The sequence below is a fragment of the Juglans microcarpa x Juglans regia genome, chromosome 2S, assembly GCF_004785595.1.
Source record: "Juglans microcarpa x Juglans regia isolate MS1-56 chromosome 2S, Jm3101_v1.0, whole genome shotgun sequence".
In the NCBI taxonomy this organism is placed as follows: Eukaryota; Viridiplantae; Streptophyta; class Magnoliopsida; order Fagales; family Juglandaceae; genus Juglans; species Juglans microcarpa x Juglans regia.
Genome location: NC_054597.1, coordinates 14,674,049 through 14,746,137, shown reverse-complemented (window position 1 = coordinate 14,746,137; position 72,089 = coordinate 14,674,049). Strand labels below are relative to the sequence as shown.

Below are 72,089 nucleotides of genomic sequence, written 5' to 3'. Positions count from 1 at the left end.
AACTTAAGAGAAAATTTACAATGAGACCTCATTTTAAAATTTAAATTGTTATATTAAATATAAAATTTTAAAATTTAAGTCAAGCCTCATTATATTTTATATTTTTAAATAATAATTTATATTTTATTATATTATAAGTAAAGAAAAAAGTCACATTTTAAATTTTGTCTTAGGCCCTAATTTATTTTGAGCCGTCTCTACGTAAAACTATATCTAACATTACTTTTAATTAACATATCATAATAAAGTCATAATTATTAAATATTTTGAAATATTAATATATATTTTTTTTATCCTTGTGAGACCCACTTCACTAATAAATATGTTAAGTAGTTCGGAAAAGAAAATAATTTATACAAATTCACTGCACATAAATCCTGTGCAAACTATTTAAAAGAAAGTAGGACTTATTCATTTGGAAATTAAACCAAATTCAACTCATTTCAATTCATTATTACAATTTTTTTAAATTTCAACACAAAATATAATAAACAATTTAACTATTTCAAATCTCAAAATAATAATAATATTTAAAAATAATATTCTAACAATATTTTATTATCTCAACTCAATTCAGTTCAACATTTATTATACGAGTCTTGTACACTCTAAAGAAAATTTTGCCAAGGATTTATGTGTAATATGTCAACTTATAATCAAAGTTGATGGAAGGCAATTAGTCATAAGAGTAATTTTACGTATAATTCATGTGAAGTACGTAAACGCTATGTAATCACTTTAAAAAAAAATGAAGTCTACTATTAAAAAATTAATTTTTTCATGTATATCTCATATTTTATCTATTTTTTTTAAAATGATTACGTGGCAGTTGCATAATTCATGATTACAAATATCTTTTCTCTAATCATAAATCTCTATTTTTATAATTTTTTTTTTTCTTTTTCTCGGACGTATATTACAAGATTTTATCTCTTTCTAAGAAAGCTCTTAAAGAACAATTAAGTTATATATTTTAGGTTCAGGATTATCCAAGAAATTGAGTGTATAAATTAGATAGGTAACTACTATACTTACATTTTTATAAAAAATAAGTCATAGGTTGATTTGGTAAGTCTTAGTTAAGTACAGAAATTTAATTCAAAAGAAAATTGGTTGACACCAGCATATCAAATCACTTTTTCAAGAACTCTGACAAAGTAACAATCTCTTTAAGTATTGGAAAACACTATTCCACAGGTAGAAATCTTCTACCGAAATTTTTTTTAATATTTTTTTACTGATTAACGAAATATTTTTAAATGAATATGTAATTTTTTTATTTTTAAAAAATATCTAAATACTTTAAAAAAATGGTGAAAGAAAAAGTTCAAAAAATACCAAAAAAAAAAAAAAAAAAGAGTTGAACTGTTCGGTAGAGAATTCTCTATGGACGTAGCAACGTCCTTAAATATTTATAAAACTGTTGTAACTTAAGTTAAAAAGAAAAAGGCACAAAAGATGACAGATGAGATACAAATTATTTTATTTAGACTGTACGACAAATAGTTAGTAGAATGTTTTTATTTCATTTTTGTGTTTTCAGGCTTCATTTTCGTTTTGAAATTAATAACTATATAAACAATAAAAAATTAAGTGAGCAGATAAAAATTGACAAAAAAGTATAAAAATGACATAAACAATGCATAATTGTTAACATAAACAGTAAAATAAACTGAACAAAACTGACAGAATAAAAAGTTATATAATTTATTTTATTTTATTTTATTTTGAGATCATTCACGGCTCTTCTCTTTTGTCAAAACCAATCATTTTAATTTTTTGTGGAAATATAAAATAATTTCGATTAAAAAATATATTTTGAGATATAAATATATTTATAGTATATTGAATTATTTATTATATTTTATATAAAAATTAAAAAAATAAAATAAAATAAAATAATTTTTCGGGGCGGGGGCAAAGTCAGCAGCAAAGTCACTATTTAAACCAAAGTCAGCACTCAGCAGCAAAGTGGCGAAGCAATCCACATCTAGCAACTTCGATGATTTTTCGGGGTGGGCAACGGACGTGTGCTAACTGCAAAATAAAGGAAGAAAATGGGAAAGATTTTGTTGTCCCTTCCTAGCTAGTGCCGATCCGTGTCAAGGATTCATTGGTTCAATCTCTTTCATTTAATTGAGTTGTTGAAATTGTTACCAAACCGACCAAACCAAATTAATGAGAACACGATGTTCAAACTTAATAAGCTTTATAAAAAGTCAGGCCCTACCAATGTCAGAACCAGTGTCTGACTGACCATCGCTATACATATTTACACGTTCTTAGAAAACGAGATCATATTAATTGTTGGCCGTGTGAGCAGCTGAGCAGCTATCTAGGTGGTTCGAGTCTTAACAGGAACTTTCCTGGATGTCCCAGACAATTTTTGCAGTGTCGACAAGTGGTGATGGGACGCGGAGTTTAGCCGTTGCTTCTTTTGTTTCCTTCTGTTTTCAACGGGTATGTGAGAACTGTGTATTCTGCGGCCTTTTATTATTATTTTTTATTCTTTTGGTTTGGGAAGCCGAAGGACTTGGACTTGGACTTGGAAGTCGTTCCATTATAGATCCACTACTCTGCAAACCAAGTCACCGAAACAAGCCAATAATAAGGTTGTTAGAGAGAACCATACTTAGGTTGCCTTGTGTTTCGATAGCGTAGTATTCTGTAAATAATAATAAAAAAAAAATATTAAATAATAAAAAATAATAAATAATAAATAATAAATAATAATAAAATATTTTAAAAATATCTGAGATACACTCAATACATAAACTAGGTGTTAAGATTTCCACTCGACAATTACCTAGCTGCCTGTTGTGCCTCTATGGTTGTTTCTTTGAAAGTACGTGTACATTAGTGGACAACTAGCTAGGGATATACACACTAAGCCCTCCTTTCATTCGTGCCCTGAAACGTACTGTACTTTCAAAGTACTGAAAGTTTCAACTCCTTTCAAAGTCAATACAAATCTTAAATGACTTGGGGAAAAGAGAGCTCCTTAGCCCCAACTTCTCTTTTTAGGAAAATCTTCTTTATTCTCTCTAAATATTTTAAAACTTCAGATCGACCGAGAGGGGTGGGAGCTTGCAGTCGTCACCCTCCTACACGCGCCCCTCTTTCTCCTTCCCCTCTCCCTTCTCGTCTGTCCATGTCATTTTCTGTATAGTATTTTTTACGTTTGTTTTTTTTATTTTTCAGGCCGAATAAGGGAAGATCGCCGTTCGGGTCTTTGCAGTCGTCACCCTCCTACACGCGCCCCACCGGGATGAAGCCCAGCCGCCGATCTTCAAGACCACCTAATTTGGCGTTCATCGAAATGGAGCGTAGCCCGTACACACGAGACGAAGCTCCGGATCTCGTTGACGTGTGCCCATCACGCGCCATCATGGAGCCCTCTGCTGATGCCATGCTCGGCATCTCTGGACTCCTTGACTCCGGGGCTTCCAAGATTGACCGTCGGTTTTCCTCCCCAAGTGACTAGTACCCTGCACGCGCCACTGTCCACGCATCGTGCACTGTTCATTCGCTTGGGTCTTCTGTTTCTTTGTTGTTCTATTCCAGTTTTTTATATGTTTGTTTTTGTGTTTTTGTGTTCTTTTGTTGACCCAAGTAAGGTGTTGTGCCTTTAGATCGTTCGTAATCTGGGGCAAGAGCTATTCGAGAGTGGGGGGCGATGTCATGGCCGGTGATATTGTACGACCAGTGCTCGCACGTAGGTACTACTTGCGTAGTGGAGGCTGTTGTGTCCGCGCGTGAGCTGGGTGCTCGTGCCGTCGGGGCTCGAGATGCCGATGCCTGCGGTGGGCGTGACGTCCGGGTCACATTGAGGCTTGTGGTTTTGTAGTTTAGTTGTTAGTTAGTAGTTGTTAGTTGTTAATGTGTTTTATTTGTTTTCTTGTTATTTTAGTTTTTAATAAAATAGAAATAGGCTATTGGATTTAGTGTCCATAGCAGTGTCCCATACTTTCCCTCCCTAGGAGGATAGAGGGGCCTTCAGGTTCTGTTTACAGAACGCTTTCTCTGTTACTAGAGAGTTTATTGAGGAGTTAAAGACAATGTCCGCCACAAAGAAATTTGTGTGTGGGGAAGTCCCTGAGCTTATGCATAGTTGGCTTATAGTCTGGATTCCATGTATTGATAAATCACAGTTGTAACTTCGGTTCATTAATGAAATGAGACTATTTCCATAAAAAAAAAATACAAATCTTAATATATTAATTGTACTTGCAGGTTAGTGTAGAATATATGTGTGAATGTTTAAGTAGTGAATTGAGATGAATTGAAATAAAATATAAAAATTAAATAAAATATTATTTTTTAATATTAATATTATTTTATGATTTGAAAAAATTAAATTATTTTTTATATTTTGTATGAGAATTTTAAAAATTATAATAATTAGATGAGATGAATTATAGAGATTTTTATATCAAACCGGACTTAAGCCACTTGAGATTGACCTGGTCAAATTAGAGTTCAACTTAATAAACTCGTTCGTGATCACAAAATATTTTATGGGATATAAGATAAATAAAATATTTTAATAAAACAAAACAGCTCGAATAATAATTGACATGTTCGTGAATATAAAATCCAACTTAATAAAATAACTTTAGAGCTGATCAGCATCTTTATTGATTTGGCTAAATATATTTTCAAAATTAGTCAATATCAATTTTTTTTACATTGTCCATTTTATTTAAATTCAATCACTATATTAGATTAGCCATTCATTCTCTATATAATAATAAAATATTATTAAATTAATAATTAATTATTTAATTTATTTGTATCATATTTTATAATTCTATCAATTTAATATTAATTATAATTATATTCTAATTAAATTAATATTAAAAAAAATCATATTTTCAAAAGTCATTTAATGTAGTTGATTAAAATTATCTAAAAATCTATCTAAATTTCTTAATTACAAATCAAATAGTATTTTTGCTTAAAATGAGAAACTAATATTTTAATATTTGTTTAGAGTGAAAAATTAATATTTTAATATTTGATAAATCAATTATAATTCTTCATTTTTGACCAACTGTTATAGTAGAAGTCATCTTATTTTAAATTTAATCAATCCAATATAAAGTATTTTAAACTAATATTTTAACTGTAATACCGAGCGGTACTATTCGAGCCGCACTCAAAAATTTAATTGGGTAATGATGTACGTAGGTGGAGAAGTCGAAGTGGTAGATAGAGGAGACACATATAACGTAGCTAAGGCGTGTTGCAGAAACGTGGGGATGGACCAGCTGGCTCATCATGATAAGATGAAGTTGACGCAAGTAGATTTCTTTATTTTTAGATATATTATTTTAGTTGGAATTAGAGACACTGCGCGCTACTTTTTCTACCTTCTCATGAGTGCTCAAACGACAAACACCAAGAACATCTGTAGTTAAGCAATTCCCATATATTATTATAATCTCTCTCTCTCTCTATATATATATATATAATGTTCTTTTTTCAACTTTTTCGTGGATATTATAAGATCATAGATATATATCTTCAAGCAGGCGTGGAGTTATGTTATAAGTTTGAAAATGATATTAAAAAATCAATTATATATGGATTGCAGTGAGATTTGATTATTAAAAATAGCCCTCCAATATTATTAGTTTAAAATTCAGAAATAAACAAGTAGGGTTCGGCAATAAATAGTACATGAGAAATGATAAAAAAACACAATTTTATCATTTATAAAAAGAGTGGGGCTACTATGTTGCCCACTCTTACCGATGGACATATCACCCAGTGGTTTTTTTTCATATTTTTTTAATACATTTAAATATTTTTAAAAAATAAAAAAATATACCAATACATTTAAAATCACTTTTTTAAACATTAAGTAAAAAAAAAAAAAAAATTGACCAGCAGTCAAATGGAGCGGTCAAAATTAAGAGGCATAGTAGTTTTATTCTTATAAAAAAGTAGATTCTATCATGAAAAGGTGTAAAAACTCACTTTTTTGTGGGGTTCATATTTTTATAAAATATTAATTGCACAAGACTTGTGCATTTGAGACTTTTGCTTACCATTATTTGTAATATAAACTTTTGTGTAAGTAATTATGAAAGATACACTATTCACATTGTTAAGATATATGATATACTATCAATACTCACTATAAGAGAAGTGACTTTTTCCAATGATTATTTTTGCTCGGAAAAGTCTTATAAATCACCGTCATTGATTTTTTCCAGTGATTTACACATCACTACATGTTCACCAGTATTATCCCTCCACTTCTAATCTACCCCAACAGAAGCAAAAAATTACTGCTAAAAGGTTATATTTTCCAACTATTTATTCACCGTAAATTTCAAATAAAACGCTGTAAATACTCATTCGATTTGCCTATTCAATCGCCGGAGTAAACTTTTTGCAGCGAATTATAGTCGTCGCAAAAATTTAATAAATCGTCACTAATGTTGAGATCTATTCCAACGAAAACTTTTTGTAGTGAATATTTATCGCCGCAAATATTATAAAAATCACCGGTAAAAAGTATTTTCAATCATATACGATTGCCGGAAATAAGTTTAACATACGAAAATATATTTCTACCGAATTTTACCCGCTAGAAAAGATATTTCACTAAATAAATAAAAAAAATCCACAAAATTAATCCTGATAAACGATATCCAAACTATACTTCATATTAGATACCCTTATATATAATATATGTATATATAACTATAAGATATAATTAATATATGAACTAAACCCTAAGCTAGAAATTTTATGCACCGATCAAAAATACTCCTTAATAAAAAAAAAAAAAAAAAACTCAAAGAAACACCTGCACCAATATAGCATATAGATGTTACATAGTACCTTAGAAATCAACTAAACATCAAAGCGATTATATATAATGTGGAACTAAATTTTATTTGTAAGCATCACAGCCCTATATATATTTATATATATAGATAAAAACCTCACAGCGTTTGTATATCCAAAATAGTTCTTTAGGGAGTCCTGGGACTGGTTTTAAAAAAATGAAAAAAACAGTGAAAATGTGAGGTTTGTCTAACTTATGAAAAGGGAAGGGAAACACCTGCACTAACTTATGAGCACTTAAAGTGAAAAGGCATTAAGAGCACAAAGTAGTACGTTTGTCTAATCCATTTTGAATCTCACATTCCAACACTTACTATTTGTTGATGGCTTGAAAAGAGGAAAAAAACCTCATTAAAGAAGAAAAATTTCTTCCTCTAATTTTCTAATGCTGCACAACATTGATGCATGATAAGTGTAACTTTATATCATTTAAAGTGCAGAAAGAGAAGATAATCTATATATGATCCAAAAATCTCTGTCATGAACTCCTGCCAGAACAATTTCTGATTTTCTTTTTATTTCATGGTAAAACCAATGTAAAACTTGTTCACACAACTCAAATCATTTTCTGTCTATTCACACATTAATATAATGAAAACACCTAATGTACCTGATCGCACTCTTGAGCTGCTCAATAGAATATTAGCCACCAAAGAGATCCTTGTGATGGCTACATGAGTAGGACTTAGCCATGGCCGTAAACATACATGCTAGAATTTATACTAGGTTGACACCAGCAGCCTACAATAAAAATAGCCCATATTTTTGTTCCTCATCCTAGTGGTACCATCCACGAGTATGGGCACCAATGCGGTGTTAGTGTTCATTTGGAGGGCCTTGCAAAGGAACATCTAGTAGGGTTTAGTGAGTTATGTCCTATTTGCAGAGTACATCTAGTAGTAACTTGGTTATACCATTTTGAATTGTGAAGGAGCTCAAGATGTCTGGAGCCAAGGCAGTAATTAAACTCAAAAAGTGGCTCTTCAAATGGTGAGTCTTTGATGGATAGTTGGAGCACTCTTTGTAATAAACTCCAACATGAGGAACTAGAGGAAACAACTATAGCAGCAAGGTTAATATAGTAAAAAAGAAACTCTTTGTGCATGGAAAACATCTCAAACATCCTAATATATATATATATATATATATATATATATATATATAGCTCCAAAAGGAAAAAAAATTACAAACTCCAAAGAAATAATACTATAGTTTGAACTATATGCATGTAAATCATCATTCCCAGCTAGAGTACCAGAGAAATCAGATTCTAATTGAACTTCCAACTACTATAGCCTCCAACAAAGTTCAAGCCCATCCACCATAATGAAAATCATTTATATTTTCTTGTAAATTAATACACACTTAGAGCATTAATACCCACTCACTTGTGGCAAAGAAATATTATATTTCATCAGAATTTCGTTATAAAGGCCCCAAAGCAAAATACATATATATGAGCTAAACTAGAAAGAACAAATGAAAATTACTATTGTAGAATATATATACAAGGCATGAAGGAGTTACAGTTAAATATACATATATATATATATATATATACATGGCAATGAGTTACAGTTAAATATATATCGTATGTGGTTGTAAGTAGTGTTAAAAAAAAAAAAAGGTTCATCACCTGATTTCAGATTCTTCAGGGCACATATCATATGACCAGATATAACATACCTTCTAACTACTAAGATCATGACCCATACCAGATGACACTACTTACAAAATTTTCATCTTAGTTCATGCGTCAAAAATGTTAACACTACTTACAACCACATACGATATTGCACACATCAACGTGGTAAGTAGACCTGGTAAAGAAAAAGTAGCAAATTGATTAGTAATATATATATATATATATATATTCACATCGAATTAATAACTACATCAAATCAAATCTTGATCCGTTAATGAAAATTTTCAGTTTTTAAGTTTACAAAATTGCAATCATGAAAACAATCTCATGGTAATAAAGACACGACTTTTATATGTTGAGAATTCATCTGTACTTGAAATCATCTATGAACAACAATTGTCACTAAAGTTTATACATTGAGAATTCATCTTTACTTGAAATCATCATGTTGACTCCTTAAGTACTCATTTAACACATAAAAATACATTCTGATTTCTACTAGTTTAACACATAAAAATGGAGGCCTAAACATAATTGAAAAGTGATTCAAATAGAGGAAGAAGTATAGTAAAACGATAGCAGAACCTTTTTGTAGAAACTGTACAGCTTTGAACAAAACAAGCAGAAAATCATCTCACCTCTTCAAGCAGTAGATTGCACGAATTATGCATGTTTCTACCTTCCCTCCACTTGGTTACATACCCAACTAAACAAGTATTAGGGGAAACATGAAAGAAAATAAAGGGTTAGAAGACACCATGACAAAATCTGTTGCAGAAAATTTCAGAACTTGGAAGTGTGTTGCTGCTATCTTTTTAGGTGCTTGACGTGAGCTAAAAGAGGGAAAAATGATGGAGTTTTAAACTAAACTGAACTTAGTCTTCTTACAAATGAAATTTAAGCCAAAGTTTCAGCTTTGTAGACTGAAGATATAGTACTTTGAGCTCTAACATGTGGGTTTAATCCTATTTATAGATCATATTTTCCTTATTTATGATTATCCACTCGAATACACCAGATATAGAAGAAAGATGTGAGAAAAGGAAGGTGAAACTCACAACATAAATTCTAGACAGCAGCAGATATTTAAAGAAAAGCTAAACATGGTTGCTGTTTGTGTGTATTGTGCAGGCTGCTACCTTTGCTTATTACTTGAATGTCTACAAAAATAGAATACATAAATTATTTAGCTCAGACTGTAGCAGATAAGATTCAATATATTTTCTGTAGGTCTCCAATGCACCAAATGGAACAGAATAGAAGAGGCACTCCTACCAGTTGATAAATAGATCAGAAGCTACAAGATACATCACTCAAACTCAACACATCCAAGCTTGCATCATATCGAAGCACTAAAGGACGAACATCTAAAACTTAAGTAGTTTACATGCCTTTTAAACACTGCTACAAGGATCAGATCTATATTCTTGGGACAGGAAATTGAAAACTACATGTCTCAGGAAATTGAAAACATACAGGTTAGGACTAGGACAACAGTAGAATTTCATACATATATATTAATTTTGCTCTAGTGGCAATGGATCAATTCATGATGACCAGCCTAGTTAATTTATGAAACCATATATTTTAGAGTTATACCATCTAGCTAATTAATTTCATGTGGTACTGTTGATCATGAATTATAGAAAGAAATCATGCATATATGATTAGTATCATCCAAAATGAATGTGTAAGGTTTTGCACAAGTGGGAAACACAAAACCAATAACAAATGTCACCAAGGTGGTGCTCACAATCATCACAGCAACTTCAGCTATGCCTGCAAGAACAAACTGAATTTTATTAGCAGAATTTCATGATACCAACTTCAACTTCAGCTATACCAACACATGACAACATAACATTTAGTGCTCACAATCATCACACCAACTTCAACACAAACTCATAAAGTTACTCTATTTCTCACATCAAACTTGAAACAGGAAACAACAAACAAATAAATATAAATGACAAACTTACAAAAAAAAATAAATAAAGAAGCACAAACTCATCGATCCAAAAAAGCAAACAAATAAATACAAAAAACAAAATTAAACATTTCAAACTAAAAATAGGAAATAAGCATGATTTATGGGTAGATATAGCATAAAAACAGCAAGCAAAACAAATTACAAAAAGAGTTATAAAGTTCAAGTCAACTTCAATCAAGTCATTTTAAGGGCTTGTTAGCATCCACAAAATAATTGTGCATTTGGCACCATAAATAAACTGTATAAACACCAACAAAGTACTTGTCTTGTGCAGAGTAGGTTAGCACCTTTCCATTAACATCATCAAACTCTACAAACCCAAGCCATTTCAGAGATTCGGACTCAAACAGAGCAAAACCAACTTCTGGTTTTCCCCTCCGTATGTACCTAGCCATTTAACACAGGAAATATCAAAATAAAGGATAAACAAAAGATAAAATTAAAGGAGTGTTGCGTGAGCAGAGGAGAAATGGAAGGGAGCTTACCGCACAAAACGTAGGAAAAATCCCCAAAACCCACGGACTGACAAACAAAAATTATTTTACATAAATTTCATAGGAGTAGAAATTAACTTGAAGTGAATATGGGTGTGTTCATGAGAAGCAAAGAAGGAGAAGGGCTTTACCACCGATAGGCAACTCAGAACTCCAACAACGTACACAAACGCGCAATAGCAAACTCACAAGAAATCTACGGTAGAGAGAGAGAGAGAGAGAGAGAGAGAGAGGGAGAGAGAGAGGGGGTCTACTGTGAAGAAAGAGAGAGAGATGGAGAGAAATACCTGTAGGTTTTTGTGCACCGTGCGAGATACGAAGAGGGATTGGGGAGGGGGGGAAATGAAAAAGGGCAAAATAAATTTTGACATCTTTTTGCGGCGAGTTATTATCGCCCCAAACACTCAAACTTTCGCTACAAAAGATGTGAAGCTCATTTCATTGATTAAGAAAATGGTTAGAAATTCTCATTTGCAGTGACTAAATTTCATCAGAAATAGTCTGATAAATTTGGTAAAAGGCTTACAAATTTTACGGCAACTATTTTCGTCGCAAAAAAAGAGATATTGCGGCGATTTTGAATTTCGATGGAAAGAAAATGCCGCTACAATAGCAATAGGTTTTTGGGACAAAAAAAGTCGCCGCAATAGGTACAAATTTGCTGCAATAAATGAACAGTGAATTTAGCTTGTGAATGTCTTATGAATTGCATTTGAATTCAGCGGCGAATTAAAAATCTCCACTAATAAGAACTATTTGCGGTGATTTTTTTTGCGATGATCTAAAAATCACTGGAAAATGCCTGATTTCTTGTAGTGACTACTAATGTATAAAAATTTGAATTTAAAATTTATCTTGAAAACTTTTTGATAAGAAGGATCGTTAGAATTTATATGAGTTACAATATATGTTAAACATATTAATTTGAGATCAGTTATATGATTTTTTTTTTTTTATTGTTATTAAGCAATTGTGATTCATATTGCTAACTTGTGGTGTATTGATTTTTTCCATAAGAAAATGCATTTTGTTTAAATTAACTTTCTTACTTAAAAAATAATACTAAAATATTTATCTTATTTTATATATTTATTTTTATTTTTCAAAAAGCCTCATAACTTTGGCCCGCTATGCTAGGTTAGACTTAGGCCTAGCTATGTGTCGGTGCTTGCAATTATAGCTTAAAATTTTGTTAAAAAAAAACTGTGGTGAGATATTATCTGCCCAAGAGAGAATAAGGACCAGTTGTTATGGACACAAGAAAATTTTGACAAATGTTTTAGAGAGAAGCTCAAAAGAAACCAAGGTGAAAGTTCCAGTATTTACAGTTAGAAAAATTTATGAAAAGTGCTGTGAAAGATAAAAATTTCCAATAAAAATTAAGATTTTTGCATGAAGAACTTATAGAGAAGGCCTACCTACTCAATCTAATCTTAGGAGAAAGAAAGTGGATGTTGAAGATGAGTTCTGGTTTTGCAAGAACAGTCTTGAAGACCTTCAACATGCCTTAATTTATTACCCTTCCCTTCAAGATTTGTGGAACAAATATATTCCTGCTATGCTGAACATTGAGAAGGGTATGAACATACTATATTTTGCACTGTTTGTACTGGAAAAGGGCAATATAAATAACTTGACCACTCTTTTCTTAATAGCTTAGGGATTTTGGTTTAGGAGGAACAAGATGGTAGTTGCAAAAATCTATATTGAACCTACAATTGTGATTGACTATGCATTGTCTCTGTAGAAAATTCACCAGGATCTGGAATCTTTACCAAGTACAAAATTAAAGACTATTTGTTGTTGGAAACCACCTCCTAATGGCTACCTCAAACTCAATGTGGATGGAGTAATATCTTTGATCAACATAAGGCAGGTGTGGGTGCTATTATCAAAGATGATAAGGGTAATATTGTGATGGCTGCTAGCAAAGTAGAGAATGAAGTAATTGACCCATAATAGTTGAACTTCTAGCTATGTTTCGAGACGTACAATTATGTGCACACTGGGGTTTTTCTAGGTTAATTCTGAAGAGTGATTGTATGCTGATGCTCGAGGAATTACAAGAAGGAGCAGAATCATTTTCAACTCTTAGAAACATGCTAATGTCCGAATGTTTGTTTCCCAAGGTATTTGGCTTTGAAAAAAATAGCATGTAATGGTTCCATTAATGATATGGTCTTATTATATATATATATATATATAAATAATAGAGAACAAAGAAGTGCTACAGTCACAAAAAGATCCAATAAAAGGAAATTCACAAATTGACATAGTTTCATATGATACATTAGATATGATTTATAAGATTCAGATTTTAAAATTTATATTGGAAACTCTTGATAAGAAAGATGTTATAACAAAGTTAGAATTTGTACGAAGTTACATATATGTTAAATCATATTAATTTGAGACCAATTATATGATTTTTTATTATTAAACAATGGTGATTCATATTGCTAGGGGTGGGCAAACATTCCACCCTCCAACGTCCATCCGAGCTCCAACTAGACTTTGACACCGACAGAGTCAGAGTTTGTGAATTCGTAGTCAGAGGAACTCAGAAATCCGAACTCTGACATTTAAAAAAAAAAAAAAAAAATACATGAACAAAACGATGTCATTCGTTTCGTGAAGGAATGGGGTCCAAAACGTAAGACCCCCTTCTTCCCCCCTCACTTTCAACTTTCAAATTTCAGCTTTGAAGCTTTCGCACACAGCAACTTTTAGCTTTCGCATGAGGAAGTTCACCTTCAGCCGCTGTCTGTCGTCACCGTCAGTCGCCGTCTGTGACTTTGCCGTCACCATAGTAATTGTAAGAATGATTTTTAACTTCCTCCTCCAATAGATTTGTTGTTCCTCCGTGTAATTGTAAAATGGGATTTGTGAAATGTGATTTGTAACTCCTTTTGTGTGATGTATATGATTTGTTATTCATGTCAGCTTCTTTATTGTTTTTATTTCAATGATTTCGATTTTTAGACTGTTAAATTTAAGAATTGAGGGATTTAGATTTTGTAAAATTCAGATTTTTTGTTCTAGGTGAGGTTCGCTGGAGTAGTGCTCGAGTTTAGCTTGAGTGAACATCACACAGATTATTCAATTGAGCCTTCGCTCAAGTGTGGCTCGAGCGAAGATCACACAGATTGTTCGATCGAGCATTCACTCAAGTTTGGCACGAGCAAATGTTCATTTTTTTTTTGTATTTTAGTTATTTTTAAAACTATAAACACGACTAGACACATGTTTTTTTCCTTTTCAATGTGTTTCAAATTTGTAGATAATTATCATAACATTTAAAATAACGATTGTTTGTTAATTGTTTCAGATTATTTGTTCAAATAATAGATGCTACACTGCCTCATTCTCACCGCGAGTCTCCACAAGAGGATGATGCACAGCCGTTGGCGTCACCAACTGGTACTTCAGGTCGTAGACTCCCATCTGGAGCAACTACCTCCTGTGCAATTAGTCGAGTCCCTATAGATCTAGAAGACGTAGATATGCTTAATGAGGAGGAGGAGTTGATGAATGTTGAGGCCGATCCACCAACACGACCTAATAAAAAAAGGTAATGGACATGGAAACAATTTACAAAAATTCCAGGTGATCGTGTGAACCTGTAGGCTCAATGCTACTATTGTAGGCAACTATATGGTTGTCATTCAAAGAAATAAAGCATGTTAGTATTAATAGCACATCTTACGAGCTGCCAGCAGTATAAGATACATAAAGGGCTGGTAGCAATTGATCAAGCGAAGTTGAGTTACGAGACTTCTACGGCCACTGATGGCACGCAGATTAAGAAGCTATCAATCCCTCAATACAGTAAGAACATGTTGAGAGATGTTTTTGCTGAGATTATCATCACTGATGAGATGTCTTTTACCATGGTTGACAAAGCAGGCTTTTACAAATTTGTACACACTTTAGAACCATGATTTCCTATGCCGTCACGATATACAGTGATGTGCTACTGTTTGAAGAGGCATGCCGAGGAGAAGGCATCGATGAAGGAAATGTTTGTTGCCACTAGGTAAAGAGTGTCATTTACCACTGATACATATACCTCCATACAGAATGTGAGCTATATGTGTATCACAGCCCACTTTATTGATAGTGAGTGGACTTTGCAGAAGCGGATTATTGGGTTCAAAGAAATTGTTGATCACAAGGGTTCATTCATTTGTAAGGAGATGGATGACTGTATAAAAGATTAAGGGATCAGAAAAGTACTTTGTATCACGGTTGACAATACCAATGCAAATGACACTGCCATTGATTGGCTCAAGTGGAATACGACGGTAAATGAGGATATCATTCATGAGAATCAATTTATTCATGTTCAATGTTATGCTCAAATCATCAATCACAAAGTTTCTGAGGGCTTTAAGGAGGCTGATGAATCCATTATTAAACTCTGGAACCCTGGGAGTTATGTGAGGGCTTCTCCCCAATGGCTCCGCCAGTTTAAGGTAATAGCCGAACAACATGAGATTTCATCTTCTAGTATGTTGCAACTGGACATTCTGACTCAATGGAATTCTACATACATGATGTTAGAATTAGTGCAGAAGTATCAAACAATGTTAGAGAAGATGGGGGGCATGAGATATGATTTGCTGGAGTCAGTTAGAGGAGAAGGGGGCTCGGTGCACCAGGCACAGTTGATTTGGCCAATGTCAGGTATTTTTTTTAATTTTTGAAATTATTTTATGACATAACTATGCGGATATTTGTGACAAAATATCCTACTATGAACATGTATTTCATGAAGCTCTCGGGACTTTATGACCACTTACAAGAGAGTTATGTTGACAGTGTGGGTTTATTGCATGTAATGGCTATGAGGATGAAAATAAAATATAATAGATATTGGGGGGATATGGAGAAGATAAATAAAGTATTATTTGAGGCTGTGATCTTTCACCCCCGATATAAGTTGGCGATTGTAAAATATTGGATTAGGGAGGTCCTCGGTGATGAGGACGCTGAAATGTTTATTAGATCACTTAAATATGATATTGATGATTTATATAGCCATTACAACAACAGTGGTTAGTCTTTAACCTAATGTGGTAGCTCCTCTTGCCCGACCGGCTCGACATCTTCCTGGGATGACACAAATGCACAAAGTTTAAATTTATTATAGCTACGATGGTATCATCACAACTGTGCATCGAGAAATATTATGCAGTGTAAGTCTGAGGTTGAGCTTTACTTTCTGGAAGATATCGAGGCACCAAGTGATACATTCCAGATATTAACTTGGTGGAAGGTGAATTCTGGCAAGTTTCCAATCATTTCTTGAATAGCCAAGGATGTACTAGCCATTCCGAACACTACGGTTGCCTCTGAGTCGGTGTTTAGCACCGGAGGTCGTGTCTTAAAGGCTTATCGGAGTTCATTGTCTCTGACCACCATCAAGGCCCTTGTTTGCACACAGAACTAGTTAAGTTCAACGCCCATTGGAGTAGATACTGTTGATGTCGAGAGCTATAGGCTTGAATCGTGGAACTTTATGATTTTAAATGAGTATTTACAAAATTTTAATATTTTTATTATTTAATTTATAATTTATATGATTTTATAGACCTAGCTGTGAACTCAAACTAATTATGGATGACTGAGAGTCTGAGACCAACGCACCATGGGATGATTACCATCATGCAAAACTTGTCAAAGTTAGATGTAGAGGTTAATTCATAATATCATTTGGAGTCTTGCCTGATGATTTAGAAGTTTATAGTTAAATGACTAAAGAAAAGATATTGCATCTGATCGATAAAAAGTAAAACTTCATGTAGGAAAATTGGAAATCACTATTGACTCATCAAGTCATCGACTCAAATGCATGGACTGTCCAAGACTGACGCGAGACATTGGCCATTGTGGCTATTTCACATTTGAATGAAATCTATGACCTTATTCAATATATTGGTGCTGTAAATTTAAATTTATTGTGATTTGTAGTTTTAAATTTAAATTTATGGTTTGCTTTGTGTAGTTAGATTTTTTTAATTATTTTTTTATATTATTAAACATGGGTTAATACTAGGCCAATCGAAGATTCAGAGCCCATCTTTTCAGTAGGGAAACTGGGCTGGAGTAGGGCAACTAGGCCTGAAAAAATCCAGTAGCTACTCCGATCGGAGCTCCGAGCTCCAAACTTTGATTGGAATCGAACTCTGACTCCAATCGGAATTGAAGTTGGAAGGTGTTTTGACCTCTGACCTCAGTCGGTGTTGGAGGTCGGAGGTGGGAATTGAGATAATACATCTTACAATGATCTCAATCAGGAGGTTACAATGAAGGTATAGAGTGGTAGGAATTGAGCTCATATCATGATGCCTTTAGAGTAGTAAAGTAAACACTAATCAAGGAGGTAGTGTCTCCAGAGCTTCGAAGAGAAATGAGTCAATAGAAAAAACCCTACTTAAAAGGGTTGGCGATTTGCAATACAAGAACCAAAATAAAAGCCCGAGCAGTTTGGATAAACAGGAAGGAACTCGACCGAAATATCAAAATGGGCCAGAAACTCTCCATAGCAAGAATGAAATTGAGCTAGAAAGGGACTCAAAAAAAGACGTGGGCCAAAATCACGATATGGTATACCAAAAATATGTTCCGAAAGAGCTTGAAGACTATATAAAATGGGCCAAAAGAAGAGAAAATTCAGCCCAAAATAAATAAGCTAAATATACCAATACGAATGGGATCTGGGTAGTAGTACCGAAAGTCGAACAATGCTCTTGCTCTTCACAAGAACCAGCAACGAGAGTCCTCGTGAAATCGGTAAGAAGAGTGCTTCTGAACCCAAACCTGGAAATGACATGAACGATGTTGTCAAGGATACACTAGGCATGTTTGAGTTACATCAAACATTTTCAAAATTTCTTATATCTTTATTCTCAAATATCACTTAAATATAAAATATTTTTCTATTTCAAATTCTAAACTTTTTATCTAATGATTACTTAAACATAAAAATCAATACAACTTGTACAAACTTCAATATAAAAATAATATTAAAAAATAATATTTAAACAATTTTAACATTATCTATTTCTTACTTTCACAAACTCCAATACAATATTTCCTTTAAAAAATATTTTTATTTAAACTGTTTCTCCCTTATTTCTTTAAACCTAATAAAAAATTTTTAATCAAACCATTTTACTATTATTTACAAAATTTTGAAATACTTTTAAGTATCCAGTTTTTGTAAACTCTAGTCAGTGTTTGAGTATGGCTTTGATTGTGCAACAGTTATTATTTATAAATATAAGTACACTTCTCTTGATGATTAAGGAGAAATAAATTTCACAAACGTAAGAGTATTTATAACTTAGGATCAGAGCGTTTTGACTCATGTCTCCCTAGCCTTCTCCCATGGATTCATCACCTTCTTCTTCTTCAACCCCTGCCTCTGATATGCTTCCGTCATCTCCGATTGTCTCTTTTGCTCCCGTTTCTTAGCATCATGTCATCTCCATTAAATCAACAAAAGACAATTTTCTACTTTAGAAAGTCCAAGTGGAACCTTATTTCCATGGCTAGTTTGGCTACCTTGATGTTCCCATTCCGTTCCTTCTCAGGTTATTACTAACCTCACTCCTGAGGGCACTCTTGAATCCACTCCCAACCGAACCTTCTTTGTGGGAACAACAAGACCAAATTATCATCTCCACCTTAATCTCCCCTCTCTTAGAATCCATTGTCACACAGGTTGTATGACTTTCTACATTTTGTGCCATTTGGGAGGCTCTGACTCGTACATTCTCCTCCACTTCCCATACTTACATGATGAATATTCAGTTACAACTCTCTATTAGGGGTGGGCGGCAGGCCTTCGCATACAGCCCGCTTGCCACCCCCTCCAGAGCCTACTTGGGACGGGCAGGGGCACCCCGTTTGGGAGTGTAGGTGGATGCCTGCAAGTATTTGGGTGTTGGGGGATGAGGCCTAGGGTAAGCCCAAGCCAGCCTTGGTTTTCACTGGTCTGACTCACCCAATATACATATATATATATATATTTATATCTATATATTAGATAAATAAATTTTTTAATAAAATGACATCGTTTTAAAAAAACCCTAAAACTACATCATTTTGGTATTTTTATTGTTTTAAACCCCCATTCGCATAGCTCTCTCTTTCCTCTTTTAGTTTCTCTTCTCTATGTTTTAAAGCCTTGTCAGTTGTTCGGTCGTTGTTGCACTCTTTCTCTACCTGTCATTGTCGCTTCTAGCCCCAATAACACCGTCTTTGGAAGCTCTCTCTCTCTCGTAGCTTGTCGTGGGCAGTTGGCGGACGGTTCTTGGGGCCAACTCGATTCGAACATCTGGATGGAGAGACACGTCCACAGGGGTTGGGGCTCAGGCCCAAGGACCTAACTACCCTTCTGCCCATGCAGGGGTGGGGCCAGGGGCTGCCTGCTCGGGAAGTGCGAGTTGCACCCTTACTCTCTATGATAAAAAAAGGGTGCACTCTCTTTGTTATCAACTACTTTCACATAGAGTCTTGCAAATACCTTTGCGGCCACTCATCAACTGCTGCATAGCCTCAACTCGAAATATGATCCTTTGATCACGTCTCTCACCACACTTATTGAACCAATGTTTGTGGAGGATTTGTTTGGTCACCTTCTCTGCTATGAACCGTGCTTGGATTAGCATCACTCTACACTATATCAAGCTGCCCCTGTTGGCAATCTCACCACCTAGAATCCTCCTCGTCGTTGTCGTGGCAATTCTCGTGATGAATTTTCTTTTGGGGGTCGCTCTCGTGGCCACGATCATGGTGGTCGTGGTGTTTTGGAGTTTGCTCCCATGTCCTCTAGAGCTCGGCCTACATGTCATGTTTGTCAGAAGGTTGGTCAGACTGCAATTTAGTGCTACCATCCTTTTGATTTGTCTTTCCAGGGTTCCCAAGCACCTCTTGCTCAAGCTTATGTTGTCGCACCTCATCAGTCTACTAACCCTGTTTGGTACTTGGACACCAATGCAACCAACCATATCACCTCCAACTTTGGTAATCTGACATTAGTTGCTAAAGAGTATCGTGGGTCTTATAAAGTGCATGTTGTTAATGGTCAAGGTTTGCCCATCCATCATATAGGCTCCTCCTATATCTCCTCTCCCTCTAGACATTTTGTTCATTGTAATATTCTTCATGTTTCTACAATTCGCAAACAATTATTATTTGTTAACCAATTTACAAAAGATAATCATGTTTCTATTGACTTTCACCCTTTCTGTTTTTATGTCAAGGACCTTGAAACGGGGACCATCCTTCTACGTGGATAGCTTAAACGAAACCTCTATCCAATGCATGGTGCTGCCACAAGCCCATCTCTTCCTTAGGCCCTTGTTGGCAAACTTGTCTCTCTTTCTCAACATCATCATCAGCTTGGTCACCCTGAACTTTGTACTGTCCATCACATTCTTTCTCAATTCAGTCTCCCATTGGTTGCCTCCAAAGAGACTACGATTTGCACATCATGTCAACAAGTCAAGAGTCATAGTTTATCATTTAGTTTGTCTACTAGCGTCTCTTCCCGCCCCTTAGATTTAATTTTCACCGATGTGTGGGGCCCAACCCACATTATTGACTAAAGAGTTTCATTTTTCGATGAATATAGTAAATTTTGTTTGCTTTTCCCATTACTTCCAAATCTGATGTTCACATCACTTTTCTTAAATTCCAAGCCAATGAACAACTTTTAGATCGCAAAACTAAAGTTGTGCAATCTGATTGGGGTGGGGAATACAAACTCGTCGTTCCCTATTTTTCTTCTATTGGGATTTCCCATCGTTTTCTTTTTCCTCATACTCACAGACAAAATGAGACTATTGAAAGAAAACATCGTCATATCATTGAAGTGGGCCTTGCCATCTTGACCCATTCTTCCATGCCCTAACATTATTGGGCCGATGCCTTTGAAACTGCTACCTTTCTCATCAATTCTCTGATACCATTTGAAAGGTGAAGCTTGTTAAACTTCTTTCCACTTCTAAGGGAAATAAAACCACCCTCAATGTAAAATAATAGAGGACTTCTCATTCATTACACTTAAAAACATAATCCTCTTTTAGGCCGGTGTTTCAGATCCTATGAATGAACGATAATGTGTAAACCCCGATGTTTTAGATCCTATGAATGAATGATAATGTGTAAACGCAAGTGAGTCGCAAGTCCTGTTCTCAAAAGATTTCCTGCGAATCGATTTAGTAAAATCCTATATTTTGTATATTAGAGAAAGGAAAAATCTATCAGGTTCAAGATTGATTTGTGATGACTAATGAGAGGTTAGAGGGTTTGAGTCCCTCTCTTTCCGTACCTTTCATAGTGTACATGAAACACCATTAAGACAAAAGTTCTCTTTCTCAATTTTATTTGGAGTAGTGCTATATGTATTTACAATTTTACTTACAATTTTATTTACAACACTCATTTTATCAATTTTCTTTTGAAATTCAAATTTTGAATTTCAAATTTCATGATTTTCAGTATATCAGTAATTGACATTTAGAGAAATATATTTTTTTGTAAGTTTTTCTTAAGTAGATTTAGTATTTTTCTTTTATTTGTCCAGTTCAGAAAAGAAAAGAAAAGAAAGAGAAAGTTAAAGTATCAAAGAAAACCAACCATTATTGAATTTCAGGTCAAGCAACTTTGATTGGGGAGGCTTGATATATAATTCAACTTGGTGGGCTGTAGATTACTTTTCCACAAGTCTCAAACAATTTCTCAAATTGAGCTTCCATATTCTCTCACAAATCCTAGCTGCTTGCGTAGTCTGTTCAAATTTGCAAAGAAATCTTTGTATTTGGTTGGTTCACATCGGTAATGCAGGTCCCCTTTCTTAACTTCCTTTCCCTCTCTATATATATATTTGAGAAAATCTAGTGATCTGGGCTACTTTAGGGATGCATAGGTGTTCTTTATCATGATTTTGTAGAGTTTTGCCTATCAATAAATCATCTGGCTCATATAAGAGCAGCAACTCCACCAATTACATAGAGTAGTTCCTTTATAAGTGCAAAATATGAGGCAATATTGGAAAATGCTATTTGGCCATCAAAGTTTATCGTTAGATGAACTATTTAACCTGGCAGTGCCACGTGGCACTGTTAGATCTTATTAAAAGAAAAAAAAAAAAAAATAGAACATAACACTCGTTTCTTCTTCTCAATTATGAGACATCTTCTCTTTGAATCCATTTTCCGTTCTCTCTCCTTTATTTATTTATTTATTAATACTAATGACTATAAAATAGGACCCATCAATTGTAAGCCATGATATTTCTTTGATACAATATAATAGAAATGAAATTATGATTTTGGAAATAAGAGAGACTGATCGAAACATCTGGTAACATTATTATTTGGTAATGAACTGAATGATACATTTTATGGATTTATTAAGGGATTTGATAATCGTTTGTAGTCGGTGAATCTTTCATGATAACAAATTAATACTGGTGATAATAAGCAAAAAATGAGTTTTAAGTTCTATTTTTTTTTTTTTTAATATATGCAGTATTGCCAGGTCAAGTGGTAAACTCAGACGGCCAAGTAGCAACATTTATGGGGCAAATATTTAAAAAAACTATAATAAGGCATATTGATTAACAAGTCCCTGAGCCAATACCCTATCAACTCTTAAGTTTAGTTAGACTTGGTAGGGGTTGTAATTTGTGTGACGGCCCTAAATAAATTCTATGAAAAGAATTTTTTTTTAGTTTGACTTAGATTGTTATAGGCCATGAAAACTTAGGAGAAATTTCATGGACATAAGACTAGGTTAAATCTGCCAAGGGAATGAGATGCCGTTTGTATTTTTTAAGGCACTTAGGATCATAATTAAACGAAACGGATTGTACCATTAAGTTCATATGATATTTTAGGATTTTATAGTGCAATATTAACTTTTGTAATTTTTGGGTGCCAAATAGGCCAATCGAAAAGCGCCACGTCACCAACTAGTTGTCACATTGCCATCACTACAACATAATAGGCCTTTTTCCACCAATTTTTTTTCCAAGACAAACGCTGGTGGGAAATACTTGCTTGATTCCACAAAATGGGTCCGTGCCATAAGAAACTACTTTTTGCACCAACATCGCTATGACCCAGTCTAATTGGTTGTAATAAGTGAATCTTTTCCCACGAAAACAACTTGTCGGAAAAGAAAATTCCCAAATATACTGCATGTAAAAACTTTGATTGCATTTAGGATGAAACCTCTATGGGAATATATTCTCTCTCATTTCATGCGGTAAAATTACCGACATCCTCAGACCAAAATCTACCAAATTGAAGGTGAAACCTCTTGTATTTTCTCACATTTGTTGGCCACATCTCGTAATTGTTGCTTGTGGACTGGGTAAATTAGGGCTTGGGGAGAGAATTTTATAGAGATCTCTACGAGGAGTCCTGAGTTTTCTCGAAAATTTTGCAAATCATCCTCGTCGGCGTCCACCAGTTAGAGGGACTCCCACGACTTGCGTCCACCACGTTCAACCCCTGAAACATCAGCGAAGCTTCCAACTTCGCTGACGCCGTGGATTTTATTTCCCATGGTTGGACCCCGAGCTCCTACGAAGACGGAACATGGCATTGCATCACTGCATCCCTCCGTGGATTCTAGCCTGAGAAACTTTACAATGATTGAGCAAAGGGGTTCACACGGTTCTCGGTCGTAGTTGTCCACGGACTTGTCTATGGCGTCACCACTCTCGCAGGTCCTCTCTCTCGCACTCTGAATAATTTATGTAAGGGTTAGTTCTCTATTTTGCGTTTCAATAATCTTCATGTATGGGTTTTAGTTGCTTTTAATATGGAATTACAAATAGGACTCATATGCATGGTTTAGATTTTGGTCTAAAATGAAAGAGAGAAACAAAAACAACCAATGGTGGGAAGAGCACACAGATCAATAAACTCAGTTCCCAACTCAAAGACAGAGGGAGCAACAAAGTAAGATAAGAGATTGAGATCGATCTTGAGATTAGAAAACCAAGAGCAACAACACAATCTTACAGTCCCATCTACAATAGCAAAAGAAAATAATTTCTTCTAATCCTACCCATGTATTCTCACTGTTTAGCAATAACAAGCATCTATCTCCCATTGTTATAGCACTTGCCACCAGTCTTGTAGAAAAAAATAGATGATGTAGGCCAAAATAAACTCCCATAAACTTCATATCATATTTTTATCTCTTATTACATACATATTAGAAGAAAGACAGTAACTGCAGTATAAACACAATTCTAGTGCATAGAAGAATAATAATGTGTTGACATACAACTATTATGCTCAGGCTGAAAGTCTTGCTCTAAGTTCTGCTGCAACAGGATCAATGAACTCTTCAGTATTCAGATAGTGATCCCTATTGGCCCTACATGATGTGTAATGGTATATCACCACTATGGAAATAGAAATCATCTTAAATAGAACATTGACCTCCTCTACACACACTTACTTTGGACCATGGATAAGAATAGCCAAATCCTTGGTCATCTTCCCAGATTCCACAGCTCCAACACAAGCAGCTTCTAGTTTCTCAGTGAAATCCAATAGTCTAGCATTCCCATCCAGCTTTGCCCTATCAACCAAAACATTGTTAGATCCTTGTACAGAAAATGTTTACTCTACATAAGTAATTAATACTCATCCTTTCTTTTTCCCTTGTGAAACTTGCAATCTACATAATAGTTGAAGTATCTATTGTAGAACCCAAGTCTGTAGATCAACAAAACCATATCATATAGTTTTGTGCAAGCCCTTGCGACCTAGCAAATATTGAGGGAATGCTGCGTCTTGGTTTTACCTCCTTTCTAGCGAACCCTATAGTGCCGTTTAATAGTACCATGGGCAGCTTCTGCTTCTATAGTCTTTCCATTTGGACACAGTTGAAACTAATTAATATTACTAGTAAGTCAAAACTACACACATAAGAAAGAGAATAAGGTATAGAGAGATAGAGACAGATGCCATCATCTCATTTTGTTTTCATCCCAATGGCTATTCTAGTGTATTACAACATTCTAGTGCATTTGTATCCCTAATCGTTATGACTCTGGACATCACCATGTTAATTCTTCCATGCCCATACATAACCTTCTCCACTCTTGAGAGCATAAGCCACCATATCATCAATGAGTCAGTGTTCATACCTTGTATTTCAAGAAGTATAAGTAACTAAGTGAATAAAACGGTAACACACACAAGCCATCATTTTTAAATAAAAAACTGACACTCACCATATGCCAGCACCCTCATACTTTGATTTCCACTTGGCCTCGTAAATTAATAGATCTATTAATTTTCATCGTTTTCCCTCCTTAATTTCCTTTTATGTACGTAAGTGTGTAATTTGTATCTTCCTAATTAAAGAACATTTGTTTTGCGATTTACACTAGCTTAACCTTTCTGGGTTTAGTACTAGTACTGGCCTAGTTAACCACTTTCAATTAAATGCAGCCAGCAGTACTTACTACTCAGTGTTGCCAATACTAATATTTAAGAATATGGACAGTTGCTATGTTCATGAATAGTGATATTGTGATCGTGAACAAAGAGATCAAGAAAAAAAAAACAACTTTCTTTAGAACATAGCTTTAAAAAAGGGTACTAATAACGAATGAGAAACTTTCTTTGCCAAAACTTTAGAAAAAAGAACCCATGTTTTTAATATTTGCAGGATCTTAAATGTAAGATTAGGGACGTAAAATAATTCTAGTATAGCCAGCTTCTTACACACACAAACATATATATATATATATATATTTATATATTAAAATCTACAAAATCGAAATACTGTTAGAAAAATTAAATAAAAAGAGTAGTACTCCAAACTAATTATGTTGTCGAATATCACAAAGTAGTATGTGGTTATCGCTTTTACCTTTTTTTTTTTTTTTTGTTGCATTAATTAAGGGAAAAATAGTAATATTAATGGGAGTACGTACAAGCGGACAATTCTATCCGAATAACATTGTCCCACTAACAAAACTTCAAAATTAATCAACGCTTGATATATATTTCTCTCACACCCTTATGTCACTTTTACCAATGCTTTATAGGGCTTGCACTTGTGCCCTATAATGTGCGCATAATATATAGCTAATAATATACAGAAAAATTAATTATATATACGTACAGGCTATATGATATGTTAACATAAAGTTAATTATGAGATATTAAGAGTTCCTACAAAAATTAAACAGAAGATCGATCATGACTACTGCGACATAGGTTTATGGTGCAAATTATCATCAACTGATCAGTACTTGTAGATCATTAGCATTTCTCTCAAACTTTATTGACAGGAACATGCATCTACATGATATTCTACAATTTATAGGGTAATTTACCCCTGATCAGCTCTATTTCCTATTAAATAGAAGCAATGTCTACGTCCTAGCTAGTTATATGCGTGTCCCTACAAATTGCACTAGAAATAGAAAATACTATAATAACAACAATTATTTAGATTAAATGAGAATCTCTTTTCAACAGGGAGGGTTACAATATTTATAAAGTTATTGTACATACCTTAAATTTTGGGATCCCCCACTTGCTTACTCCTGGCCTTAATATTAAACCAACCGGTGGGATTTCCCTTTACTTTATAATGAAGAAAGTGGCCTTTGGGGCATTATAGTCACTCAAAATTGGAATAGTTGGAGTGTGTTTGAAGAAGACATTCCAGTTGAAAAGAAGCTATTTAAGGCGATCAACGAGAATATAAGAATCCAAAGTCATTTAAAACTTCTTTAGAGGTCAGAGCCAAAAGCCAAACTTGCCAAGGCAAGCTAAAACCGCGCGCGCATCATACCCTTCAAATTATCGACTTCAAACAAGAAAAAAAAAAAGGAATACATAGCACCATATATATCTGTTTCCATATATAATTATATCTCCCCTGATCTCTCTTTCTCAGCTTAACATTCTTCGGTCTCTCTAGATCTTTCTCAATGGCAAATTTTAGTTGCTGAATCTCTGCCATGATCCGTATTCTTCTTATGGTTTCTCTCTACTTCTTAGTTACTTGATCTTCGCTTTTATTTATTGGGTACTTCTGGTTTTTGCTTTTGTGTTTGGTAATATCAGTTCCTAGTCAACAGAGATTGCTCTGTACATATAACTATTGTATCAGCACCCAAACACTAGAAATACAAAAAAATCAAGAAGACTTGGCATAACTTGGTATTTATGGTAGAATATTGTCATCTATGCATATATGCTCTACTAAACAAAGCTCTCATCCTAAGAGATGTCAGACGTCATATATCCAAGAGATCTAAACCTTGCACCATGTGTTTAGAAGTTAGTGATCAGGTCCAGCCAGTGAATGCCAGATTCAACATTAAAATAGGCAGCAATAATATGTTTAGGTCCAAGCACAAAATAAAGAAAACTCTCTCTGTTGATGTCATGAGCAATCTGTTACACGAACCTTGGGCTAAGAAATCACTCTGGACATATATATGTTAGTTCTTGCGTGCCCATACATAACCTCCTTCACTCTTGAAAGCATAAGCCACCATATCATCAATCAGTCGGTGTTCATACCTTGTAATTTGATAGTATAAGTAACCAAGTGAATAAAATGGTAATACACACAAACTTTGATTTCCACAATAAAAAACTGACACTCACCATATGCCAGCACCCTCATACTTTGATTTCCACTTGGCCTCATAAACTTCTTGAAATATGTCTTTGAATATTCATTGAAAGAAAGCAAAGATCAAACATATGTTGAGGGAACAAGAGGCCAAGAACACTTTAACATAATAACATCTAATTTGTTGAAAACAAATAATATTAATCAAATGAAAGTTCAAAATCAAAACATTGACCAGGCTGCATACCATCCATCATACTTCTTTATAATTGTATTCTTTGTGCTAAGATAAAGTAGCCATTTTTTCTCATAGGCAGTGTTCATGGAAGCCTCAGCAAAACCACGGATAGACTGAACACATGCCCTCACATATATAACAGAAAAAATCAGTGAATTCATGCAATCTATATTTTTTGCTTATAAATATTCAAGGATTTTGTAGGCCAAAATAGAGCAAGTAAACTTCATATCATGTTTTAATATCACGTACGTTAGAATCCCATATCAAGTTGCATTTATATTAACTTTATTGTAAAGGCAAATTGCAATTGGGAGAGAGGTTCGGGCACACGCGTCAACTCATTCAGGCTTTGTGTATGGCCTATCAAAGGCTATATATGTATATCCACTATAGTTAATGTAGCATGAAAAAAAAAAACCAAACATTAATAAGAAAATATATATATTAGTAGTTTGATATACCTGTAGTTTTGCACCCTAAGTGGCTCATGCTCGGGTCCCTCCATGGACACACTAAGCGTTGCTCCACTTCTTTAGTGCTGGTACCATTCTAGTTCTAATTAGAATTTGAGAGATTAAAGCTTATTTCTCAACACTTGCAAATAAAGTTATTATGTAGTTTCTTTGGTTATTATTTTCCTCAACTTATTTGTCAAGACTTGTAAATAAATTTCAGCTTATTTCATCTTCTATAGGTTGTGGATACTATGGTGCAACATTGTCTTGCAGACTGATTTGTATTTAATCAATCGCAAACATTCCCTATTTAGCATGCCTAGTCAACATACAATCTTTAAAAAGCTATCTCAAGTAATCCTTTGCATATCATTGGAATCACTAAAGGTAATTTTCCTGCATAATTCTACATTTCCAATAATATTTTGCGAAATTTAGTATAATGATTATCCCAACTCAGAAGAACATGTTGAACCCAAATATCATAGTCATTTCTATATATGGTCTTATCACCCTACCTTTTAGCTAGTCTACAGAGAACTGAGCAGCTAATAGGTATGGTTACTCATAGTTTATAACACAAGTTAGACATCGACTCTAAAACATACCACTTAAACATAGTTGTTCATCTATACCTACCCGCAAAAAGAAATGAACAACAGATTGCACATGGACCATTTCCAAATTTGCTTTATCAGCAACTTTTGCCATCTATCCTAGTATATAACTCCATTGGAAAGTACATGTATCATATTCAGTTCATTGACTATCACCTTATAATCATAGCTATAGGATTTCATTGCATATGAAACTAATATATTTACTCATGTCTTTTTGATAGTCAAAGCCTGTCTCCAAGTATGGAGACTAATATTTATGATCTTAGTCTTCCTAGTGATTGCACCAAGTCTTCTTGGACCTAACATTCTCTTTTCTACTAGCTAGTCACCTGCATAAGATGGATAAGACTTGGATGCATATCGAAGATAGATTGCAATCCAGTGAGTATGCTGAAGGTGTTAGACAATTCCTGGCTATGGCGCAAGCCCACACCTCTGGATTTGATCACATTAGGTGTCGATATAGGAGATGCCGGAATAGAGCTTTCCATTCTATTCATACAGTTGACGATCATTTGTTCATTATAGGGATTAATCCAACTTATACGGAATGGATATTCCATGGGGAAGATGATCATTTCCTAGATGCTACATTTTCTAACGAAAAAGAAAATGATGCATCGGCTTACAGTGACTACATTGATGATGTCGACGAGATGTTAGATGACATTCACCATGGGTCGTTTATGGATAATTCAGCTAGAAATGAAGGAAATGCAAACCCACATGATCAACCATCCACCTCTAATACTCGAACAAACCTTAATTTTGAGGAGTTGGTAGCTGATGCACGACGCCACTTTATCCTTCATGCCTTAAGTTCTCAAAGCTATCGTTCATCGTCAAGTTGCTTCACATCAAGAGCATTGGTGGTTGGACCGTGAAGTCATTTGACATGGTGTTAAAGCTCTTGCAAGCTGCATTTCCTGATGCTCTATTCCCTGACTCATATAATGATGCTTGGCTTGGAGCGTGGCTTGGGCTTTAGTTACAAAAAGATATATGTGTGTCCAAATGATTGTACCTTGTTTTGGAGTGAAAATGCATCGTTAAATGAGTGCCCAAAATGTAACGCATCTAAATGGATTGTATGCACAAGTAAGCAACGAAGGATACCACGAAAGGTTCTTCGATATTTCCCCCTAAAATTGTGCTTGCAGAGGCTATTTATGTCAAAGAAGACAGCCCAAGCCATGAGATGGCATGTAGAAGCTCGGGTTGACGATCCACAATGCATGCGACATCCAGTAGATTCTAGGGTATGGAAAGACTTTGATCACAAACATGAAAGGTTTTCCCAAGATACTCGCAATGTTAGACTTGTTTTGGCGAGTGATGGGTTTAACCCATTCAATAACATGAGCAAACCGTACAACATATAGCCAGTACTACTTGTACCTTACAACTTGCCCCCTTGGTCATGCATGAAAGATCCATACACCATGTTGTCCTTGCTAATCCCTGGCTCTAAGTCACCAGGAAATGATATTGATGTGTTCTTACGTCCTCTTGTCGATGAGTTGAAGGAGTTATGGGAAGAGGGTATTCATACCTATGATGCGTATAGTGGGCAAATGTTTAGGTTGCATGCAACACTACTTTGGACTATCAATGACTTCCCCGCATACGCCAACCTTTCTGGGTGGAGCACAAAGGGCAAGATGGCATGTCCTTCATGTACAGCTGACACAAATTCACAATGGTTAGTACATGAGCACAAACATTGTTATATGGGTCATCGACGATGGTTTGCACCAAATCACATTTGGAGACGAAAAAAAACTTCTTTTAATGGGTACAAAGAGCACCGACTCCAACCATCAAGATTTAACCGAGAGGATTTGCTAGAACAATTATGTGGGGTGTCACATGTCCAGTTTGGTAAATCTTCTTTAAAGAGGAAACGAACACCCAATCAACTAAATTGGACAAAAAAGTCTATATTTTTTGACCTTCCGTATTGGTTAGACTTAGGATTAAGACATAACTTGGACATTATACATATTGAGAAAAACATATGTGATAACGTATTGGGAACTTTGCTCAATAATGATGGAAAAACCAAAGACTCCGCCAATGCATGTAGGGATTTGCAAAATCTTAGACTAAGGAAAGAATTGCATTTACAACATGATAACGATCATATTTCTATGAGTCTTGATTGCTACATGTTAAACCTAGAAGAGCGAAGGAAATTTTGTGCATGGTTGTCAGAAGTGAAATTCCTGGATGGTTTCGCTTCAAACATTGCACGGTGTGTCAATGTTAGTGATGGAAAAATCAAAGGAATGAAGAGCCATGATTGTCATGTCTTTATGCAAGCATTGTTGTCGGTTGTGATTGGTGGGTTCTTATGGCCAAATGTACGTAAAGCCTTAATAGACTTAAAGCTCGTTCTTCAAAGAATTATATTCACGAACTTTGACCTTATCAATGTTGTATCAGCTTCAAGCTAATATTCCCATCATTCTTTATAAACTGGAAATGATATTCCCTCTTGCTTTTTTTGATATCATGGTGCACCTAGCTATTCATTTGCTAGAGGAGGCATTGCCGGCAGGACCCATGCAATACAGATGGATGTACCATTTTGAAAGGTACCTAGGGAAGTTCAAGCGGTATATGTTCAACAGAGCCTGTCCAGAAGGCTTAATTGCTGAGGCATATGTTCATCTCGAGTATCTTACATTTTGCTCTATGTACCTTCATGATATTGAGACTAGATTTAACCGAGAGGAACGCGACAGTGACATACTTGGTGGTTCGAATGCGTCGGGAAATGAGCCTTGTTTATCTGTTTTCTCACAAAAGGTTCGGCCATTGGGAACAACAAGCTCGCAGAAGTTGTCTGAAGCACTAATGGCCAAGGCTCGATGGTATATACTTAATAATTGCACAGAGGTTGAGCAATACATAGAGTAAGTACCATCTTACTTGGAAAGTTTCTACATTAATTGAAATTTATTGTTTTTAAAGTGTGGTAATGTTTGCTCACATATATGCAGGGAGCACTATAACAAATTGAAAGAAGAGGACCCTTATAACATTGACCGTAGGCACCAGAGTCAATTCCCATCCTGGTTCAAATCATGTGTAAGATACCAAACCACTTAGCATATATATGTCTCCCTTATACAATTTATATTAGTAAAACAATAATTGTGCATTTTCTTATGTCCTAGATTCGAGAGTTCCGTGCAATTAGGCCAAGTGAGATAACTGATGACATATATGCATTAGCATGTGGTCCAGATCCGTGAGTCGCATCATATGCCGGATGTATAATGAATGGAGTTCGCTTCCATACGAAAGAGCGAGAAAGGCATCGCCGCACCCAAAACAACGGGGTGGTGGTTCATAGTGAGTACAAGGATCCCCTGTTGACTTTTACGGAGTGTTGTATGATATTATAGAATTACGCTATATGGGTTGGCGCAAAGTTTATCTGTTTAGTTGTGCTTGGTATGACATTGGTGACCCAAGAAGGGGGATACGTGTCAGGGACCACTTGACAATAGTGAATACTGCTAGACAATGGTATAAAGATGAGCCTTTCGCCCTTGCGTGCCAAGCATTGCAAGTGTTTTATCTCGTGGATCCAACATTGGGGGGAAGTTGGGAGGTTGTACATAAGATTACAAATAGGAATGTCTACAACATTCGCTTGATGACTACTGCTGATGAGGAATCCTATGGACGTGAAGCAGAAGATGATGATCAAGCACTTCTCTAGAACTATCCCCCTATTTTGGAGAGTGAATCAACCATGGTCGATCCATTGAATCGAGTTGATGAAGAGAATTTGCCCGTTGATCCAGCAATCATATCACGTCGAGTCCCGTCCGAACCAATTGATGAATCTGTATTTATTAATGATGACCCAGTAGACGATGAATTGGAAATGGATGACATAAATGACAATGATAACTCTAGTAGCGAGTCTGAGCAACATCTTCATGAGAGGACAGATGATGATGATGACGGTAATTCTAATTTGTATTGACTATGTTAATTTAAGTTCAAATTCACCTATTAAGACATAACTTGTTCGATATATTGTTTATTGAATTTAGAGTAATATGATATATCACCGCCATATGTTAGATGAATAGTTTGGTTGCCTTATCCACTCTCCCCCTTCATTTTGAATAAACGATTCATGAGCACCCATTGTGGTACCATACATTATTTTCATGGTTTCCATTTCTACATGGATGATAAGAGTAAGTTGTTGTCTACGACTATGAAATGTATTGATAACCTATTCTAGTAGCTTACTTTGTATACATGGTTATCGCAAACAACGCATGACTTCAATTGTCGATGTCGACGAAGGTGGGTGAGATGTAAGTGTAAGAACCAAGTTGTGACAATTGCATTGCAATGCATCAAGTATTATATGATTGACTACATGAGTGCTATTATTTGGACTTTGTTGGTTCATCCTTGGAGGTATCTTAAGTGGAAGTCCGTGGAGGCCGAATTCAAGAACTGTATACCAATAGCCTTCCGTGGAAAACCAGTGGGATTCGTTTATTATATATTGTAGAAGTCTTGATTGGATATCATATACAATGACAGACATCTAAACTATTTAGATGAGTTTAGATGAGTCTTGTGTCCAGGCTGTTGGTAGATATTAAGTTTTACTTTCTAACTATACAAAAGTGTTGTTTTATATTTAAGAAGATGCTATACATGTGCTTAAAGCTTTTGCAAGTGATGGGCATGAACAAAGACAATGTTGTTTGGCATTTTACACTTAGGAATTAGAAGAGGTTGTTAGCTAGGTAAAGGAAGGAAATAGTTGCTCATGTGATTATGAATTACATTGTGTGCAGATTCATCTATCCCAATAAATCAAGGGAGGTTCTTGGTCCACCTACATTGAAGGTCAAGGCACGAAAGTTGTTGCAGTGGGATGATGAGCATATTCTTTGAAGTGCCAGCTAGGGGGATGTAGTAGATCTACGTGTTTGTTTGTATTATTTCTGAAATGGAGTTATATGGTCATAAAATGGGGATGATGTGTGTGTAATGTATAAGTGAATAATATTCAAAGTGCATATGATCACACACATACTAAATGGCTTGCACTCCAAATGGATAACATAGGTCGTAATTGGATTGGAAAATGCGATACACTTTCTGAAAAAGGGTTGTGAATGGAAATCATTCATATGCAAACAAACTAGAGTTATATGCAGAAAGCTCAAAAGTAACATACATAGATATTTAGGTGGGGTTAATTTTCAACATATAGGGATGTGATAAGAAAAGACAATTACATATGAGGCTAAGCTAGTGGTGAACCAAGTATAATTACAAATCTCCTAAGCACACAATTTGGAGTGTATTTTAAAATGAAATAAATTTAAAAACCATGCACCTATACCATATTTATTTTACATATGTTAATTTTTAACATTTGCTTTTGTGATAAGAAAAGACACATTACTTATGAGGTAGTTGCTTGCTGAACCAGGTATTATGGACAAATCTCCTAAGTACAAAAATTAGTCATGTTTTGGACAAATGAAATAAATTTAATATTCATTCCCAAATACCATGTTATTGATTTAGACTAGATTTCACAAATCCTGACATTGTACAAATTAGGATCAATTGTAAAAATGATAAATCTTCTTTGACAAGGTTATAATTTTGGCAAATTGCAATTTTATAAGTTACAATATTAATTTAATTAATTTGCTAAATGTTGCAGCGCAAGGCCAAGAATTGCCATCTATATGTATCCAATTCGTGCATGATGAAGAGCAGTACTTTAAAGAACATATATAAAGAAGCGGGAGAAATATTAAGGGCGGGATAGTAATTTAATTTGGCTGGGAAATGGCGCCAAGGGTCATATCTTGTGATATGTAGAGCAAATGGCTAAGTCTTTTCCTGGACAGCTGGTAGTTTCTTGAGTCTTTAACTGGACCCAAATTTGTACTTTGTTGAAATCTGAAGAGAAACAACGTATTGGCTGTTTTGGTAGTCCATAAAAGAAAGCTTATTATTTGCTTTTGTTCTTGTTCCAACGAGAAAGCAAAAGTTTTGGTGGTTAGCTTCTGAGGTTGTGTTCATTTCCTACACTGAAGTTGCTTCTCTTCTTCCACTAAACAAACATAGAGAGTATATTCTCACTGTGGATTTATTAGTCTGCTTCTCTCCTTGACCTCTGATATGCAACCCAGACCCAAAACCAGGTACAAGTAGTTTTTATTTTCTAATATTTTTCTTCTCCTCCTTCTGCCTGGATAGATAATTTTCAAACAGCCTTTTGATGTGTTTTACACAGTCTAACTACATACCTTTCATTTTCACTTGTTTTTTGTTATCTAAGTTTGGGAAAAAGTTAGAATATTTGGCTGAATCTGTCAAGTTTGCCATTTGATTTTTAGAAATTTCAGTTGGCCCTTTTGCATTTCAGAAAGTATAGAACACAGACACTGCCATCCCTTTTGGCATTTGAAAAAAATCTATACCGTAAAGCTAGTTGAGGTTATTGGCTGTTTTCTTAGATGTTTTCCAATAAAGATGAGATTTCAGTAGAGGATATAAAATGTTTATAAAGCTATTTAATACATAGATGTAAGATACATGGTTGATTGTTAAACAAAAACAGAACTTAAAGAGAAGTTTTGGGTTTGAAAATATCATTTACGTAATAGTAATACACTTTATAAGAAGCTAGTACTTAAGTTAAAACCTATAGAATGCATTTTAAATGGACAGAAAAACTACAAGTATATCAAGTCAAAATTTTCAAACGTTAGGCATATTTGAAAATTTAGAACCACTTAGCATTAAATAAGACCATACAATGACAGATCTCTACTACAAAGCAAAATAAGCCATTTAGCAGACATACTCTATTACAAAAACATACCTGAACAAAATTTGTCTTTTGGTAGATTAAGAGCTTGAGCCTCAAGATATGTTCAATGAGCAAGAAATACAAACATTCCTTTTAATGGCTCAAAGTTTAATGAATGGGCAATATATATGGAAGTTGCCCAAAACATTTTTGAAGCTTTGACACTAACCTGAAATATACAGTGCAATCCTACAAGAGGCAACATTTGCACATTCCCATGGTAATTGATTTATATATGAACCCCACAAAATGAATTGAAACATGAATTATATCCGTTAAGAGTTCTTAGTAAAAAAAGGTATGATATCATGGTGCACCCAATATCACTTGTAATATTAGTGATCTTCCCTATACATATATGTGTAGTAGTGAACTTCAAAGATTTTAAATTGTTCATATATAAGTGCATGATCTGTATTGGTCCATTTACAATCATTTACTCATTAGCCGGAGGTTGGATTATGGCTTAGATGGGTTAAGTATGTTGTATAGTATATGCATGGCTAATTATTAGTGTTTTGTTGGTTGCATATGACAACATTCTTCAATTGAATTCAACCAAAGGCAAGGATGTGGAAATCTGTAAAGAGGGGAAGGAGGGGGTGACTCTGACACTGTAACACTCGGGCTCTAAGCCCAGTTCCAGTTGAAGCTTAGCCCGACTACACGAACCCCGACCCATGGTGATCACTTGAAGGGAGGCTCGAACGGCGTCGTTTGGTGAGTTTCTTTTTCCCCTTTCTGCTGCACTGTTTCTCTTCCCCGAGAGTTTCTATTTTCGTTTCTCTTCCCTGAGAGTTTCTCTTCCACAAACCTCCCATCCCATGTGTCTCTTCCCACATTCTGCGGTTTCTTTTCAGTTTCTCACGCAAAAATTACCTCACCACATTTGAAACACTCAGACTCTCCCTTTACACAAATTCTTTTGGTCTAATCCTTGGCTGGCGCTGCCTTCTCTTCGTGGGTCCTCAAAGCCTCGTCGCCGCTGGTTGGTTCTGCAACGGTGAGCCATATCTCTCTTCCTCCCTCTCTTTCTGTTTCCCTTGCCTTTCCCATTGCTTTGTGACTATTTGTGGGTTGTTTGTTCTGCACAGTCGGTTGTGGGTCTCTAGTTACTAGGATCACTGCTGAGCCTCACATCGGAAGTACTAGACTTGGTAAAATCTCTCCTCCCACCATCCATTTCAGTCTCATTTTTTTATCTTATCCTCTGTTTAATTTTCGCACACATCTCCTCTCTGTTTGAATTCGTAGTGTACATGTTCGGACCACTCAACCTTTTCCTTTGTGCAGAAGCACTTTTCTCTTTCACTAGAGATCTCTGTGAACTTTGGGTGCAGACTTTAGTGGGTTACACCCTTTTGAAGTGGTTCGAATTTTGGTGACTATTTTAGGTAAGCTCTTGCCGAAACTTTTGGTAGTTTTGGATATTATGGCTGGATTGTGAAATGTGGTAGTGTTACGGATAGGATTGTGGCGTTGATCAGAATTTGCACTATTGCAGTAAACTTTTGGAAATTTGTTACCTATGTAAATTTATGTTGTTTTGGTGTTTTATCGGTTGGATTGGGATTGTTTATGATGGAAGTCTTGAGGTTGAGGAGTATGATTGTTTTGGACGGTTTTGTGAGACTGTTTTGGGCTAACAATTGGTACTGTTTAGTGTAATTGTTGAGTTACTTTTAGGCTGGTCAGGTTGGGGTTGACGTATTGTTTGTTTTATGTTTTAATCATTGGAGTTGCTGTTGTTGGTTTTGAAAATATTTATGGTTGGTTGGTGTTGATAAAAGGTGGCGGTTTTGGGGTTTAAATGTAATGGTTTGAGGAGAGTACTGTTCGAGTTTAATTTTATGTTAGTTATTGAGTTAAGAGGAGGCTGTTTTGGTTTATTACTCAATAAATAGTAGCCTACTGGATTGGTTTATTAAATGTTGGGTTTATGTTTTGCTTAGGTGGTGTCACTACTAGAGTTCCGACTCAAGGTGTTGATAATACACGGAAGTCAGGTAAGCGGAGTTTATATACTAGTTTTACATAAAAGAAATGAAATGAGGTTGACTTTGAAAATATGCATATTTGTTTTCGAAAAAAAATCTGAAAACAACCTCAAATATTTATTCTGCATATGCATAAATTCTATATCAGAGAAAATATTTTCTGTCATGACTGGTGTAGACATGAGTTAATATTGTACATTTTGTTTCTGAACTATGCAAAAGAGCGAATATGAAAAATCTAAAAGTTTTGTTTTGAATAAATGAAAATATTTTAAATTTTGTTTATTTCGAACATGTGAAATGACCTGAAGTTATTCAGTACTTTGTTTTAATATGATGTGTCATTTAAAAACCTTGGCATGAAGTTCTGATTCTGTATATGAATGTGATCTAATTTCGATGATATTCCGTTCTGTTCTGTTAAATCCCAGCTACGGGTATAGTGGTGGTTTATAACCCTACCACGGGGGTGAAACATGGTATACGGCCCAGCCATGGGTATAATGGTGGTTTATAACCCTACCACGGGGGTGAAACATGGTATACGGCCCAGCCACGGGTATAATGGTGGTTTATAATCCCACCACGGGGGTTAAACATAGTATTTTTCCCAATGTGATGCTAAGAGGTGATATAAATATAGTGTTTCAGTTTGGATATGCCAATGGATTTTCTTTTTGGGAAATAAGTTTGTCTTTCTAGAAATTTCGCTCTGATGTTTTTGCACCAAGATTTAGTTTATGCACTTCGAAAGTAAAATAGGTTGTTTCTACATTCTGAAAGAAAATGTTTTGTTTAGCATGTCAACGTTATAAATGCTCATGTTTACATGCTAGTATATACTCTCTGTTTGCTGAGTCGTTGATAACTCACCCCTTACTCTTCATAATATTTTCAGATGACATTGATGGTTCAGCTGAGGATCAATATTAGAGTCTGTGGGCAAGATTAGCTGTGAATAGTTTGGGTATCTCGCAATATTAGTACAACTGTTGGATATTATTTATTTATTGTTGATTTCAATGGATTTAGACAGTTTATGGGACTTATGTCAATTTTTATTTTATTCTAGTTTGTTATTTGAGACATGAAGAAAAATTGATATTTTATTTGGATTGTGATATTGAGAATTTGATATGTGAGTATGTATGGTTTATTAAATTGAAGTGTTTACGTTGTTTTGAAGATTTGGAAGGATATATTCTTGGTTTTGGAAATCTATTGGTATTGCTGGAGTTGATATTCAGGTTATGTGAGTTAACTCTCCGGACCCTTGGGTTGGGGCGTTACAGATACTCGAGACCGATCATATGTAGTACCCCAGATGTAGAAACATTGCCTGCGAGAAATATTTTACGAGACGAGGGGGTGGCAAATGAATCTACTCAGACAGTAGGAGGTGCGGGCGTATAAGAGTCCATAGAAGTAGCACAGGGTGGAGAGGGGATTGTTAATACATGTATGCCAACCATTTATATAACAGTTATGCATCTGTGGTCTAAATCAATTCATATAGGAGACATATTGGAGAATTTGTATTATGGTTTGTGGATCATATTTTAATTCTAGATTTAACTCCATAACTTTTTCATAATAGATCCACCTATTAAGAAACAGGGTCGAGGGCCGGCACAGGGCGCACCATTTGAATGCCTCCGGAAGGTGGGTAAGGTTCCTTTGGATATAAAGGATGGCCATCGAGGTCCATCGTGCGAAAATACCTCTATCTTGACGGGTGGAGTTACGTGGATTGTTAAAATATATGCCGACATGAGGCATGAAAGCTGGAGTTTTGTACCTTAGGAGGAGAAGCAAGAGCTAATCGATCGTGTTAGGGTAGGACAATTATTTTATAGTAACCAATTAAAATGTAGTTCTTTATGCATTTAGCTTAATGTGCGTTTGATGACAATATGTAACAACAAGCATAACTGTACTTGAAGGCAGATTTTATATTGGATTGGACGAAAGACAACCATAGGGAAATGGTTGTAATGCATTTGTCTGAAAAGTATAATATGTATCATTATGAACTGCACAAAGTCTACCTAAAAATACGTCACATGAGGAGGCTGACTCACTCAAAAATGAGTAGCACAAAGGCTATCTCAAGTGAGGAGGATGTCGCGCGTAATAATTAGGAATAAATTCCTAGATCGTCTCCTCAGGGAAAGTTACTTAAAATTAAATTCGTTTAAAATGGTGAAAATATTCACAAAGCGAAAATAAAAATAATGGTATGTGCAATGAATGAAAGAGTGCAACAAAAATGAAAAGGGCACTAGTCATGGACTAGATTCATATTTTTAGATTTTTGAGTATCGAAATGAAATGTAAAAGACTAACAAATTGAAATTAACAATCAAACAATCAATTAAACTAAAAAATGTTAATTAATCTGAAAATTAAATAATAAAACAGAAATTATTTAAGTCTCAATTAAGGTTTAATTAATCTAATATGCAATGGAACTAAGAGATTAATGAAACTAATCTAAGAATTAAACTAGATTAGAAAGTAATTGAAAAAATACGAATTGAGAATTGAAAAGTCCCAAAATCAAGATTCTAGAGCTCATCCTTGTATTCAAATCACAAATTCTCAAAAACAATCCATGGAAATTGTAATCACTGTTCAATGAAATCTTAAAGAAACGAGAAAAATAAATAACATGAAGTAAATAAACAGCAAATAAAAATGCCCAAAGGTCTAAGCGAAAAATCTCAAAAATATTCCATAAACTTTAAACTGAAATTAAATAAAAAACAGAGAGTGAAAAGAGCAAGCCAAATGAATGGAGATGAAAGTGGTAAGCAGTGAAGGCATCGTCAGATGTTGGACCCAGAGAAGCTCTTCAACAGCGGCACTACTGTGTGTTTTTCTTCCAGCCGAAAAAAAAAATCTCCTTCTTGCGGCGTTGGTATAAAAATAAAACTTCTTCTACGTACAGTCGCCGAATGCAAACGGCAAGTAAACGGCCTTTTTATAATGCCATGTCAGCCGTAAAAAAAAAGAAAAAAAAAAGAAAAAAAAAAAGAACAAAACTCTGGTTTCGTTTCTCTTTTGTTTTGGATTCCCACTCGACCTCTCTCACCTTCGGCCGGTGTGAAAAGATTCCCGCTTTGGTGCTCGACGTCGATACAGAGATCTTCGGCTGGTGTTTTTCCTTCAGATCGTAAGCTTGCGTTGTCTTTGGCGTGGGTGAGCTTCTTCGGCTTGGGTGAGCTTCGACCTGGGTGAGCTTCATCTTCTTGGGTGAGCTTCGGCCTGGGATTTCGTGGTCTTCAAGTGGAGCTGTGAGCCCAGCTCCGTGTTCATGTGTTTATGCCGTAGAAATGCAAATTCATGTGAATGAAATTCATGTTTATGTGTAAAAAAAAAAAAAAAAAAAGCACATAATATTCGAACTTGTAGTGCTTTGAACTTTGATTGTCATTAACTTTTGTTTCCCATGAATCATTTATCTTCTGAGCTCGCATTACAATTTGAATTAATTGCTACCTCTAAGTTATGGATGTAGTCATTTGTAGTTGGTCATGTTGGTGAATCTGCATGAACTTTTCTGATAAATGAACTTGCAATGGATTTCAGGAACTGGACGAGTGCCTATGCCGTTCCTGGTTTTGTTTGTTTTGGACATGGATGGATAGAAGTTTGAATAAAGTTGCTCAATTGAAGCTTGTATCTGATTTAGTTATTTTTAGATTAGTGTTTTAGGGACTCTTTGAGGACTGTTGCGTTACGTTTTTAACATATGGGATTTTCAATCTTTGTTTAAAGGAGGTGCTAATCTGTTTGTTTTGGACATAGATGGATAGAAGCTTGAATAAAGTTGCTCAATTGAAGCTTGTATCTGATTTAGTTATTTTTAGATTAGTTTTTTAGGGACTCTTTGACGACTGTTGCGTTATGTTTTTAACATATGGGATTTTCAATCTTTATTTAAAGGAGATGCTAATCTGTTTGTTTTGGACATGGATGGATAGAAGCTTTAATAAAGTTGCTCAATTGAAGCTTGTATTTGATTTAATTATTTTTAGATTAGTGTTTTAGGGACTCTCTGATGACTGTTGCGTTATGTTTTTAACATATGGGATTTTCAATCTTTGTTTAAAGGAGGTGCTAATGGTATCCTATTTTTACAAAATAGTGACTGCCTCTCTAAATATAAATTGACAATGTTGTGGAATTGGGGCTTGAAAGTTGGTCTTTGATTTCTATATACAAGAAACATTTGTTTGGACCCTAGCATGTCAAAAGTTGTAGTTTTGAGACCTCATTGAAAAGCTATTATTACTGTCTGGTATGATTAAAAATGCATGCTGAAGACCATTCCACTTGTTTGTTCACTTAGTATTCTTCCCAAAGACTGACCTTGGATATTGAACAATGTGTACAGGACATTGGAAAAGTGGAAGAACACTCAAATCCGCTAACACCATCTAGCTTAAACACCCCTACCTCAGTATGTTATTTAATATTTCAAAAACTTATTGGAAATGGTCTACTTAATGTTTCTCATCCTAATTATCATTATTATTTTTATGTTAGGACATCCCTCAAACGGGTCATATAAACTTTCCAAATCACATGCACAGTTACTATGGACCAGTGCCTACATGGTCACCAACTTTTCTGCCATATCCAGATGGCAACCAATATCCCAGTAACATTCAGGTGGTTTTCAACGTCTTCTTGTTTGTTATGTAAGTTAGGGGTTTTTTAGAGTTTAATTGTTCTTGTTTTTATTTTTTTAAGCAGAATGTTGGTTATCCATTTCAATATGGGATGGGACCTCTGACTCCTCACATCGCTACAAGCTCCGCAACGAGCGCAAGAGGTTGTTTAGAGGATAGACCCGATTGTAGGGAAACTGCAGTGCCATGTACAAACACAATTGTTGATGAAGAAAGTAAAGAGGATAGACCCGAATCATTGGAAATCAACAATTGCACTACCGGTTCACCACGATTAGTGCAAACGGATGGTGATGATATAATGAGGAGCCAAGGTCGGGGATGGAATTCAATTCTTTTGAAGATTTACATAGCTATTATAAGGATTACGCTAAGAAATGCGAGTTTGGGGTGATGACACAAAGGAGTGAGAAGGGAGATGATCAAAGTATCAGATATGTCACTCTTGGTTGTGCCCGTAGAGGGAAAGCTCGGATTAAGAGTTTGAACGTTGCAAAGCCACACATGACAGGAAAGACAGATTGTAAGGTAAGGATTAATGCCTTAAAGGTTGAAGGAAAGATGCGGTTGAAAACAGTCCATAATACACATAAACACGGCCTCAGTCCAAAGAAATCTTGCTTCTTTCGTTGTAACAGAGAAGTGAGTGAGACTGTAAAAGGAGTCCTAGATACAAACGACTTGGCTATGATCCGGATGAATAAGAGTTTCGGATCTCTTGTCGTTGGTGCAGGAGGCTTCGAGAACCTCCCATTTTTGAAAAAGGATTGTCGCAATTATATAGACAAGGCACGTCATCTACGACTTGGTGCAGGTGGTGCTGGAGCACTTTGAGATCATTTTTTGAGGATGCAGTACAAGAATAATGGTTTTTTTGCATTGATGGACTTAAGTGATGATGGGAGACTAAAGAATGTTTTTTGGGCAGATCCACGCAGTAGGGCGGCCTACCAGTATTTTGGTGATGTCATCACATTCGATACCACATATATCACGAATAGATATGGGATGCCGTTTGCACCATTTGTTGGTGTAAACCATCACGGAAAGTCCATTCTTTTGGGAGCGGGGTTGATTTCAAGTGAGGATACTGAGACCTTTACATGGTTATTCCAGACCTGGTTGTAGTGTATGGATGGTATACCTCCAAAAGCTATTATTACTGATCAAGATAGAGCAATGAAAAACGCAATTGCTAATGTCTTTCCAGAAAGTCGGCATAGATTTTGCTTATGGCATATACTGAAGAAAGTTCTTGAGAAGCTTGGGTCATATGCTGCCTACAAAAGTGGACTAAAAAGTCACCTAATGAAATGTGTGTATGACACTCAAACAATTGAGGAGTTTGAGAAATGTTGAGATGGGTTACTTAACACATACAATTTACATGAGAATGTCTGGTTGAAAAGTTTATATGATGAGCGTCAGCATTGGGTACCTGTATTCTTAAAAGAGCACTTCTGGGCTGGAATGAGTACAACCCAGCGCAGTGAAAGTATGAATGCTTTTTTTTATGGTTATGTTCATGCGAGGACAAACTTGAAGAAATTTGTCGACCAGTTTGACAGTGCGCTGAGGAAGAAAATTGAGAATGAAAACAATGCAGACTTCCACACATTTAGCGTTACCATTCCCTGTATATCTAGATCTCCAGTTGAGAAGAGATTTCAAGAGTTGTACACGAACGTTAAATTTAGGGAATTCCAGCAGCAAGTAATGGGTGTGCTCGATATGGATCCATGTCTACTCAGTGAGGATGGTGTAATGAAAAGATATTTGGTGGAAGATGAAGTTCATGTTGAAGAGTTCACTAAGCTTGTTACATATTCAGTGAACTTCAATGTGGAAGGCTGCGATGGAAAGTGTTCATGTGGGTTATTCGAGATGAGGGGGATACTGTGTAGGCATATTTTAGCCATCTTCAAAGCTAACGGTATAAAGTTATTGCCAGACCGGTACATTTTAAATCGATGGAGGAAGGACTTTAAGAGGAGATACACGTTAATCCACAGTAGCTATGATGCTGGGGATCAGAGGCCAGATGGTAATAGATATTCAAGTTTGCTGAATATATGTTATCAGATGATAACTTATGCAACGGGTTCCAATGAGCAATTCGAAGATGCAAAAAAGAAGTTATATTCAATGATTGACTTGTACCGTGAGAATGAGAATCAACACCCCCCATCTATGACCCAAACAGGTTTGTATGGGAATTTTTGCAGTTTATTTTTTTTAAGTAAAGCTTGATAGTATGTCATATTTAATAGTTCTACGCCCCTGGCAGGTTTGAATGCTAGTTTTACGACACTGGATACAAATGCTGTTGGTAGTTCAAAACCTGTACTAAGTCCAAATGTTGTGCGAGGGAAAGGAAGACCTCCATCTTTGAGGAGAGCATCCAAGATGGAGAAAGACATGCGGAAGGTTAAAGCCAAGCAGAAAAAAGCACCAGTCAGAGGGAAACGTAAACAGGTGCATGTTTTAATATTAATGTTTATATATTATATACATGGTTATGTACATTAGCTTTATGATATTGTGCGTTGTTGTGGTATATATTAGCGAGATGAAGGAGATACACCACTCCCGGACATGTGTAGAAATTTATTTGGCCCATCAGAAGCAGATATCACCCGTCCTAGTGAACTGCAGGTATATTAATTGTTAAATATTTTGTTATATTGTGCGTTGTTGGTTGCCTATGGAAGAAGTAAATGCAAAAAAATAATAATAATAATAATAATAATAATATATCATTTTGTTAATCATCAACAACCTCTTCGAGACAGCTCGATTTTTAACAATAGTGGAACCCAGCCCCAGGAAACAGTGATCGGAAGTCAAGAAAGTGTAATAATTTCAAAATTTTCACTTAAAGATTTCAGTTTTGCACTTTTCACTTTCTGACAGTTTCTCTTTCTACTTGGCTGCGTACAAATATTTACAGATACAGTTTGGGTTGGATGGATCACAATCGGTGGAGCATGGGTTCGATGGATCACAACCTGAGAAGCATGGATTGGATAGATCACAACTGGATTAATTGATATGAGCAAATGGGCATTTAGTGAATGTTATTTTGGTGATATTGTAAACATTATTGGAATTTTGGTGATATTGTAAACATTATTCTTATTTTTGTCATACCGTGTTCATTTTTGTAATATTGGAAACATTATTCTCATTATTTTGGTAAACAACCAAAATGACTATGTTCAGGTATTGGTTAAATATTTTGAGTATTGCCTTCACGTGAGGCTTTTTGCATCTGGCGTTTGTTTTGTGCATAATTGTTACTGTATACAAGTTGCATGATGTTTGAATCAGAGCCTATTCAGCAATGCAAATTTTGTTTGGATTTATTGTAACAAGAGGCAGGCTCTTGAAGTTCTTAGCTGACATAATTTTTACTGTTTTAGCAGAGGTAATTACAGTGAGAGATGTTTTGCTATTGATGTGTATATATGGAGTGCCTTTTTGTGATGCTGTGTACACGGAGTTTGAGAAATTTTGGGATCATTTGTAGAAGGTTTACTGATGTCTGGTTTTGTGTAAACTGAGAAGGTTTGGGTTGTAAACTGATGTCTGGTTTTGTGTAAATTGAGAAGGTTTGGGCTGTAAATTGATGTCTGGTTCACGTATAACTTTCTGTTTTGAAAATAATGGTATAAAGTAAAATAGAATAACAATAACACAGCATTGCCTCCATTGATTTGACCAAAACTGCTATTTTACCCCACTTTAAGCAAGTATTTTACAACATGTATTTTACAACAATTTAAGCAACAGAGACAAAATGGCATGTAAGAATTTGCATAGCTATTATATCGCACTTGGACTAAACAACCAAAATGACTTCTAACACTTAAATTACACCTTCAAACTAAGCAACAACAAATAACCACTACCAAGTCACAAAGCAACAACAAACAACAACTACAACAGCCCAAGACAACTGGAGAAGCGTGCGTGAACGTGTTATTCCAGCTTCTTTCTCAAAGAGCATCAACTCCTTCTTCAAAAACTCCTCATCTCGACCATCTTGCACCATCTCGCTCTTCTCAATCTCATCCTCCCTCTTACGGAGCTCAATGTCCCTCTTCTCAATATCGCGAAGTCTCTCATCGATCTATTTCTCATTCCTTAATAGTTTATTTTTTCTTTCTTGTAATTCCAGCTGCATGTATTGATCACCATTTGCACACTTGAAAAACTTGCAATATGGTAATTCCTGATATTTGCAAACATATATAAAAAAATGTTAGATGTTTTTCATATTAATCAATTTATTAAACATATATAAACATGTTACCTTCGTGTTGTAATTTGGACACCCAAAGAATGGCCATCTTGGATTTCTGGGAGTATTTGAGTATCTGAATGTAGCTTGAAGATCACAGAAGCACAATGGTTGACAAGTACGTTTACAAGAGGATGAAGAAGACAGAGTTGATGACGACATTCTAACATAAACCATAAGCACAGTGGAAAGGCACACATATCAAAAGATACATATTTCTAAAAGCATCATAACCTAAGTACTATTGAGCCACCACCAATGTCACTGGATTTACATGAGAAAGTTCAGGTCTGATTAAACTTCACATGAAGGAGCACTGAACAAAAGTGGACTAAGGGTCACTGAAACCAATGGTGTCACTGATTAGCGCAGTTATGAGTGAACTGTACAGAAATGGGGGGGGGGGGGAAGGAAAAAAAAACCAAACTGCTAAGCTTGTTACACAGTCCCATCCTGCCTGCTCTGCTTATACCTAGACTACCATAGCATTAGAAGGAGAACAAAAGGTAACTACATACTTGCTACCTTAGTCTAATGAACAAGAAGCAATAGTCTGTCCCATGAGGCAGAGTAGTCTCATACTTACAATGGTCACTTTAAACAAAAAATAACTTCATTACAATAGTCTCATACTTGTTCAAATACAATAAACCAGATAACTAGGTCAAAGAATAAATCCACATTAATCCACCCCATGACAAATTTGAGAACAATAAATAAATAAATTCAATCTCCCTATATTACTTCTGACCTAGCAATTACCATAGGAACAAAAACAATAAACTGATTCACTCATACTTGTTCAATATTACCTCTCAATAAATCATATTACCTCTCAATATTATCTCATACTTGTTCAAAAACAATAAAGTAGAGAACAACTTCACAGTGTAAATCCACAATCTGCCCCATCAAAAATTCGACAACAAATAACAAATTCAAGTGTCTAATTTTACTTCTGACCTAACAATTACCATAGGAATATCAGAATCTCATACTTGTTCAAATAAACTAAAGAACAACTTCAAAGAGTAATTCCACAATCTGCCCCATCAAAAATTCGACAACAAATAATAAATTCAAGTGTCTAATTTTACATCTGACCTAACAATTACCATAGGAATATCAGAATCTCATACTTGTTCAAATAAACTAAAGAACAACTTCACAGAATAAATCCACAATCTAACCCATCAAAGATTCGACAACAAATAATAAATTCAATATCAATATTACCTCTGACCTAACAATATTATCGGAAGGGTTAGGTTTCGGGATGAACAGGAACGGGCGGGCTAGGATTAGGGTTTCTGGATGAACGGGATTTGGGTGGGCTAGGGCTAGGGTTTCGGGATGAACGGGATCTTCGGCAGGTTAGGGTTTTGGGATGAGAATGATTGGGGTGGATTAGGATTTGAGATAGGGAAACTGACCAGAAATCTAAAGCTTCTTGGGAGACGAGAGATGCTTTAGACGATGCATCTAAAACCTTCCTTTAGATCTTCGGAAGATGCTTTAGACGAGAGGCCGCGGTGGAAACAGTTCTGCGGGAGACGAACCGTGCGGAAGAAATGCATGTTGAGGGATGGCCCAGAGGGGGAGGGACGCCGAGTCCAGGCTGCCGCTTCGCGCCGAAGGAGTCGAGGAAGGAATGTTTGTGCGAAAGAAAGACAGAGAGGGAGGGAGGGATTTGAGGGAAACTGAATCGAGTGAAACTGGGGAGGAAAACAAAACGAGAGAAGAGAGGAGATTGCTAGTCGAGTGAATCGTCGTTTCACAACAAAATGAACCATTTTGTTTTTGCCACATAAGCCGCGTTTGCACGCCGCTTGCATAGGGCGCTTGCAACAAACTTTTCTGTAAAAATAAATACCCCTCAATCCTTACGGAAAAGAAAAAAAACTCCTTTTAAAAAATGCCCCCTGAAATCATGTTGAGTGTTGCGTCCGAAAGCCTTCCTTCCGTTTCGTCCCAAGAGTCCAGCTGTCCTCTCCCACTTATTGAAGACCAAGTCAAAGACCAAGTCAAAGACCAAGTCAAAAACCAAGTCAAAGAACTATAGCATGTGACTCCCACGTCTAACTCCATGATAGAAACTCGTGTCTTTTGCTTTTGATTTTTCTTGACTTCTTTTTTTTTTTTTTTTTTCTTTTGTATATGCATTTCTTTACCTATGTAAAAAATAAAATAAAAAAGAAGAATAGAATATAAAAAAGAATATGTTGTGCATGTGAATGAACATTGTTCAATTTAATCACAAGTTATAAAATTAAGCATAAATCATGCTATTAATCAATTTAAATAACAACTCGGATTTATTCATCTTAACTATTTTTCCTTTTAAAACCAATAATAATGTAATGAAATAAATAAAATATATTATTCTAAATGTATAAAATATGCAATAACTCAGCTCAATCACACTCCTCAACTAGCTTTTTGCTAATCCTTGAGCAAAATAGTGAAAATTAATTGAGATGAATATTTCATAAAAATCGAAATCCAAACAGAAACAATCAAACACAATTTTGAATTCTCACAAAAGTGACACGTTACTACTCAACCCCCATGGGCTATACCCACCAAGACTATCTCAACAATCTTTCACATAGAATTGAGGCAAATGTCCCAGAACTCAAATGTGTGTGTGGAGCTAAACTGGTTGTGTGTTCCTCATTACTAGCTATGATTTGTCATAGGATTTTTCAACCTTAAGATTAATCATTGCTGATTCTAACTACCTCAAAGCCCAAGGGACTAGCAGTTTTCACGCCAGCTCTATTTTTAAAGGTTGAACACTCAACCCCCAAAGTCTTGAGTAACTGTTTCTATCCTTTTACTTAGGAAATCTCACTAAGCTGCGTTTATTCCTATTTTTCTTTTCTTTTTCTTGCTTTTTTTTCCTTTTTCTTTTTTTTAAAGTATGGCTCGGTAGTCTTGCAGTTTACTTCTCCTGTGTTAAATCAATGAACAGTAAATAAGGAACACTACAAGCGTAAGCATGTGCAAAATGTCCTTTAAAATTTGCCCTTCATTCTACAAAAATCTCACCAAGTCTCATCTCAATGAGTATAGCATCCCGGTGTTTCAAGCCACACATCAACAAAATATGATGCATCAAAATCATGCTCTATGCTTAAGCTTGAAAATAAATCTTCACAAAATGATTTCGCTCAACTACTCCACCAAGATGCTCAGATTTCACAAAATACTAGAAATAGAGTGTGTGTCAATCATATGTGTATCAATGCACATCACATTAACGTTATTTTTTTTTTAAATTTGTGCACACATGCTACCCCCCAACTAGTGAGAAACTAGTGAGAAACATTGTCCTCAATGAAACGAATAAAAAAAAAGTGCATAGAAATAAGCTAGCAAAACAAAAGATCAACATGAAATATAAAATCAAAGCAAAACAGCAAATAAAAACAAACAAAATGCACGTAAAGAAAAATGTAGAGAGGGAAAAAAATCAAAACACTTTCCTGGAATATTGCACTAGCAAGATCTCTTCGTGTGGATCAAAGACCTTCAGAAACGGCCTTAATCGTTGTCCATTGACAGTGAAGCAATTGCCATTCTTCAGATTGACAATGTCTACTGCGCCGTGAGGATGAACCTTCTTTACAATGTACGGCCCACTCCATCGGAATTTCAATTTACCAGGAAAAATATGTAAGCGAGAGTTGTAAAGAATAACTTCTTGGCCAAGTGTAAAATGCTTTGGATGAATTTTCTGATCATGTAGAATTTTCATGCGTTCCTTCGCCAGCTGAGTGTTGTCATAAGTATCCCGACGAGCTTCATCTAATTCATTGATCTACAATTTTCTCAACCCTAAAGTTTCATCAAGTGACATGTTAACATGCTTTATAGCCCAAAGAGCTCGATGCTGAATATCAACAGGTAAATGACAAGCTTTACCATAAACTAATCGATAAGGGGGCATTTCTAGATTTGTTTTAAAAGCTGTCCTATAAGCCCACAAAGCATCAAGAAGCTTAATTGACCAATCTTTCCTATTAGGATTAATAGTTTTCTCTAAAATAATTTTTATCTCTCTGTTTGTTAATTCTGCTTACCCATTTGTTTGAGGGTGATAAGAGGTAAAAACTCGGTGTGTGATACCATATTTCTTCAAGAGTGTAGAAAATGGTTTGTTGCAAAAATGAGAACCTCCATCACTAATGATAACTTTAGGCATGCGAAAGCAAGCAAACAGAGATTGCAAAAATTTTAGGACAACACGATGGTCATTTGTTTTGCAAGCGACGGCCTCCACTCATTTTGAAACATAATCCACAGCTAATAAAATATATGTGTTTCCAAAAGAAACTGGAAAAGGTCCCATGAAGTCTATTCCCCAACAATTAAAAAATTTCTAAGGTAAGAATAGGGGAAATAGGCATCATGTCTCTTTTGCTAATGGATCCCAATTTTTGACAAGGCTCACAAGCCTTACAAAAATTATAAGCATCTTTAAACATGGAAGGCTAGTAAAAACCACTTTGCAAAATTTTAGCGACTATTTTCTTTGCTGAAAAATGACCACCACATGCACCCATATGACAAAATCTCAACACAGAAAAAAACTCATCATCAGGAATGCATCTTGGGATCAATTGGTCTGAACAATATTTGAAAAGGTATCATCAAAGTAAAAGTGTCGTATCTCAGAGAGAAATCGACGCTTATCTTGAGTGGACCATTCAGAAGGCATTCGCTCAGTCACCAGATAATTGACTATGTCAGCATACCAGGGAGCTCTATTAATGACAAACTCCTGCTCATCATGGAAACTATCACCAAGAGGAAGGCTGACATTTGAAGAGGAGGATGATGGCAATCTAGAGAGGTGGTCAGCTACCACGTTTTCAACTCCTTTCTTGTCCTTAATGTTGATGTTGAACTTTTGAAGTAGTAGAATCCAGCGAATCAAGCGTGGTTTTGCATCTTTCTTAGCCAACAAATACTTAAGAGCAGAGTGGTCAGTGAAAATAGTAACAGGAGAACCGAGAATGTAAGTCCGAAATTTATCAAGTGCAAAAACCACTGCAAGCAATTCTTTTTCAGTAGTGGTATAATTTTCTGGGTATCATTCCAGGTTCTACTGGCATAATAAATTACAAAAGGTCTATTATCCATACGTTGCCCCAAAACAGCTCCTAAGGCATAATCACTTGCATCAGTCATGATTTCAAAGGGAATGTCCCACTGTAGGAGTTCCATAATAGGGGCAGTGGTAAGTGATTCTTTAAGGGTATCAAAAACTTTTTGGCACTCATCAGTCCAAACAAATTCAATATCATTTTGTAAAAGAGTGCACAAAGATTTTGCAATAGAACTGAACCCTTGAATAAACCGCCTATAAAAGCCAGCATGACCGAGAAAAGAACGAATATCCTTAACCGTTCTAGGGATAGGAAGTTTAGATATTAATTCAATTTTTGCCTTGTCGACCTTTATACCTTCAGAAGAAACAATATGTCCTAAGACACTACCTTGAGTAACCATAAATTGGCATTTCTCCCAATTAAGTAAAAGATTTTTTTCTTATATCTCTGGAGAATACGTGCCAAATTATGCAAACAATTATCAAAAGACTTCCCAAAAACAGAGAAGTCATCCATGAATATTTCACAAATATCATCAATCATGTCAGAAAAAATACTCATCATGCATTTCTGAAAAGTAGCTGGAGCATTACACAAACCAAAAGGCATTCTAGTAAAAGCAAAGGTGCCAAAAGGACAGGTCAAAGTGGTTTTCTCCTAGTCCTCAGACGCTACAACAATTTGATAATAACCAGAGTATCCTTCCAAGAAACAATAGAATGCATTACCAGCCACTATTTCTAAAATTTGATCCAAAAATGGTAAAGGAAAATGATCATTCCTACTGGCTGAATTAAGTTTTCTATAATCAATGCACATTCTCCAACCAGTAACCATTCTAGTTGGAATCAACTCATTTTTATCATTTTTGACAACAGTTAAACCAGATTTTTTTGGTACCACTTGAGTTGGACTTACCCACTTACTGTCTGAGATGGGGTAAATGATACCCACTGCAAGCAGCTTAAGCACTTCCTCTTTGACAACTTCCTTTATGGTAGGATTGAGCCTACGTTGAGCATCATGAACCGATCTAGCATCATCTTCAAGATGGATTCTATGGGTACAAACAATAGCATCAATACCTTTGATGTCGGCTATTGTCCAACCAATTGCGCCTCGATGCTTTTTTAAGACTTCAATCAACTGGGCTTCATCCTTTTGATTTAACTTTGAGGAAATCACCACAGGAAAAGTGTCTTCTTCAGGACCAAGAAACATATACTTTAAATCTTGAGGAAGTGGTTTCAGTTCCAACTGGGGAACTTCTTCCTCTGAAGATTTAAGTATGTCTGGTGGTAGTAGAGTTTCAAACTGGGGTTTCCATCTTGCACCTACAAATTGTACTTCAAGTGGTAAAGAAGAATCAGCAAAACAGTCCAAAAATTCAAAGACATTTTCATCAACATAGTCAGTTTTTTCATCAAGTAAAAATTCATGTGACTGAAAAATGGAATCATTATCAAAGAAAGGAAAAGTTGAGCAAATAAATTCTGTTGGTGCCAATCTCTCCACAACATTCAAAACACTTGTGTCATCAAAATGTGTTGGCATCTTGCATGCATTGAAAACGTTCAATTCAAGTGCCATGTTGAGGCTTGGTTTCGAAGAGCATCGAAGTCCTCTCAGTTAGGTACTCTTATGGGAGTTATACTTGTCATCATCACATGGAATTTATGGAAGTGGCGATGTATAGCGTGGATGGAAGGTAGGAAGGAGAAGGTTCAGGTTTTATAGAGATTGATAAAGTATTGGATTAATTGGGTGGGTATTAAGATTCATAAGGATTCCCAGTTAGTGGAAAAGGATGTACGGATCTTGACGTCTTTGAATCTTTCAAGTAATTAAAAAAAAAAAAAAGGTTTTAATGGCTGTAAGATGGGAGAGGACGAAGAAAGATTGGTTTAAACTGAATGTGGACGGAAGTAGTATTAATAATCCTGGAATTTTGGGTGCCAGAGGTGTAGTAAGAAATGAGTTTGGGAAGATGGTTTTTACGTTTGCCGATTCCATTGGAAGTGGTAGTAATAATCTTGCGTAAGTTATAGCCTTGCGAAGAGGGCTTGAGCATTGTAAGAGATTGGGGCTTAATAATATAATTATTGAAATGGACTCGCTTTTGGTGGTTAATTGGGTTAAGGATGGAAGATGTAGTCTCTGGTACTTAGAGGATTTTTGGGAAGATACTATGAATATGTTGGCAGAGATGAATTTTTCTATTAAGCATATTTATTGGGAAGGGAATAAGGCTGCAGATTTTTTGGCTCAGTTGGGAAGTAATGGGGTCTCCCATGAGTGGTTAGGGCAGACGGAACTTCCTCATCTATTAAGAGGTATACTTAGAACAGATTTATGTGGATTGGTTTATCTAAGGAAGTGTTGATGTCTTTAGTATGGGTAATACTTTTTTTAGGAAGGACATATTGCGTGTTAGTACTCTTATTTACATAAGAATCCTTTAGATAGGCATGTTTTATTTGGTTTTGTTCACTTGTAAGTTTGGTTATATTGTTTGAGTTTTTGTGTTGGTGTCTGGTGCTTGGGGCTTAATTAGTCTTTCTTATTATTCTAAAGCCCGAGTACATCTGTTTGTTACTACAGTATTCCTCTGTCACAAGTGAGGGTTTATTAATAAACTTGGGTGAAGATCACTATTGGACAGGTGATTACTCACTCTTTAATTAAAAAAAAAAAAGCATTTGATGTAGCTAGAAATAGTCTTCTAAGAATGTCAGGAGCTTGGTAAATAGTGGAGGCTGACTGCTGCATATCAAGAACTACAAAATTCACTGGGTAGTAAAATTTGTCCACCTAGACCAGCACATCCTCTACAATACCCCTCGGCTCCGTAATTGATCTGTCAGCCAACTGTAGCATGATGAAGGTCTTTTTCAACTCACCCAATCCCAACTGCTCATACACTGAGAATGGTAGCAAGTTCACACTACTCCCCAAATCAAGTAAAGCTCTCCCAAAGCGTGGCTCACCATCATAATGAAAATCTTGGGAGAGCTGGGATCTCCAAACTTCTGAGGAATCTCACTCAATATTAATGCACTGACTTGTTCCGTTAGAAAAGCTTTCTTCTTTACATTCAGCTTCCTCTTCATTGTACACAAGTCCTTCAAAAATTTTGCATACGAAGGAACTTCTTGTATGGCATCCAAGAGTGGAATATTAATCTTTACTTGCTTGAAGATCTCCTAAATCTCAGTGTGGTATTTATTTTTTTGGCCAGCTGCCAATCCCTAAGGATAGGGAACCACAGGTTGGTACCCCTACTAGTTTCAGCATCTGCACTCACAGGTTTCTTCAGCTCTGGTCTCACTACCTCTGGTTCTTTTTCAGCTTCACCAGTCTTTGTTGCATCTTCAGGTGTAGGAGCAACTGCCTGTGTGTCCATAGTTATCTCTGGTTGGGGAACGTCTTTTCCACTTCTCAAAGTCAGAATGGCCTTCTCTGTCTCAAAAACCTCTCCTGAGATATTATGCACTTGTTGTTGTAGTTGCCGGTATACTTGAGGATTAGGCTGAGGCTGTGTTGGGAATTTCCCTTTCTCTAGAGTGCTCAATGTTGTGCTCATCTTATTGATGGTGCCCCGCACGTCATTTATAGCCTGAGTGTTCTGATTGTTTGTGGTTGCCTGAATCTGCATGAATTGCTAAAGTGTATTGGCCATTTGTGCCATACTGTCATCTAGATACTTCTTCGCAGATGATTGAGGTTGAGAACTTTGTGCATCTACATAAGGCTGAAATCCTGGAGGTGCTACAAAATGATATCTCTGAGAACTCTGATATGATTGATACTGGTGTTGAGGAGCAGCCTGATGAAATGGCTGCTGAGAAGGTGGTGGAGACTGGCCAGGCTGATCATTCCTCCATGAGAAATTTGGGTGATTCCTCCACCCCGGATTATATGTATTGGAGAAAGGCTGATTTTGTACTCTATTTACCCGGTTCGCTGATTGCATCTGCTTAGAGGCACTCCTGAAATATTGGCATAATCGGGCAATCTTGGGTCTTGTGGTTTGAATCAGCGCATATAGAGCATGCCTCTATTGTTTTCACTGCCTTCACCTTTTCCATCTCCATGACCTCTAATCTTCAAGTCAATGCAGCTATTCGGGCTTGAACGTCAGTATCCTCCTGAAGCTCATATCTACCCACACCAGCAATAGCCCTTAGTGGCTGTGCTGTCAAAGAAACTCGATCAGTCCGAGTGTTCCATTGTTGTGCGCTCTCAGCAAGATAGTTAAAAAATGGCAATGCTTTATCAGGTTCCTTGCTAAAGAATTCTCCATTGCACATAGTCTGAACAAACTGCTTGCATTGTGGAGTGAGACCAATGTAAAAATAATTTACCAACCTCCAGGATTCAAAACTGTGATGTGGACAGATGTTCACCAAATCCTTAAACCTTTCCCAACTGGCCTAGAAAGTCTCGTCAGATTTCTGATTGAACTGACTGATCTGCTCTTGTAAATACTGAGTTCTTTAAAAAGGAAAATTTTTTTGTAAGAACTCACGTTGCATATCAGACCAACTAGAGATAGAATTAGGCTTCAAAGAATTAAACCAAATATTCGCTTGATCTTTTAAAGAGATAGGAAATAAACGAAGTCTAATAAATTCATAAGTAATGACTCTATTGACAAAAGTAGTACAGGCCAACTCAAAATCTGTCAAGTGTTGATAAGGACTCTCAGAATCCATCCTGTGGAACTGAGGTATCACTGACATCATGCCATGCTTAATGGAAAAATTAGATGCATTATCAGGTAAAATAATGCATGATGGTGTAGTGGTGCGAGTGGGTTGCAAATAATCCTTAAGAGTGCGTGGTGCAAGTGCAGCCATGGTTTGTTCAATTTCGATGTCCTCGTCTGTAGAAAAAACAGAAGAGTTATCTATCTCTGTGCTGTATATACTACTCTCAGTGCTTGATGTAACTCTAACTAACCTATTTGAATTGTCTCTCACCCATGACATTAAACATCAATCGAAATAGTACAAGTAAGGTTCAAGTGACTGAGTAGTAGGTGACAAGTGAAATGTGTAATCAGAGATAAGATAGTGAAATAAACATTTGAAATGAAAATAAAAAAAATAAAAAATAACGAGTCTAAATTTACGTCAAGCAACTATCACTGGCAACGGAGCCAAAAACTTGACTCTCTCAAAAATGAGTAGCACAAAGGCTATCCCAAGTGCACGAGGATGTCGCGTAATAATTAGGAATAAATTCCTAGATCGTCTCATCAGGAAAAGTTACTTAAAATCAAACTCGTTTAAAATGATGAAAATATTCACAAAGAGAAAATAAAAATGATGGTATGTGCAATGAATGGAAGAGTGCAACAAAAATGAAAAGGGCACTAGTCATGGACTAGATTCATATTTTTAGATTTTTGAGTGTCGAAATGAAATGTAAAAGACTAATAAATTGAAATTAACAATCAAAGAATCAACTAAACTAAACAATCTTAATTAATCTGAAAATTAAATAATAAAACAGAAATTATTTAAGTCTCAATTAAGGTTTAGTTAATCTACTATGCAATTGAACTAAAAGATTAATGAAACTAATCTAAGAATTAAACTAGATTAGAAAGTAATTGAAATAATACGAATTGAGAATTGAAAAGTCCCAAAATCAAGATTCTATAGTTCATCCTTGTATTCAAATCACAAATTCTCAAAAACAATGTATGGCAATTGTAATCATTGTTCAATGAAAGCTTAAAAAAAAAAAAAAAAAAATAACACGGAGTATATAAATAGCAAATAAAAATGTCCAAAGGTCTAAGCAAAAAAATTCAAAAATATTCTATAAACTTTAAACTAAAATTAAATAAAAAGTAGTGAGTGAAAAGAATAAGCTAAATAAATAGAGATAGAAGTGGTAAGCAATGAAGGCAGGGTCAAATGTTGGACTCAGAGAAGCTCTTCAACAGCGGCGCTACTGTGTGTTTTTCTTCCAGCCGAAAAAAAAAAACCTCTCCTTTGCGGCGTTCATATAAAAATAAATACCCCTCAATCCTTACGGAAAATAAAAAAAACTCCTTTTCAAAAATGCCCCCCAAAATCGTGTTGTGTTTTGCGTCCGAATGCATTCCTTCCGTTTCGTCCCAAGAGTCCAGCTCTCCTCTCCCACTTATTGAAGACCAAGTCAAAGAACTTCCCACGTGTAACTCCATGGTAGAAACTCGTGTCTTTTGCTGTTGACTTTTCCTGACTTCTTTTTTTTTTCTTTTCTATATGCATTTCTTTACCTATATAAAAATAAATAAAAATTAGAAAAGAAATAAAATAAAATAAAATAAAAAAGAAGAATAGAATATAAAAAAAAATGTTGTGCATGTGAATGAACATTGTCCAATTAAATCACAAGTTATAAAATTAAGCATAAATCATGCTATTAACCAATTTAAATCACAACGCGGATTTATTCATCTTAGGGCTCGTTTGTTTTCAGAGATGAGATGAAAGTTAAAAAGTTGAATAAAATATTGTTAGAATATATTTTTTAATATTATTTTTGTTTTGGGATTTGAAAAAGTTGAATTGTTTATTTTATTTTGTGTGGGGATTTGAGAAAGTTGTAATGATGAAGTGAGATGAGATGAGATGTTTTCTGAAAACAAACGAGGCCTTAACTATTTTTCCTTCTAAATCCAATAATAATGTAATGAAATAAATAAAATATATTGGTTCTAAATGTATAAAATATGCAATAACTCAGTTCAATCAGAGGCCTTACGTGGTGGGACACCTATGGTTCCAAAACCTGTTTGGAAGTTGCTTTGTGAGAGGTGGGCAAGCAAAACATTCAAGGTATATTGTGGTTAGATTTCAGTTTCAAGTATGGCTATTTACGTTGTAATATTTTGTTGGTTTGTGGTAGAGAAGGTTTGTGCCTTTTATGATGTATAATATTCGTATTATAAATGTAGTTCAGACTTGAAAATTAACATAATAGGTTAATGATGTGTGGTAGCGGGAGATAACACCAAATATGATTGCTTTCTATAAAGAAACACATTGGTCAGCATGGAAGGGCAAATTCATCAATGGCACAACTGAACACAATTATGTGGGAAATACTTGTGTTTGAATAAACTTGCATTAGACTATATATTGGATTAAAATTAACAGTATTTTGCTGATTTTCTTTCATATTATTTTCAAAATATCATGGTGGAGAGATTGAATGAGAAAGATCCCGAGGAGGACGTTGATGAAGTAGTGGCTGAAATTTTCAAAGATGTGTTAGGGTTCAAATCTGGATACGCATCAGGGATGGGGCACATAGTCATTCCTGAACCTTCTCCTTCAATGAAGAAGAACAAAGCTTTTATGCGTCTAGCAGAGGAGAACGAACGGAACAAAAGTGATGTTGAAATGTATAAGAGCAAAATAGAGCAATGATGGCTGAAAAAGTCATGAACTATTGGGTATCTGAGTTGGAGGGAAATAATGAGTCTCATAGAGAGACTTAGCAGGATGCTTAGGCATCCCAAGTCCAGTAGTAACTTTTGTGGACTTTTTTTGTGGATGGTAACAATCATAGTGGTTTGTAGGAAAGGAATATATATATATATATATATATATATATATATATATATCTACAAACATTGCTATATGATATTGTTAGGTTAGATATGTTAGAACCAGTGCAGGAAAATTGATTGTTGTTTTGGTATATTTTTTACTAGTGTTTTGTATTGGATTAATTGGGATGTAAGTAGTGACTGTAGATTATATTTTGCCGCTTCAGAGACTTGTGGTTATGAAGGGGAAATTCCTGGCTACAATTTGTGCATTTAATTAATGGTTTGTAGACTGTGTATCTATTAAACCAGACTTCATTAGCTAATATCAGTGTTGCTTTCATTGTATGCAGGTTTAAGCTCTCTCATAACTTAGGCAGAAATTTGATGGAAGGATAAAACAGTAGTTGGTGGAGATGAAGAGGGTGTCAGATACCTGGCAAAATTCGCACTGTATTCCTTTGAGTAATACATAGCAGTAAGTATAAAGTTTTTAGCCCATTTGCTTCTATTCCAGTTAATTATGCAAATACATGGTGGATGAATTATCATACTACATCCTTGGTTGGCATATATGCGATATTGTTAATGTGCATAATGCAGTTTGGTTCTTGTGTTTGAATAAGTTTAGAGTGGCTTTTACATTATGCGCTTGCCCTCACATATGCCATTCCAATCAGGGTATATCTTCATACTATCTATTTATTTCATTTATCCTTTATTCTAACCAAATATTACACTCTTTTTCAGTTTCAGTTTTTCTAGTGATTATTTTGCCATTGAGCTATCAAAAAGGGTCATATTCTCTGTGGCTATTTTTTTTTTCTGATAACGTTATTTTGTATCTGAACTAGGCCTTGACCCAACCATCTTAAAACCTAGAAGGAGTGATGCATTTTACTGGCAATGGTTGATTTATGATATTATTTTTAACACACACTTTAGTGTTTGAATAACCACGAGGCTAGAATGAAGGTATTATGCAAGCATAAAAAAACCTATGCTGTACTTCTGGCTAGGAATACTTAGACAATCAAATGTTGGGGCTAGTTATGATTGATCTACATCATAACGTAATAGGATTTGGGTGTAGGCCTTTTTGGGATCTAGATTGAAAATGGATGGGTAGTACTTGTGGCTGGATGATGTTATTTCCTTCAAGCATGCACTTTATTCTTATAACTGGAAGCATTTGTCTTGGAATGATCCTTTTATTTATGTATTTGCTCCACTGCCTTTTTTCCTGTGGTCTAAAAGTGAAAAATTGCCCCTTTCCCCAAACTAGAATTTCCTTATTGCTTTCTCTTGCCTTTCTTTTCATCTATTTATACATTTAGTTGTGGATCGAGTTGCCTAGGCTAGTGAAGAATCTCAATACCAAGCTTGTAATTATTTGGTTGTATTGATGCTTTGTAGCTAAATTTGGTAGTTTTTGGTGGTTATACTCACAAACATATTTTTATACTCTGGTACTGAAAGATCAATGGTAGTTTGCTTATCCAAAAAAAAAAAAAAAAGGGTCCTGGTGTGATAAGTTGTGCACTTATCATTTGATCATTTAAATTTCAGCTATATATTTTATATGCCTTTTCTTTTATCTTTTATTGTTTAACCTTGTTGAATATTGTGAACGAATATAACTACACAAAAAGGGCATCTATATGTATCGAGTGTTAGATCATTTGTTGGAAACATGTATTAATTGCTTGTACTTGATGATTTTCTCATCTTTCAGGTATTAAAGGTACAACAGAGGATCCAATCTCTCTAGGCAGGGAGCACTATTCCAGAATGGAAATTGTCTCAGTGAATCAGCTATTTAGTATTGCAACATGTGTTTACTGTAATAGTGTGTCTTTTAGTCCCAAAGTTATCATCCATGCTATTGGCACGTGGGATTTGTAATTCCCTCCTGTACTTGGGTTCTATTTGCAAACATAGTTGTATATTGATGGCCTATGTTGACTGGTTAACCTAGTGGACAGATTTGTAAATTACAATATTAATTATGTATATATACATAATAGCTGTTGGTAATTTAAATTTTTGGTTGGATTAGTTTGATATATGTTGTTGGTTACATTTGTTGATGGATTATTGTGTTGAAAGAGGTTCAATACAGGCTTGTTTGTGGGATAAGTACTATATGAAGTGTTGATTTTTGGTTGGATTAATTGTTTTTGGGATTTGATTGGTAGGAAACTGATTTTTTTCTAGTAGCAGTTGCTGGTGAGAACAAACTTTTTAAGAAGAGTTGATTTGGTCACAAATCATCTTTTCTCACCAGCGTATTTCCCATGACTAATATTCTTTGGAATTGCATATTTTTGGATAGATGATCTTGATGGAAACTATTTAACCAAACTGAGAGAAAAATTAATTTCCACTGAAAATTGTCATGACAAAACCTCTTTTGACATGAATTAATTCTCGTGGGAAAAAGTGGATCACTTTTGTTACAAATGAGCTTCACCAGAAACAATTATTTACAATCAATCAAGTTGGTAGAAAATACTCTTTTCCGACTAATTGATTGTAGTGGAAATTGTAATGTCCACCAAAAGTTATCTTCTAGATTAGTTTTTTTCCCATGAATAAATTGGTGGGTAAAACGCAAAAGATCCATCTTTAGCCACGAACGCAATTCGCGGATATAGTAGTGTTGCCATGAAATTAAATTCATGGATAACTACATTATTACCGACCACGAGGTCATGCTAGTGGACTTATTTGCCGCGAAATTAAAATGCTTTATCTGCCGTTCATGTCGTGGCAAAAAGATAGCTTTTCCCATGAACTCAAAATTTGGTGGAAAAAATACTTTTTCCCACCGGTTATATGCCACATGTGTCCCACGGATCATATTGGTGGGAAAAGATGATTTCCCACTAAATATACACTTTTTCCGACCACAGTCCCTCTCGAAAAAAAGTGAGATATGTTGTAGTGCATATAGGATGTCCAAATCAGCTTAGGAATACTAGGGAGTCTCATGGACATTTGACACTATCACCACCCTCTATTTGGACCTCATTTTACAGATGTCAAGTTTAGTACACGTGTAAGAAGGCTGAGTGAGTATCAAGCAAATATCATGCTCTCTTACATGCCCATGGCTCTCTTACACTCACCATACCCTTTCACCTATACATGCACCTTCTTGACCAGCCCTAAAAAAATGGTTTGAAGCCCCAAATCTCAAATTAAAACTGATTGAGCTGAATTATTGCATATTTTATACATCTAGAATTAATATATTTCAATTATTTCATGATATTATTATTGGTTTTAGATGAGAAAATGGTTAAGAGATATAAATCCAAGTTGTGATTTAAATTGGTTCATAACATGATTTATGCTTAATTTTATAACATGTTATTTAATTAGGTTATATTTTTTCATGTGCACAACACATTTTGATATTTTATTATTCCTTTTTAATTTTGTCTGTTTTCTAATTTTTGAGATAGGCCAAAAACGCAAGCTGGAAAAATAGAACGCACATAGGGCAAAGAAACGAAAAAACACTCGAAAAATGAGAAAAGACGCTAGGCGAAAAGGAAAAAAAAGAACACGCACGCTGGGCAACTCATGCATACGGGTGAGAAAACAAACAAAAGACGCTGGGGGAAAAGAAAGACAGGAAGCGAAGAAAAAAAGGGATGCTACGTGAAGAACCAAAAATACGAATGACTCTGGGGAAAAAAAAAAGGGAAAACACTGCCAGCCTTGAAGAGCTCCTCGAGGGGTCTAAGCCGCTGCTGTCCAGCCTTCCTTTGCTGCTTGCCGTCTCCATCTCCAACCATCTTGCTTGCTCTTTCCATTCTCTAACTTTCCATTTAGTTTTAGTTTGAATTTCATGGTCTAATTTTTAGATTTTTGGCTTAGAACCATTCGGTTTTGGATATTTTATTTCTTGCTTGTTTAACTTTGATGTTAGTTTTTTTCCTTGCTCCTTTAAGTTTCTGTTTAACTGGTATTACAATTGTTATGGATTTATTTTGAGAATTTTGTGATTTGAATAGAAGGATAAATCCTATGATTTTAGGGCTTTTCAATTTCCAGCTCATATTTTATCAATTTTGTTCTAATCTAGCTTAGTTTTATTAATCTCTTAGTTTCATTAGACGTTAGATTGATTAAGGGTTAATTAAGGCTTAATTAATTTTAGTTTTGGTAATTAACTTTCTGTTAATTGAGATTGTTTAGCTTAGTTGGTTTCTTATTGTTTAATTTCGTTTGTTAGATTTAGTTGTTAATTTTGAGTCTTGCAATTAGTTTGGCAATTTTGGTTGGTTAGTAGGTGGGTAATTTAGATTCAATTTTCTACTTATAAAAAAAAAATAGATTTAATTTTCTATTTTGCCTCATTAGTTAGTTAATATTAGATTGGTTAGCTTGCTTTATAATTTGATGTTTAATTAGTTTTGGATTTAATGTTTAATGTGCTATTAATTAAATTAGTTTAGTAAGTTGCTTCTTGGTTAATTAATTTCAGCAACTTTATTTTAGTTATTAGTTTACTGTTTTGCATCTTAGTCTTTTACTCTTCCTTGCAACATGCAAAAATTTCAAAATATGAATCTGGTCCACGACCAGTGCCCTTTTCATTCCCATTGCAATCTTTCATTCATTGCACATATCACCACTTTTATTTTTTCATTGTAAATATCTTTACTGTTTTGCACAAGTTTGATTTTAAGAAACTTTTCCCGTGGAGACAATCTAGGAACTTTATTCCTAATTATTACGCGACACCCTCCTGCACTTGGGAACAACCTCTGTACTACTCATTTTTGAGTGAGTCAGAAACCGGAACCCTAAATGGCTTCAATGCCCCACTCGGCTTAGTCATTCATTTTCCCTCTTGACTTACACAAAATTTACAAGCAACCATCATACCTCTATGTACTTCTCTTACACAGACATGCCTTTCTCTTACACCATGGTTACCATCCATGACCAATCCCATTGGATTGAAGCTTGAAACCTCAACCAAACCCCAAATTGGTGCAATTGGGTGCTAAGGAAATTACACCAATCGAATGGCCTCCACTCTTGGCTCCTTCCATAAGTAATGACCCCCTTGGTTGATCACCTCCATGAACTACCATGTACTCTCATGTCAACTCAAATAGTGACCCCACACTTAAGCAAAATGCCCACTTCGATCCCCCACTCCATTGGTCAACTCCAAGCCCAACCACCAAAGATTTTTGTCCAAGCCATCAAGCAAGCTTCCCATCACCCATGACCTTCCCTAGCCAATCACAAGCAAACTCTCCTTCATCTCTCTTTGTCCGACATGCCCTTACCACCTCTCCTCACTTGCACACAAGCCAACTTTCACACTTCAAGAAGTTGAGAGCAAACCAAGTGAGTTTTTGGAGTGAGAAGGAGTTAGGCTTTTCTCTTGGTGATCAAGCTTTATAAGTTTGTTTCTCAACCTCTTATCTCCCATTTTATGTTACTCTAGTTAAGATCTTGTTGGTTGAGTGTTGGATTAATTTTTCCTTAACGTTTAATGGTTGAATATTGAGGATGTTGAAGTTGAAGGTTTTAGCTAGCATGTATTGGTTGCCTTGAGGTTTTGTGTTGAAATGTTGTATAATTTTAGGTATTTTCGGTCCTTATGATGTTAGTTTCATGTAGGGTGTGCCAATTTTGATTTGGCTTCGTAGCACAAGTGATTTCATTAGAGAAATTGCTTACACCATCAGGGTTATTGAAAGCCAAAATTTTAGCATGAAGTTCTTTGATAAATTTGATTATTTGAGTCTAAAAGTCTTGGCTTGGTGATTGGATCCTATAAACTCGTGTTACTAGGAGTTGAATATATGTATTAAGTTTTGTTTTGAGCCATGTAAATAGGATTTGAGTTGAGTCTTTTGTGAATATGCATGAACACATGATCTTGATGCATGCTTTAAGGTTTGTGATATGTTACTTGTTTTGATCTTAAATTGGTAATGATATGCTTTGAAATGTTGCTCAGACCTAGCTAGGGAATAACTATGATGTGTATGAATGAATTACTTCAAGGAGATTTCATGCTACCTAAGGATTTAGTCAAAATATTTTAGAACAAAAGCAAACATGTTTTGGTTTAGGGCTTATGGCATGAATGGTTTTCTACCTCTTTGATTTTGTTGCTTGGTATTGTGTTGTATCATCTTGAGATGAGTGTTTAGCATGTTAGAAGCTAGAATGTATAATTCCTTGGAAGTTTTTTTATGTTCATTTACTAAACAAATGCTAAGGGTAACATGCTAGGGTTTCGGGTTTGCCATATTGGTGTTGTGATTGTGTTTGGTTGCTCACATGATGAATTTCTGTTCATGGGAGAGAGAAATCTAGTGATTTAAATTGTTGTTAGACTCGAGTCTAAGAGAGGATTAAGTATGAAATTCGGATTAAGGCAAAAATGGTATGCAAGTAGGATAAAAAATCAACCCAAGTGAAAATGTGGATTTAGGGGTCTCGGCCAAGGAAGACCTTTCATAGTAGATGCTTGATTTTGTAAATTCTAGATTCATAAAAGGAATACATGATGTTTGTAAAGTTTGGTGAAACTTGGAGCCTGATTGCAATTATTGAAAGTTTAGAGGCCTATTTGCAAATTCCCAAGCATTGAGGAGCAATATTGCAAATAGATCAATAAGAGTAGTAAATTCTATTTTTCTGAAGTTAAAAGGGTTAATTACATTTTGTCCATTTAAACTTTCACTCAATTCACAATGTACCTTTGAAACTAATAATTGCATCGAAGTGGACCATCGAACTTTCAAAACCTCCCAACCCCCCTTTTGTCTACCAGTCGTGTTAAATCGAACGAAAATTTACTATACATGCTGCTCATGTGCATAATATTCACTGTAAATATGTAATTTTTATCTAATTTATTATCATTGATCATATAAAATATAAAATAATATATGCTATCAATTAATAATAAATCATATATCATTAAATAATTTTTTTTATTAATTTATATATGGTTAATGAATATCAAATAATTTCATTGCATTCATAGATTATTCATACTTGTTTGCAACTTAGGTATAAACTAATTTTATATATAGTTAATGATTAATGATTTATTATTAATTGATAGCATATATTATTTTATATTTTATATGATCAATGATAATAAATTAGATGAAAATTACATCTTTACAGTGAATTTTTGCTAGATTTGATGTTGCTGGTAGACGGAAGCGGGGGATTGTGAAGTTTTGAAAGTTTGAGGGTCCACTTCGATGCAATTATTAGTTTCGGAGGCACATTGTGAATTGAGTGAAAGTTTGAGGGGGCAAAGTGTAATTAACCCTAAGTTAAATGAGATTTTCTAACCTAATAATATCTCCCATTTCAGTAGCCTATGTATATACACATGGATATCTATAAGTTAGTTTCTAACTTACTCTTGGTGTATGATGGTATGCTAGATAGTATAGTACATACAAGTGAACCATGCTTTATTCAATTCTTGTTACATATGTAATAATTATGTCATGCCATGTTGTCATATGTCACAAGCATGAATATGCGTCATATAGCACGAACACATGTCATGAAGCATACAAGTCTGTCTTGAATTTCTTAGTCAATCATGAAATGTTAAATTTTATCATGATCCTAAATGCTAGAATGAAAGATTATTCTAGTGGAACTCCCATATCCACTCCGGAGTGAATAAAATGAAGTGGAATCCTTGAGTTGACAAAAAACCATCATCAAGCTTCGAATGAGATCAAAAGTTTCCATAACAAAGTCAAAAGGCACCTAATGCTGGTGAGTGCCACCCATGACTCATGGTAAGAAATTACCATGGGGTAAGACTCTGATGATATACTCACAGCTAGTGTATGGACCTATAATGTGATGATGTACTAGCAGAAGCACACTATTGATGGGGAACCGTGGAGTGTCCATTCTTTATAATTTTTGAACATGAATGAATGAAATCTGTTTATGGAAAGCAAACATGTCATGAAGTATGAAAAACTTCGACGTCGATAAATTTATGTTTTGAAAAAGCAAGTCCATGTCAGTCATGCATACATGTCATGTTTATTATCATGTATGCTTTATAAACTAATGGTAGCTTAAACGTATAACTTGCTAAGATTGAAAAATCTCACTGTAGTAGTCCCAATTACTATTGATACCCGAAATGGTAGAAGACGTGATAGGGCAACATGAAGCACAACATCCCAGACTGGATGAGATCGAGTAGGATTGGGACTAGCATGGAGGAACTGCTGGGGATTATAATCCAGTTTTTGAATATCATTCTGACATTATTAGTCGAGTTGTGTGAGTGGCTTGGTGTGTAGTAGGAATTTTCATAAAGTTTGTAATTAAGGAGTTGTTACTCCAGTACGATACTATTGGAGTTCATCATCATTATTAACCAGTTCGTCATCATGTTGAATGGGTGATGAATTGGTTTAAGTATTAACGAAATGAAATATATTTTGGGATTTAGTTATTTTGGTGCATCTTATGTTGTACAAAAAATAAATTTTTGCTATATTTATTGCATATTGTTAGAAGCATGCTATGTGCATCGCATCTTAATTGTTACGAACGAGGTATGTAAATTTGTATTGCATGTCCCGATGCTTCAACTCCCGTTAAAGCGTAGTTTGGGGCATCACAATTTGTGTCAGATTACTCGTACTCGTGTCAGTTTAGTCGGATTCAAGTCACCAATGAAGTAACACTAACCCAATCCAAATAACTTATACACGTCAATCGAGTTCGAGTCTTTCTAATTCTTGTTGAGTTAGTCTTCTTTTTGTACCCCTCCAAATTTTAGACATACTTTCTAATGAACCTAGCTACTTCAATTACACTGTTATTATCAGATTTTCCATGAAATATATTTCCTCATTTGCTTCACCACATAGTTGCACAAATCAATACATTGAAAACATTCATAAAGTTAAGAATATAATATAATTTTGAAACGTTGAATGTTTTAGAAATTCAAATTTTGATTAGGTAATAAAAATAAGTTTAGTATTCTATAAATTTAAAATCCCAACTAAATTTTACAAAGAATATTTAGCTCTTTTTGTTTTTATCGATAGTGGTGGCATGGACTGAGTAGGCTTTGCCTATCCTCTTGTAGTTGTTAATGACATAATGTTGAAAGGGAGATCCTACAATTTTTTTTAAAGTTTTGAAATTGGGAACTTCTCCAAACTTGGGTTAAGATCTTTCGCACCACAAAGGCCAAATAATTAGTTACGATTTAGCATTTTCACTTTTTATTTTTGTCATTTCATTAATGTTTAGGAGTAAAACAGTTCATGAGTCAGTAAATTAAACTTTTTGAATGCCCTTTTTGTGAATATTGTGGGATTATATTGAAAAGAATTGTGTTTTATGAGAAACATCAAATAAACGGGTCACAGGGGTCGACTTGTGGGTTCGTGCTAAATTGACTTGGGGCTATTTGAGACGTTTGACCTTAACTCTATTATTTCATAGGAAAATGGTAGTCTGTTGCTTCATACTGACAGCTCGATTTGCCCACTCAACGTGGCATGTCATTTGGAATGCCACGTTGCATAGTTATTTAAAAACAAAAACGAAAACAAAATGAAATTCATAGGAGGTATTGGATTTGGAAGTAGGGAATTCCTCCATTTGGTACCGAATTTGAGGAGGCCAGGTGAAGAAGAAGAATGGCAAGCCAACTCACTGACGGCTTGCTCACACACGTCTTTGGTTTTTTGAGATATTTTTTCTACCTCGTAATTTCTCCAGAACAAATGGCCATGTTTGAATATATAGAAAAGAAAATCTTTGGGTGGCTAAAAATGGCAACAACTCTGCCAGCAGTAGCATCTCTTTTCCATGCTCTCAGAGTCTCGAAAGAGATTTCAGGAATTTGTTTGGATCCGTGTCCATCTCATTTTCTTTGTTATTTTGTATAAGATCTATGTCCTTCTGCTGTTTTGCTTCAACCTGAATTTTATGTGGTTCCATGGTTTTGATTGGAGGAGGTATGGGCAAAGATTAGCTTGTACCTGAGCTCGAGGCCAAAGCTGGACCAGTCATTGGAAGATGTTGTGGCTCGAGATTTGGCAAAGGGTGATGGTTGGATGAACATCCAATTTGATACTGAGTGTGTAGCGCTTGATCTAGAGGATTTCATTCTCGAAGAATTATTAAACCAAAAACATGATCTCATTGAAGACTACCTTTCCCAACTATTGAGTCCCAGAGTAATTTTCTGGTGGTCAGGGACATGAGGGAGGGAGGGAGGGAAGCGGGTGAGATGCTAGGCTAGACGGTGCTTTCGTTTTTGTTTCCTATATCTTTTTTTAATAATTATGTGATGTGGCATGAGCGGTAAGATTGAATGGCAATACCCAAGCAGCAAGGTAGCATGACCCTTATTTTATATTCTATTTGTATCGAGTTGGCAAATTGTGCGAAAAATTGCTAGCCCAACATTTCAGGATCAATCTTGGCAAGTAAAGCATCCCATTCACTACCTTATTCTATTGAGTGTGTACCGCTATACCGTTTCGAAATTACTACTACATATATATACATGCATGAAATTACGATTAGATAAATAATACTTGATAAAAACTGAAGGATATTGCAAAAGAAAACTGATGTCCCCTTCTCTTACTCTCACACTATTTAATAATGATGCATTTCACGATCTCACCCTTTACTGGAGCACAGTTGGAGCATTCTAGTGCATCTTAATTATTTAGCTAGACTTGTCTTTTGTTATAAATCGAGTCTGCTAATACATGCATTGTCTTAAAGTTCATCACTGGACCATAGTCAAATAGACTTTTCGCTATCTCAAATCCACTATCCACTATGGTCTTAGGATCATTCCCAGTTCTTCTTTTCTTTTGCATGCATACCATGATCTTGATCCTAATTGGGTTGGCTGCCCCAATGACCATCGCTCAACAAGTGCACAGTTTAGTATAGAATTTGAGTACAAAACTTTAGCTAATTCTATTGTAGATTAATTAATTTGGCTTCAATACCTTCTTTGTGAACTGGATGTGTACCTGCGCCAACCTCTCACCTTATGGTGTGACAATATTGGGGCTAACCCAATCTTTCATGCTTATAAAATACTTGTTGTAATTGATTTCCATTTTGTCCATGAATGAGTTAGTTTTAGCCATCTCCAGTTCGCTTCATCTTTGGCAAAGATCAACTAGTTAATATCTTGACAAAACATTTGGTTACTCGCATAATGCTAAGCTTGAGGGGGTCACAATAGCGTATTTCCTGCAACAACCAAAGATCATGGCGTCAAATCTGCTACAGTCAACATGCCAGCACCATCTAATGATCACGGTAACAAACCTCCTTCAGTCAAAATGACATACGATGCCAAGAGTCATGGTACAATACATACTCAAAAATGGATCTCCGGTAATGGATCTTTTTTTTTTTTTCCTTTTCTCCTATTATTGAAAGAGATGAAGATCTAATCCTGTCTCCAGAGTTTGCGCCGCCAGCCCAAGGCTTCAACCCCTGGCCGGAAGATAGAATCAATGAAAGGGAAAGCGGCCCTTCTATTCTTGATGAGCCTCAAGCTCATCACCTAGCATCCATTTTCTCATCTCTCTAATATTGGGGTTGTTGTATCCTGACACTTGTATATGATATAGGTACTGTACATAACTTTGAGGTTTGAAGAATCTACTTAAGCCCACTTGTCGTTTTATATGGGATGAAGCACCATTGTCTTATGTACCAATCAAAGGTTGTAGTCGAGCCTATTTTCGAGCCAGGTGATTTTAGTGAATAAATCAAGATCGTATGCCTTAGGAGCAAGATCCTTGAAGTTTTGCAAGAGAGTTGAGGGACATCATGGTAGTTGAAAAGGTGCTAAGTTTAAGTCCCAAGCCGGCCACTTAAGAACTAGTGTCTGCGTCATCAAGTGGAAATGAGTTGGCCACAAATAGTTATGAAGGCTCTAGAATAGTCAATAACTCTTCAAGAACCCTTTACACGGGTTGAAGTAGGCTTGCTACCCGCTCCAAGCAGGCGGGCAGCTGGCCACCCCGCCCCTACACGTGTATGGGTGGAGGGCTGAATATGGCGCCCCAGCCTTAGCCCCATCTTGCATGGGTGGGTGACCCAGACAGGATTTCGGGCAGGAGGACTAGCCTATGGGTCGTTTGCCTACCCTTGGGCCTCAATGGGCATTGAGGCCGATGCCCATATGTTGATTTAGAGTCCCATTTTTCCATTTAGGGCTCAGAACATGTTTTTAAAGACCTTTGTTTTGTCAATTTTGGACATAGAACATATTTTTCAGCTCAAATATAGAATACAAAATTTTCAAATTTTAAATATATAAAAATAAATTTTATCTCTACATACAAATAAATCTAAAACTAGTTTCAATCCCTAAGTAAACTTAATAAAGTTCCTAACTAATAATTTTAAAATATTATAAAGTAGTCTAAAACTATTACACATTAATCTAAAAATATTACAAATCCTATGAATAGCTTAAGAATAACAATACATCACAAAAAAAAAAAAAAAAGGAAGTAAAAGTAACAAAATAAACAATCCATTTGACA

General features: G+C 35.4%; 1 protein-coding gene, 1 long non-coding RNA gene and 1 pseudogene across 2 annotated transcripts; 2 read left to right on the top strand and 1 right to left on the bottom strand.

Annotated features, from left to right (window-relative positions):
- Positions 1-24,305: 24,305 nt before the first annotated feature.
- On the bottom strand, positions 24,306-31,536 carry LOC121253401 (annotated as a pseudogene).
- Positions 31,537-36,930: 5,394 nt separating this feature from the next.
- Positions 36,931-37,875, top strand: LOC121251554. The gene is made up of 2 exons (XR_005938053.1): positions 36,931-36,987; positions 37,783-37,875. It is a non-coding gene; the product is annotated as an uncharacterized LOC121251554 (long non-coding RNA).
- Positions 37,876-43,994: 6,119 nt separating this feature from the next.
- Positions 43,995-44,774, top strand: LOC121253400 (protein FAR1-RELATED SEQUENCE 5-like). The gene has a single exon (XM_041153418.1). The coding sequence runs from the start codon at positions 43,995-43,997 to the stop codon at positions 44,772-44,774; it is 780 nt and encodes a 259-aa protein (XP_041009352.1).
- The last annotated feature ends 27,315 nt before the right edge of the window (positions 44,775-72,089 follow it).

What these genes read in the sequence shown, in the direction of transcription:
- LOC121253400 (XM_041153418.1), top strand. Translation starts at nt 43,995, where the DNA reads ATGAGTACAACCCAGCGCAGTGAAAGTATGAATGCTTTTTTTTATGGT.